Here is a 72089-nt window from a genome sequence, read left to right on the forward strand (position 1 = left end):
GGCAATGATTTTAGAAAGGATATGTACTCCATCCACACAGGGCCAGAAGCTATGTCCGTTCCTGTTAGCACATCATTAGAAAGATGCGTCAATATATATATTTATACATAGATACATGCATATATATATGCACAAAGTTTTTTGGGATTGAAGTTTGAAAACGCAGACAGACCCAACCTTGTGCTGAAATCTAACTTTTATTTAGACGAATGGAAGCAAAGCAACCAGGATTAAATTTGGACAACACAGGCATAGAAGCGCCAAAACTTCGCCACAAATTAACAACGCAAAAAGCTTAAAGTATAGGGTGAAAGCATAGAATAATTTTATATTTGACAAGCTCCATTAAAAACTAAGTTTTCAGTAAAACCACCTTAGGTGACTTTATATCGTATCCTAAATAGGGGCTACGATAATCCAAAGAAAACTGAAATACAAAACAAAACTAATGGGAAACAACTTACCGACATAGTTGAGCATAAAATCAAAAGCTTTTCTCGTCTCTTCTTGACCCTCTGCCCCCTTCTTGTCATTAACCTTTCTAATAAAACGAATGTAACACCGCCTATAAGCCAGGATAAAAAACAAGGTCAAAGATTAAAATAAAAACATTGTCGGCATGCACTACAAGAAGACAAACCTAATAAGCAGGGTCTTATAATTTGAGCTCGGTCCGAGCTTTATAACTTTATAAGCACTACTTAAGCTGTATCCCTAGACAATGTGGGACCAAACCCACCCCCTCACACCGAACACAATGAAGGGAGCCGAAATGCCACTATTAGGTATCTAAGGGAGGACCGCAATTAAGGGGGAAACTTACAAAACTGGCATGTAAGGGGGGGAATGTCCGAGCTTTATAACTTTATATAAGCACTACTTAGTTCTGACATACGATTCCAAGACACTACTTAATTCCATTATAAGCAATTCCAAGATAATGATTTGTTATTCCAAACAGTAAAGCACGCACTATCTCTTATTTGTGTCATTCTACAGTCTACATTATTGATCCGAGGGGGGAAAAATACTCGGTACTGACATACAACAAAAAACCTTTCAAACAATTTATCCAAAAGGGAGTAAAAGAAACTAATACATCAACCATTGTCATGATAAGATTAAGCACAAACAACGTACCAGAGAGGAACTTGAAGACAATTCAACAAACACCTACTAAAAATCTGTTTGATAGCATCGTCATTATTTACAGCCATGTGTGCCTCCACATACTGTTTCCAAAACTTAGCCTAGACACAAATTCAAATAAGCATTATTAAAAACCATTTCCATAATACTAAACAAGTAGTTCACTATCAGAACCACAGATTTTTTGCTGCAATCAACAAGAAAACTCACCGCTGTTGGAAACAATTGAAGAAGCTGCTCGTATATCGGTGTGGCCTCTGCAATGGGCAAACCCTAAACAACAGAGAAACAAAATCACCAAATGAGCAATATGAACAAAAGGGTCAAAGAATTACATAAAGTTGAAACAAAAACAGAATGCGCGTGCCGTAAAAACAAAAAAAAAAACAATTGCAAAAGAAAAACAACAAAAAATCAAAACTTGATAATTGGGTCAAAACCTGAGCTTGATTGGCCAATGTTTCAGCTGATTCAATATTGTACTTATCAACCATTGTTGTCTCGCTACTGGTTTTTTCCTAAAAACAAGTCAATTTTTTTTTTTTGAAGGGAAAGAAAATGATGAATAACAGGGAAAGAAGATCGATCAGTCAAAATGGAAACAAAGACTGTAAAAAGAATTATAACAGTATATATATCAAGGAGAGTGAAAAAGATATTCGAAGGAAACAGGGAACAGCAACGGGATATATATGATTTGATTAAAAAAAGATTTGATTTTGTGTCAAAAAAAAAAAGATTTGATTTGTAAATCTTTAGATTAAAAAGATATTGACGTAATCTTCCTTTATTTGTTTTTATTTTTTTAATAATAATAATATTAATATTCCTTAATATTGATATTGATATTGACAAATCGTATCATTAAAATACAAACTGAACAGTTGATTGGAAACGCTAAATCTGATGAAACTGAATAATTATAAAAAAAAAAACGGAGGGAGTATAAAATAATTTAGAAAAAAATAATTATTTTACAAGGTAATTTTGTCATTTAAATATGATATATCTTATCAAAATATTATGAGCGAGATATAAAAAACATAATATTACGGTTATCATGATTGTTATCATGTGTGCACAAAACACATGATAGGATAACGGTTATCCTACTCATATCTTATCATGTCTTTTATTCAGTTTTATATCATATATCATGTGCATCGAGGCCATATATTTCTACAATTTTATTAGAGATGAGCATTTTATGTATGTCTCACCCACTTAAGTTTCTTTTGCATCTCCTTATTTATAGAATTTCATTTTACATTTCTTATCCTTCTCGTGCTCCTTTTGAATTTTCATAAATACTAGTTAGTAGAGCTGTAAAAAGGGCCTTAAGGGGCCGGCCCTTTAAGGAGCGGACCCACTTATTCCTGATTATTAATTTTATTTAAATTTTAAACAATTTTTCTAGTGTCGTGAACTTATTCTCTTTTTCTTCAATCAGCACTGTCCACGATCGGCACCCTAAAAAAACTGTGTTTAAAATTTAAATAAAATTAATAATCAGGAATAAGTGGGTCCGCCCCTTAAAGGGCCGGCCCCTTAAGACCCTTTTTACAACTCTACTAGTTAGAGTTTATTAAATACTAATTAGAGTTTATTGATTTTTATTCGATATTTAAGTTTATTCTTATATTAAGTTAAAAATTTATAAATTTGTTGTATAATATTGTTAAAATATAAGTGAAACTATTGTGTTATTTCTTGTAAAACTTTTTATAATGGGAAAAACTTAGGTTCATTTCTTTAGGTGTTTTTCGTTATGGTTCTTAACATAAAGTTCACTTTTTGTGGATGTAACAAACTTTTAGAAAAATATGGATTCAAGAAAATCATAGTTTGTTATGTTAAAAACCATAGGAAAAGTACCTAAAGAAATGTACTAAGTTTTTTCCTTTTATAATCTTTTTATTATTTTGTTCCTATTTTTATGCATATATTCATATACACTATTTTTTGTTTTTGTTTACAATGAGTGGGAATCGAACCCATGACCTATAATATACTACTCAAACCCCTCACCACTAGACCAAACCTAGTGGCTTCATAGTTCATATACACTATTTTTGTTTTGTCTTTTTATTTTATTTATCTTATATTCTTTTTTAGTGAAATTACAATGAATGATACAAACCTTGGAAAGTGGTTAAAATGACTAAGGATAAATTCATAAATTCGGTAGCAATTGATTTTATTATATTAGAAGTAGGTTACTCTCGCTTTTTAGGGTTAGAGCGTGTAAAAAAATAAAATTTATGAAAAAACACAATTTGCACCCTAGAGTTCGAACTTACAAGGTTTCAATAAGAATACTCAAAGCTGTTGGAAACAACTGAAGAAGCTGCTCGTATATTGGTGTGGTCTATAATGAGTAATATGATATTCTAAATCTTTAAAAGAGATTTGAGTAATGTGATATTGTAATTTGTAAATCTTTAAAAAAGATTTTTTTTAGGTAATCTTTAAAAAAGATTTGTGAATCTTCGGGATTAAAAAGATATCGTAATTTAACCCTTTTTATTTTTGACTAAAATATTGGTATTTTAGTTGTGAGGTGAGTAAGATTAACTGTATTATATCATGTCTCAATCTAGTATTTGATGAAAAAACATGATATAATGCATTAATCCTAAAACTTATCATATACGTCTCTTTAGTTAAAAGTTTTATACTGAAATTGAGCTAGGTTAGCGACCGATAGGATAAGAAAATAATTTCCTAATTTATTCTATAAAATATATTTTTAAATAAAAATGAAAAATTAATATATATATATATATATATATATATATAGGGGAGGGATCAAATTACACCGGTGTAGCATTTGAGTAATGTTACACCGCTCAATAACGCTTCAACGAATACAAATTTTACAAAATCCACCGTTGAATTAAAAGTTTATATCATATAGATCATTCATGTTCAATTCTATAAAATTCTAATATCATTTGATATGTTATTGAGATTGATCAAGCTTAACGGTATTCAATAAAAACACATAAAGCGTTAATTTTGATCGGTCTCAATAACATATCAAACGATTTTAGATTTTTGTAAAATTGAACATGGATTATCTAAATGATATAAACTTTCAATCCAACGGTGGATTTTGTAAAATTTGTATTCGTTAAAGCGTTATTGAGCGGTGTAACATTACTCAAATGTTACACCGGTGTAATTTGATCCCTCCCCATATATATATATATATATGGGGGCTGCTAATTTAGACCCAGTTGGGTCTAAATTAGCAAAGTGCACCTTTTCAGTTGGACCAAAATACCCATTCTTTTTAATTAATTAACCAAATTACCATCAATGGACGCGGATCCAGTGTCGCGCGCGTACCGCAGGACCATGGTTACAGGCCGTTGATTTCCATCAGACAGCCAAGATCGGATCTCATCAAGACTGTCTGATCAATCAGACAGCTCAGATCATCCGAATCCATCAGATTCCAGCGCGTGCACCACACTGGATTACACCCTGGAGAGAGAAGAATCTACTTTTTAAAAGCAGGACACGTGTCGCTGCCTGATTGGCTGGGCGTGATTTTTTTCCATTTAATACTTTGAACTCAATTATTTCGTTGTAAATTAATTTTTTATTTTTATTTTTTTATACCAAAATTCATAATTTTTTTTCTCTACAAATAGAGACTTGGTTCGTTTGATTTGGACACAGAAAAAAAAACCCAATTTTTCACTAACTTAATCTCATTTTTCACTACCTTACATCAACTTACTGAAACCGTTCTACCAGCAAAATGGTTTCAGATTACAACTCTCTGAAACCATTGTACCAGATAAATGGTTTCAGAAGCAAACACAATTAATAAATTACTCACTGAAACCATTCTACCAGTAAAATGGTTTCAGAATACAACTATGTGCAACCATTCTACAAGCTAAATGGTTTCAGAAGCAAATAACTAATAATCAACTTACTGAAACCATTCTACCAGCAAAATGGTTTCAGATTACAACTCTCTGAAACCATTGTACCAGATAAATGGTTTCAGAAGCAAACACAATTAATAAATTACTCATTGAAACCATTCTACCAGTAAAATGGTTTCAGAATACAACTATGTGCAACCATTCTACCAGTAAAATGGTTTCAGAAGCAAACATTAGTTTTTAATTACCGTTTTATCTCATTTAATTAACTAAAAATAGTTTCAGGTCTCCAAAAATTTCATAAAATATACCAAAAGTTCCAGAATATTATCTACTATTTTCCTGGTATAATGGTTTCAGTGAGTTGGTTGAGTGGTGCGTGTTAAATTACAACACACAAGTAACGTATTTAGTAGACAAAAAATGAGATTAAGGTAGTGAAAAATTGCGTTTTTTTTTCGGTGTCCAAATCAAACGAACCAAGTCTCTATTTGTAGACAAAAAAAAATTATGAATTTTGGTATAAAAATAAAAAAATAAAAAATTAATTTACAACGAAATAATTGAGTTCAAAGTATTAAATGAACAAAAATCACGCCCAGCCAACCATTGTGGGACACGTGTCCTACTTTTAAAAAGCAAATTTTTCTCTCTCCAGGTTGTAATCCAGTGTGGCGCAGGCGCTGGAATCTGATGGATCAGGATGATCTGGGCTGTCTGATTGATCAGACAGTCTTGATGAGATCAGATCTTGGCTGTCTGATGGAAATCAACGGTCTGTAACCATGGTCTTTCGGTACACGCGCGACACTGGATTCACGTCTATTAATGGGTATTTTGGTTAATTAATTAAAAAGAATGGGTATTTTGGTCCAATTGAAAAGGTGCACCTTGCTAACTTAGACCTAACTAGGGTCTAAGTTAGAAAACCCCTATATATATATATATATATATATATATATATATATATATATATATATATATATGTAAATGAATTTTAAATATATATACACAATTTTCTAACATAAGTAATTTTGTAATTTATATAATCTAAAAAATCATAATTATACAAAAATTATAATATTTAAAAATAAAATAATTATTAAAATTGTAAAATAGGGATATTAATTTTTTTTTCTTGAACTTATTTAGTCATAAATCTAAATAGGGATATTAATTTAAATTTTATAACAAATTATTAAGTGTTCCTATTTAACTATTGTTTTCATCTTTTAATGGCATGATTTGTCAATTATACCCTTTGTCAATTGCTTTTATCTTTTTCAATAAAACTAACTAAAGTTATATATTTGGAAAACTATTTTTTTTTTCTTTTACATAACTAACATATTAAATTTATTGAAAAGAGAAAGTGTATGAAAAAATAGGAATTTATTGGTGGATTAAAATAAGAGTATAATAGAAATAAAATGTACAAAAATACACCTCGCTAATTTGATGTTACAATTCCAAAATTACACTTTAAAAGTATATAATTGAGTTATTTATTTGATCATGATTCATATGAAAATTTTATCTTGTTTATTTGCTCATAATATTTATTTGATCATGATTTATATAAAATTATTTGATTACTTATTCAAATTTTTTACTTATAAAATTTAAAGTGTTACAAAATAATTTATAAAAAATAATTGTTTTACCATGGTAATTTTGTCATTTAAATATGATATATCTTATCAAAATATTGTGTGGTAGGTATAATACTACTCTCGCTTTTTAGGGTTAGAGCGTGTAAAGAAATAAAATATGTCACATTTAGTATCTAACATACTTTCTCCGTTCCTTTTTAAGTGTCATTTGACTGCGGATTAATTGTTCCTATTTAACTGTCATTTTGGTATTTAAGATACGATTTGTCAATTATACTTTTGTTAATTACTCTTATCTTTTTCAATAAAATTAACTAAAATTAGACATATCTTCTTTCTTTTTTTTGACATAACATTCTACATTGGACCCAACCATATTGATATACAGTCTAGTTGTCCAATTTTGATGTTAGTATAATATTGCTGCTTTGTTTGGATGAGAAAAGAAAGTGAAAGGAAAAAAAGTAAAAAGAAAGAATGTTGAAGGAATGAAACTGTGAGTAGAAAGTAAATGGAAAGTGAGATGCATTTTTAGTTGTTTGTTATAAGAGAAAGTGAAAAAAAGTAAGAGGAAAGAAAGGTATGTAAATTAAAAATGACAAATATACCCTCAAATAAAAATAGAATGTATTCTTTTTACTATTAAAATAAGTATTTTATTTAATCCCAAAAAAAAAGTATTTTATTATAATGTATGAAAAGTATAAAAAGTTAATGAATTGAAGGAAAAAAAAAATCACTTTATTACTACCCGCTAATTTAAGTGTAATTTGACTGATTAAAAATATCACTGTACATTGAAGATCTTCATAATATCAGTCATCCGATCTTTAATCAAACCACCCAAATCTGTGTCCGCATGACTGCAGAGATCCAATGTCCAGTACACTGAATACATACTAACATTGTAAATCGCACTTATGAATACTTTATCCTTGCGATCAATCCCAAAACTGAAAGCTTCCATCAATCACCATTTATTAAATGTGAAGAAGCATTCGAGTGGCAAGTGAAGCGGAGAGCAGAGAATTGAATCAAGGACGTTCATTCGTGTTATCTTCTTTATACGATTTTGTTTTCTCAATGGTGTTCATGGCTTCTTCAAAAGATTTCTGAGTGCAAAATAATATTCAAACATGCAAAGGAATGAGTCAGTATTGCTGCACATAAGGTTAACGAAGAAAGCTTAAATAAATCTCACCGAAAAATCAAAGAATAAATTAGTAATCACTTTTTTAATACGCAAAAGCCAAACTGTTAACATGGTAACTGAGATCAAAACTGGAAAATGCATAATCATTAGCTGCCATGCTATCCATGACTAGAAATGATGAAATGTATCTTATATAGGTGCATCAAGGAGAATTTGTAGAAACTTTGTAAACGGATACAATTTTACAAGACATCCACTAGTTTGCCTTTTAGTTTACTAGTTTTGGTGTACCGCATAATTGTAATATTGCGGATTTGCGGCTGAGTTAGTGGCTGGTTTTTCAAGACAAAGTAAGATCTTTGTATAGTTCTAGCACCAAATTTCATTTCCTATCTTTTGAGGTAGGATTTATCATTTGAATAGATTTTAATTCAGCTTAAAAAATGACGCCGGAGAATAAAAAGGCAGGTGCATATGGACCAACTAATATGAACTTCAAAAATTGATGTCGAGACGAAAATGAAACAAAGGAATCATTATGCTGAGATGCGGTATTCGAAGGATTGAAAAACATACCAAGAAAAAACAGAGAAAACCAAAAGCTTACCCCAGAATTTTGCATCTTCCATAAGGATTCTCCACTTGTATCAACAACAATCATCACACCTAATATAGCTCTGGACAAGAATCTTCAATCAGTTTATCAGAAAAATATTATTAACATCAACAGCTAAATACTTGATAGTTTTTTGTAGATACAGATTAATGATATGAGTATCAATAATTTAAGGAGTTCCTCAAAGCTAGTGGTGGACTGGTGGTTATGATAAATACTTGTCCCAGACCATTGCAAGGAAAACTATAACCAAAATCCTTTTTATCCGGTATTAACCTGGAAGTTCAATGTGCTTTTTTACTTTCTTTTCTTCAACAAAAATATGCTACACTGATGCAAGGTGTTTTGAAGTGTGACATAAACAATATTATTATGAGAATCTATCATGATTGGTTAGTTTTTATGAATTACAAGTTATTGTGAAGATGCTAGAACGGACCATAATCCTTGCAGCTGATCAGCAGTGGTTATCTATGTGATGCTACAAACCTGTTCTCATTTATAGTTGGTTTCTTTCACAGAGGATATTGCTCTGCCCGAGGTATCTCAAAATTTGTATTAACTCTTTATAAATTCAATGGTTTTACTCTTAGCTTCTTGTTATTTACAGAGAAACTAGTTGCCACAATGCGGATGGTTCATGCATGCAATCTCAGAATGAAATTGGGAGCAGAAAATAGTAAACAAGCTTTAAAGATCAGTCTTGGGTCATTGTGTATATCTGCTTCTATATGCTGTGTAATGAAACATGAATCACTCATGTCAAAAAAAAATAAAAAAATGAAACATGAATCACTAGAATATTTAATGTAACATTTTATTAGTCTGGGATCACTTTATGCAAGTTTTTCTCCATGGAATAGAGTAACTTACCTATAAACACATTGTCCAAAGGAATTCTTAGTCCAGAATTATCTGACACCGAGAACTCAAGAACAAAATTATTTTATACTCTAGTCAGGTTATTATTGTGAGGGAAGTGAGGCAACCGAGACCATGCATGAAGTCAAATCAGTTCTCTATAAGAATTACTTAACTGAAATTAAAAAATGGGTCATGATTCAAAGCAAAGACTTAAGACTCGATTTCAGAGTTAATTTTTCAAACCAAAATACATGATCTCTGTTTGTCAAAAAAAAAAAAAAAAATACATGATCTCTGAAAACCAAAAATATGTTGACAAAGGAACACACCTTCAGTTATTATTAAGTTCACACACTGTATGTGTGGTTTTCTTCCATTAACTTTCTTAATTCAATTAATTATTAGTCAATACTATAATTCAAACTCGTGCTGGAATATTATAAGCTAATACAATGCTGCAACTGTTTCCTCTGTTTTTCATTTTCATCTTTAGTAAATTATGTTATTTTTGGACCAGAATTTCCTACATTCATGAAAGCACACAGTCACAGTAGTTAGCAAATCAGAATAGACGGCCTACATTTGGGTTTCTCAAACCGGATTTAAAACAAAAGCTTAAATTAAAATGGTTTGATCTTCATCTAAAAGACTAAAAGTTCGCATGTTTTGGTGACTAAAAGGAAGTAGGAACCTATTTCCATTATTTTCAGTTTCACTCTGTTTCCTACAATTTTATTTTAAAAATGGTAAATGCAGCAAACAAAGCATCAATGATTACTCAAATCTCAAAAACATAGCACACATTATTAACAGTAACGAAAATTTAACCCTCAAACATTAAAAATTCCAACAAAAGACTTTAAATTTATCCCCGATTATCTAAGGTACTATCCGTATCTTATGCATACCCTCAAAACTTTGTCCTTAGTTAAAAGGCGCATATTCCCCGGTCGAATCAAAGGAGTATGAGTATTTATAAACTACTCTTAGTCCCCAAGAAATTTTTACAATGTAAGAGTCTACCAAAACAATATTCCTTGGTCGAATCAAAGGAGCTAAAGGGTTGTCAGCCTAAACCTCGTGTCTAGCCAATGTTCCAAACTCGAATATGTTGCTTTACTGAGGAATTGTCCACTTCAGGTCTTAAGTGAGCCCTCACACTTTTGTCCTTAGTTAAAAAGCTGTCTACTTAACACAATGAGTGTTATAAAATACCCTTAGCTCGACCCAAATTCGGTAAAACTTTCTAGTTCACTAGAACAAACACCTTCACAAAATCCATAACTCAAATTTTATTTTATTTTTGTTTTCACCACCAGTTTAATCTGGTTTGGGGTCAGTTCTGACATCAAGTGGTTACAGCGCCCTCCCGATCGCAGTTGCGGGGGATCGAACCGCAGTCCTCCCTACCAAGTTCAGCGTCAATCACCCCTGAACCAACGAATGATTGATATAACTCAATTCTTTTTTGGTTGACAGACAAAATGACATTGGAAACTCATACACACAAAGTGGAGGGACAAGGGTTCGAACCCCAGTCATGGCGTCCCACCTAGCAATTTCGACATTTCAGCCTATTTTACTAGACTCCATAATTCAAAAATTAAACTAGAACTAGCAGCAATTAACAACAATCAGAATTAACAACAAATTAATTACAATAATAAGAAAACAAAAGATTGGCTTACGCTGCGAATCCAAGATTAAGAAGTGAAGATTTCGCCGTCAAAATCCGAATAACAACTTCAAACTTCGACGCAAAACCACCACCATTAGACCTAGTTTTATACTCATAACCACTCCCACTTCTACCATGTCCATAACTATATTGAGAGTAATAATAGTTACCACTGTTACCGCCGGCACTTTGTCTTCCGGCACCGGACCGCCACCGGTAATTGTAATCGGCGCGTTTACGATCATCCATGAGAACTTCGTATGCTTCAGAAACCTGCTTGAATTGAAGTGTAGCGTTATCTTTAACGGATTTCGGTGATTGAGAATGCTTATCTGGATGAAATTGAAACGCTAATTTTTTGAATGCTGCTTTGATTTCTTCTTTTGAAGCTGTTTTGTGTAAACCTAAAACCTTGTAATGATCCATTGATATGGTGTTTATGGTGTTTGTGTGTGTGGATTTGATTTGATTTGGGATCAAATTTTGTTTTTAGGGATTTTTTTTTGTTTAATTTTCTTGGGGGAATTTTCTCGGGAAAGTGGTGAGTGAAAATGGAAGGGAAGAAGAAGAAGTTATCCATGGCGCGAAGAATTGAGTCGTGGCTGTGTTGTGACCTCTTCTTTGTCTTCTTTTGATTCTCTCGTGGCAATTTTTTGGAGGAAAAGTTTGAAATTTCTTGAAATTGAGGACTAAAGTGCAATTAAAATCTTGATTTTGAAATTAAATAGATAATTTTTTTGGACCAAACTTATGTACAGTTCCATATACACGGTTCTTACTGTGCTAGATACATGGTGGAGTTATTTTTATTTAAAAATAATTTTCTTTTTCTTTTATTAATTAAAAAATATAAATAACTATCTTTTTGTGAGAGGAACGGGAAAAACTGTATCTAAAGAAATGCATATAAGTTTTGTCCTAATTTTTTTTTAGTATTCTCTTATTTTAATTATAATCAATTGCAGCTCCATGTTGATTCATTGGTGGTGGTATTGAATCTTGCATCTCAAAATGAATGGATCATTTGTCGGTTGAAGTTTAATGCAAAATATTTGCAGTATACTTCGTATTGATTGGAAAGTTAGAATTTGCTAGTCATATAAAGAACTTCAAATGGTTAGTGAGCATATCAGAAACTACTTTTTTTATAAGTTCTTCTAATATCTCATAAGATAAGTCTAATATAAGCTATTTCAAAGGCTCTCTCAATTGAAATACAATTTAACTCATTTAACACATCTCTTGTCTACACATTTAGCTATTTGACAACACTTTGTCCAAAATCACGCATCACAGAACAATATTGGCACTTTGTCCAAAATCGCGTATCACAGAACAATATCGTTTGATAAAATTCTGCCGCGCCGCTATTTGACAACAAAGTACTTAAGTCAGACACTTTTTAAGGTACAACACTCCCTGGACTATAAGAATATATTTTCTCAAGTCAAAATTTCACACAAACTATGTCATGTGAAAGTTTTGGATCTACTTTTTTCTTCATAACTACTCAATAGGGTAAGGTTTTATACATATTTTATGAAGAAATAGATATATACAAAATTTTAACATGTCATGTGAAATTTTAACATGAGAGAATTACACAACACAACCATATCTACTATACAACAACACAACAGCTTTCTATTCGGCTTACTCGTGTCGTTCATTGTTCAGATTCAAAATTGTCTTCTTGACTATGCTCAATTTGCTGAGTTCTTTGTTCCGGAACAAGCTGGCCAACTTTTGGATACTTGTCTATGAATTTATATTCCCAATCCTCTAAAATTGCGAGCTCTGACTCGTCCAAACCTTCGAGGTTCCCGTTAATATCTTGAGGTTTAAAAGACAGAAGAGCAAGGGCTCGGCTACATTCCTTTCCAGCAAACATTGTATACGATCCTCCTGGACCATAAAAATTCCTGCATATATATGATCAAGCAAAGTCTATCAGCTCATTTGGGAGAAAACAACAGTTCAAACTACATTAATATAACAAGGAACCACGCAGTGTTCATATTCTAAAACACAACAGTGCTATAGAGTCACTATGGCCACTATTTGACAACATTTTGTATTGAATAGCTATTGTGGAACAATAGCGATTTGTTCAAATTCCTATACGCTATACTCTGCTATAGCACCACTATAGCAGCTATTCAACAACATTGGAATTGCCGCATTCTAAACTATTATGATTATGCTTGACAATGATGAAAAAGGTATAACTGAAGGAAATAGATGGAGTATTCAACTCATTATAAGCAAGCAGAGGTAGGTTTCAGGAAGCAAAAAAAAATTGCTTCACAATAAGTAACTATATATTTACTTATAAATCAAACCATAAAATTTGGCATGATCAGAGTGAATTCAACTCAAACAAGTGCTCCAACCTTCAACTAAGAAATCATCCATCCACGCAAATATTGTGCATGATTGAATTCTAAAAATGCATAGTGCATGATAATAGAATGATATGCCAGCAATATACCAAAAAAAAAAAAAAACGAATGATATGCCAGCATTTTAGTGCATGTTCAGATCATTAATGCAAGCAAGTCCTAAGACAATTTACAGATTTTGTAAAGTTTAACAAGATATTTCTCAGGTACAATAACACTTATTCCAAACTATGGATTAAGGGCCCGTTTGGAATAGCTTATTTTTTACCTTAAGCAAAACAACTTAAGAAAATAAATAAGTTTTTCAAGGTAGTTAATGAAAAAAATAGCTTATAAAAATACCGTTTTCGTTAGTGGAAACTTATATATTAACATAAAAACTTATTTATTTGCATAAGTTGTTTTGCATAAGCTCAAAAATAAGCTATTCCAAATGGACCCTAAGGGTTATTGTCCTCAGAAATATCTCTTAAGCACATGTCACTAGAGGTGTCCTGAGAAATATTTTGAGAGAGTAAACCTTCAAGTTAATTTTCTTAAACACGTGTCGCTAGAGGTGAAGGTGAATATGAGAGGTGAACGCAAGCAATCTTTATTATTCCATTCAACTTAGGTATCAAATAAAGCTTTGTGGCTGATTTATTTCTAACCAAATTATTCCGTAATTTAGTCTTCATTTGAGTCCCGAGACACAACTCACTTGAACTTATTCAAAAATATAATAATTGTGACTGCGATTGAGGCCAAATTGTCAAGGTTTTTAACACCTCTAACTAACACTACATTTATTTATATAAGTCTCTAACACTACATTAGTGCTATATTTCAATGCAATTTCTGCAATAACAAAGATCGTGACACAACCACAGCTGCAACCACAATTAAAAATTTTGCACTTAACACTTACAGTTCAGATTAAATTTTGGTAAAACCAATATTGACCATCACCACCATATAATAACATTGAATGGTCAAGATTGACTCGATTACCCTTTTTCATGCTCTCAACCTCACTTGATTCTACTCTTGAAAATTGTATGAGTGAAAACTGAAAAGACAAATTAGTACTCGAAATTGTGAGCATTCATAAAAACAGTGGAATCACACAATGTTGCCAATTGCAGATAGTGGAAAATAGTGGTTGTGCTACAGAGCTGCTATAACCATTAACGACTATTAGACAACATTTTGTACTAAATAGTAAATAGCGTATTGAAATGTTCAAATTCTTCTATGCCATAGCACTATAGCACTACTATAGCTGTTATTTAACAAAATCGGAACAACCACTTTCTAAACTACTGATTATGATTATGCCCATAATTTAGTCAAACACTTGTGCATTTCCTTAGCCCCTTATCATGATAAGCACTATGTGTTAGCTAATTCTATAACTAAAAATAAAGTTCTATACGTTGTTTTATAAGTTATCTTCCAAAGCTTGTGAAAATAAACTGGACAAAAAAACTAGTAGGCTCGTATAACAAACAAAGACATGTTTGGTATACGAACTTATATCTTATCATTTTTTCTCAATTTAAACCTGTCATCATATTACTTGAAATATGTCATTTCATAGTTAGAAGTTAGTCCGACCATTAATTTTGTTTGGTCAAGTAGCATAGTGGCTAGAAATTCCACCGTTAAAGTGGATAAGTGGGATGACCAGGGTTCGAACCTCGGCCCCCTGCATATATAATGCAATGTCATGCAAACTGAGCTAAACTCACGCGATTGTCGTTAATTTAACAAACTACAAATTTGATCGGTTAACTTATATAACTAATTGGATATAACTATATAAGCTAGTTTATCACTTATAACTTATTGGATATAGATCTTCAATTTGAAGAAGCTAGAGACATGGTGGCCAGCTCTTACAGCGGTAATTCAATTATAGAATGGAATATAGATGGACATAGTGAACAAAATATATTAAATACCATTCAGGAGATAGATATATATATATATATATATATATATATATATATATAATCACTATCCGCTATTTTTTAGAACCTACTCTGATAAATAAACTCAAATAAGTCAAACGGACAATTTCCACATCACAAATACAATACATAGAAAAGAAAAAGTAAAAAAATGAAATTACCTGCCCTCAGATACATCATAGATCTGTCCTTTAACAGAAATCAAGATAGGTTTACTTGAATTAGACCCATTATACAACCTTAACTCCTTTTCCGTAATTTCACCAACCTGAACCGGTTTTTTTGGCGGTTCAGCTATATCAAACCCGGAACCAGAACCAAACCGAGCCGAAACAACCGGTGGTTTATTGAAATCTTCAGGGGAAACAAACATGGAACTAACAGTTCGGTAAACGATGAGAGTTAAGAATGCGATTGTGAAGAAAGCTGTTGGAGAAAGACCTGTGTAGAATGTTATTTCGTCGGTTATTGTTGTGTAGAATCCCATTTTTTGAATGTTTGGTTTTGTTCTTGTTGTTGTTGTTGTTGAAGGTAAAGGTAAAAGTGGAAAAGGGAAAGAGACGAAAGATAGGGAGAAAGTAGGTGAGAGTAGTTGAAGCCAGTGTTTTAAAAACCGGACCGGACCGGCCGGTTGAACCGGTTGAACCGCGAACCGGAGGGGTCACCGGTCTGGTCTGAATGTTGGACCGTGTATGTTATTGAACCGGTCAAAACCGGAAAAACCGGTCAAAATCGGTCAAAACCGGTGAACCGGCGGTTTTGGAAAACCGGCGGTTTGAATGTTTTTTTTTTTCCTTTACCTAAGTCACAAAACGACGCCGTTTTATAATTTAAAAAAAAAAAAAAACGAAGAAGAAGAAGGAAGAAATAGAAAGAAACAGAGCATAGTATACCAAAAAAAAAAAAAAAAAAGAAACAGAGCAGAGGCATGGTGTGGATCGTTGAGAAGCTACAAAGGATAAAATATATTTCTGATTACCTTTCAAATAAATATTTATTAACAATTTGATGCATAACAAAGAAATAATAAAGAAAGGGAGAGAAGATGGAAGGCAAAAATGAGAGGATAATATTCTGCGTATTAAGAGAATAAGAGGAGGCAGCAGCAGCAGGAAGAAAGAGAAAACATGTTTCCATCAAAATTTTAGGGTTTTTTAATATAATCTAAGGAGTATATTGGGCCTTCATAATAGCAACCCGTCTTCTTTCTATCTTGGGCCAATAACTTTGATAAATTAAATTCATAAATTAATAGTACCTATTATACAATTATATTAGAATTGAATGAGTCAATGAGCCTTACAAGATTATCAAAAAATGATAAAGACTAATAAATTATAATAATTAGTTTCTATATGGACTATGTCAAAAAAAAAAAAGTTTCTATATGGATCAAACTTATATATGGTTTCATATACACAGTTTTTATTGTGCTAGATATATGTGGGAAAGTTATTTTTATTTAAAAATATATTATTTTTTTTAGTTAAAAAATATAAATAACTACCTTTTTGTGAGAGGAACAGAAAAAACAACATCTAAAGAAATGCATATAAATTTTGTCCTTTCTATATTAAATAGATAAATACCTATGATAATCAATATAAAAAATACCTATTATACCTATTATAATAAATATTAATTTTTTTTCCTATGTTTTTTGTGTGTTTAATAACTCTACTAATACGTTTTTTAGACAAGAAAATTGCAATTTTGTTATCATAATTTATTACTATGTCAATTGTTAAACTCTATAAATTTATGTTATTGTTTAAAACTTATTTTGATTTCTATTTTGTACTATTTTAATGTGTGATGACAATGTTTAAGATTTAAATTTAAAAACTTGTGACATTATGAGTTTATGAAATTTTTAAATTTTCATATTTTTTATGATTTTTTTTAACTATAGTCTATATATAGACCGGTTCAATAACTATATAGAGACCGGTTCATTCCATCGGTTTAATCCGTTTTAATCCGGTTTATCATGCGGTTCGACCAGTGACTTAGTGGTTCGACCAATGAACCAGTGACCCAGTGTCCTCGCCGGTTCGACGACCGGTCCGGTTTTTAAAACACTGGTTGAAGCTACTACCAAATGCGAATTCTGAACTCAATTTGGGTCAAGACTTCTTTTGATTAATTTTTTTTAATTTAATTTATATATATTGTTGGTGTAAAGTTATTTTAGACATGGATTCAATAATATATCATCACATCATGTATTATTATTAAAAACACATGATGTGTGATGTTCATTAAATGATATGACAACATATCATTAGATGCATGTGTAAAAAAAATTACACTAAAGATACATGACAATTAAACTCAACATTTTTTACCAAAACAGTGTATTTCATGTGAAAAAAATATATATATTTATTTAATACTAAGAAAAACATGTGATAATATTAAAAACTAAACAGTGTCCTAGATATGTTAACTATTTCTTTTACTACTTGTAAAGGGCAAAATTACACTACATGTCCTTTATCTTATTTTTTTATAATACTTTGGTCCTTTATTTTTTTTTATTTGTAACACTTTGGTCATTTATTTTTTATAAATAAATAAGATAAGGAGTAAAATGTTACAAAAAAGAAAGATAAAGGACCAAATTGTTACAAAAAAAAGATAAAGGACCAAAGTGTTACAAAAAAATAAGATAAAGGACCTGTAGTGTAATTTTGCCAAAAATCTCTCTCAATCGAAGTTGCGGGGATCGAACTGTGATACTCCCTACCAAATTCAGCATTAATCACAACTGAACCAACTAATGATTGGTAGGGGTTTCTTTTAGTGTGGTATGCAATTGTGTGGTCCATTTGGAGAGCAAAAAATGATTCAATTCTTTCATCTAAAGGGGTGGAAATTGATGAAGTTTTAAAAAGAACTAGGTTGATTTCTTGGAAGTGGTTAACGGTGATAAATAAGGGAGGAGTTTGTAGTTTTTATGAATGGTAAACTTGTCCAAGTCATTAAAGACTAAGTATGTTGGTGCATTTAGATGGTTCGATGCCAAAGCTTCGCACTGCGTCATCCTCAGGTATGAGAAAAACACCTCACGTGCACCAGATGATAAATCATTTGTTGGGATGCATGATCATTCCAACGGGGGGATTTCTTACTGGGCAGTCCATAAAATAATTTGACTAAGTATAAGTATGTTAGTGGGTTTAGATGCTTTGGTGCCAAGTTGAGATGTCATCTGACGTGAAGCTTCGCACTGCGTCATCCTCATGTATGAAGCACCTCTCGTGCACCTGATGATAAATCCTTTGTTGGGCTGCATGATCATTCCAACGCGGGGATTTTTTATTGGTCAGTCCATAAAATAATTTGACTAAGTATAAGTATATTGGTGCGTTTAGATGCTTTGATGCCAAGTTGAGATGTCATCTGAGGTAAAGCTTTGCACTGCGTCGTCCTCCGGTATGAGAAAAGTACATCATGTGCACCTGATGATAAATCCTTTGTTGGGATGCATGGTCATTCCAACATGGGGATTTCTTACTAGGCAACCCATAAAATAATTTGACTATGTTTTTTAGGTTTTTATGATAACAAATATCATATACAAATGTATCATAACGACCAAAAAGACATAGTCAAATTATTTTATGGATATATTTTACCATATATTTTACGATCAATTTTCTAAAAAACTTTTAGGTACACAACATTAACAATAGTTGTCTTTGATAAGTCCATATCATCGGTTATCAAGATTTTCAAATCAGTTCGAGTTTTTACACATGACATAGCAACATACAATTGACCATGAGTAAAAACTGGTCTTGGAAGATATAAGCCTACCTGACCCAAAGTTTGTCCTTGAATTTTACTATTGTCATTGCAAAGCAAACACACAGAGGGAATTGACGACGATGAAAACTGATTGAAACATTAGCATCTGAGGGAATCAAATTCATTCTTGCAATGTAAACCACATCACCAATGTTTGTCCCCGTTACAATTTTATCATCGATGACATTAACTCCCGTGTATGTAACAGTTAAACGTGTAACATTGCATAAGTCTGTCGCAACATCAATATTCCTTAGCAACATGATTGGGACACCAACTTTGACAATTAATCTATGATTTGGTAACCCATAACACTTTATTTCATTTAAGAATTCAGTTGTAATCGACTGATGGTCAACATCAATATCCTCGTCACATTTTGAATAGTATCACAAATGAGAAATTCTCTGGAATCTCTAGGTATTAGAGCAAGAAAATAACTATTTATTTTTTCTACAACTTCAAGGGTTGGTGCAAGTATGGCTCTATATTCAAAGAAATTAGGATACGAGTTTTTGAAAGAAAAGAGGGTAAGGGAGTAATATCAACAATGTTGATATTACTCTCCTCCTTCCTTTTTGTTAGTAGTCTTTTATTTCTCAACAAATCAAGATAAATTGCATCAACAATCTCACTAATATGATTACATGTCCTTGCATTACAATATCTGATGGAATTTCAACAATCGACTCCCCATCTTCAGAGACACCAACTTTTCCAAGATATCATGAATCCACTTAGAAAATTGTTTCAATTTTTTGTTTTCAATTGAATCAGAAGCAAATTGCAATCACATGTTTTGGTTCAAAGTTAAGACTCTACACCCACGCCACAAAAAATATGAATTAATCATAGCATGCACAATGTCAGCTCGAGATCCTTTAGGGATGACAGACAAAATTTGTCTAAAATCTCCACCAAGAACAACAGTTTTTCCACCAAAATGAAGATGAGCATTACTACGATCAATACCACTCATTATATCTTGCAAAGTTTGATGAAAAGCTTCAAAAGCTCATTTATTAATCATTGGTGCTTCATCCCAAATTATTAAACTTGTCATAATCAGCAGCTTTGTTTTGTCACTCTCATTTTTAGAACCAGCTTAAATATAAAAATGTTAAATCCAATGAGAATGATAACAAAAATTATTCAACAACAACATAACTTGTCATTAATAGGCTAAAAAGTAAATGTGAATCACCCATTTCGAAAGTTTACCACATCAACAAATAGGGCGTTAACAAACAACCTATAACAACAGTCTGACCTGTATATAAACATAATAAGAGCTTTAAAACATTAACCACATAAGGAAAAACAATATGAAAATATCATCAAAATATCTTGGGTACAACACACCAAACCTTGTTGTTTTGTTATCTTCGTGAATTGCAATAGAACAATAGGCGAACCAACACATGTGGCCTTCACCATTTTTTTGAAACTCATCAACAAATGACCCAGACGGTTCACACGTATAAGTACCTCTAGGGAGTTCATGAGAGAAACAAAAATGAGATTTATCATTATTAAACCAAACTTAACATTTAAACAAACAAATATGAGCTTACTTGTCATCGATTAGGTCGATTGTCACTGTTTGAGTAACTGTGTTATCATCAAAATAGTTTATATCATGCCTAACATTTGTTAATACTCCAATGATGTCTGGAAAATTCATCACCACAAATAAAATAAAAAAATCATTACATGTTTGGCATTCTTTTATTTCAAGGAAAGCCTTCAACAAAAAATCAAAATTTTTATACTCACCAACAACATAGTTAAACTTGTCTGACAACTTCTTCACATTTTCAGATTCAATAAACGACACCCCATAAGTTAGAATAAAATAACTCTAAGCAAGCTTGATCTTGGTTAGAACATTAAAAACTAACTTATATTTATAATAGCTTACCATCAAAAGACCCAAATTAATCTTAACAGAAAACATAGACATCACATAAACCCTTCCCTCAACTATATTTTCATCAAACATCGATAGCAAATCTTCAGGAATCGATCCTAAAATTTTATGTCTGTGTGTAAATAAAAATAATAAACACTTAGTAAAACCATATAAGTAACAACGTACCAAATTTATGATGTCCAGAAACAAATTAAAACTTCAGAAACTCAAATAAAGTTAAATCCTTACATTTCTATCAATGAAAATCATATCAACAGAATTAATCTCATTAGCTTTTGTAAGTTTATAGACTTTTCATTTTTAAGTACCCTCACTTTATACGACCAGGAGTAGTTCTTTCGGGCCTCACAGCAATAACATGATTATAATGTTTGGAAATTTCTTTATCCAATGAAGAATAGATTCTAATGCCATGGAGAGACATGGTGAGGAAGAGAGGTTGAAACAATGAAAAGGAAGTGGAACGATGGTAGTTTTAACTTTTTTTTTTTTATAGAATGGAGGAGCTAAGCCCCGAAAAAAATTTACAGAGAAACTAGTCTGGACACAATAGTTCCAGCTGCATCTAATGCAAATAAATGTCAAATTTGAGTCGGGCATGACTCATAAAAAATCACAGTATCAACTAGACCACACCCAATATTGGCAAGAGCATCTGCGCACAAATTTGCCTCTCGATATGTATGTCGAATCTTTACTTCCCAATCGACTTGTTTTTAAGTTTTAAGGATACACACTTATTTATGAAAAGTATAAACTCTGCTGCAAAATAAGCTTCCTAATAAAATATAGGCTTAACTACACATTTGGTCCCTTACGTTTATTTTAGGTTTCAATTTGGTCCCTTACGTTTAAAACGTATCAATTTGGTCCCTTACGTTTCCTCCGTTATCATTAGTTGGTCCTTTCTGTCAACTTTGACACTAACGCCGTTTGACTTTTACACGTGGCTAACAGTTTGCACACGTGGAATGAAACGTGACACGTGGAATGTACATGTGGAACATAATTAAAAAATAATTAATTAAAAAAACAAAAAATAATAATTAAAACAAAAAATAATAGTAAGCAAAAAAAAATTAAAAAAAAAACAAAAAAATCTAAAGGCTGTGCACGTGAATGATTCACGTGAAAACTTTATCAATTAAAAAGAAATTGTTGTAAATATAAAAGAAGAAGAATTGGGAATTTTTCAATTTAGGGTTCTTGAACAAACAACACGACGGCGACAGAAGCAAACAAGACGACGACGATAGAGGCGAAGACCGAGGAACTAATGCAAAGAACGACATTGAAGCCATAAGAAGCAATTCCTGGTACGTTTCCTTGTTCGATTTAGGCTTCGATTTATGTTGTTTTTGTGTTTGTGGTCCAATTTGTAACTGGTAGTTCTCTTTTAGGGTTTAATGTTTGTTTAATCTGTGTGTGCTTAAAAATTGTGGTCCCATTTCGTAATTGAATGGAATTGTAGGGTTTAATGTTTGTTTAAGTTGTGTGTACTTCAAAATTGTGGTCCAAAGTGTTGTTTAAATGCTTGTCTTTATGTTGTTGTACGTATTCATTTAGTGTTTGTTTAATAGTTGCTTTCTGACATTATGGGACCATGCTTGTCTATGTTGTTGTATGTATTATATTGTAAGGTACGTAATGTATTTTATTTTTTTTGTCTGGTATAGGTAATGGAGGATAGTCGTTTTATTTGTAAAATTCGTTATGGGGGTTGTTTTAGTAATAAGAACAATTTAGATTATGTTGGAAAAGAAACTGAATGGAATTGTGACAGTGATAGATGGTCATATTGGGAGTTAACAAGTATTTTAGAAGACAAAGGTGTAAATTCTGCCCATATATTAGGAATGTGGTATAATGACCCAAGAGAGGTGTTAGGCCTAGGGCTTAGAGACATAAAAGATGATAAATGTGCTTTTGACATGATTAAAATAGCCCAACAGCATGGGACTGTTGATGTCTTTGTTGATAATGGACCTAACTATGTTTTAGGGCCTAGTAAGAACCAAGAGGAAGTTATAGACAATGGTACGTCATTATGAGATAGTTAGAGAAAGTAGTCCAGTTGTTGGTTTAGAAAATGACAATGATGTTCATAATGAGATATTTGGGCAGGGCTACTATTCAGAAAATGATAATGAAAGTGGTGGTGGTGATGATGAAAGTGAGAGTGGAGATAGTGCTAGAAGAAACAAGGGATTCTTGGACATGGTTCCTTCAACTTTTGATCAATGACTTAGGTGGAACCAACTTATGCAGTACTTACACATTCATAAGTGATCAACAAAAGGTACTTATAAGGTTTTTTTGGTTATTGATTTTTATTGTTTTCCTTATTTTAATTGTTAAATATACATTAATATTTTTTTGTGTATAGGGTCTGTTACCAGCAATTAATGAGCTTTTGCCTGGCGTTGATCAACGATTTTGTGTTAGACACTTATACAATAACTTTAAAAAGCGATTCCCTGGAAAAAACTTGAAGTTACTTATGTGGAAGGCTGCAAAGGCCACATATCCACAAGCTTGGATGAGAGAAATGCAGGAAATCAAGAAGATCAGTAGTGATGCCTACAAGTACCTAATCAAAATACCACCAAGGTTTTGGAGTAAGTCATATTTCAAGCCTGGGCCAAAGTGTGACATACTACTGAACAACATGTCAGAAGCTTTTAATTCTGTCATTGTTGGTCCAAGAAAGAAGCCAATAGTTACCATGATAGAGGAAATAAGGGTGTATCTCATGGACAGATGGCAAAAGAATAGGGAAGCAATAGAAAAATTTGAAGGAAGTATATTACCTAAGATTAAGAAGAATATTGCCAAAGAAACTGAATACACCAATATATTGATGGCAAGGTAATGTCATTTCTTTCATTAAATTACATGTATTATTTGTATTAAACAAAATTTAATATTGTCCTTAATTTCACTGTAGGCAATCTGGTGAGTTTTACTTTGAGGTTAGACACATAAGTTCAACTGGAGACAAGTTTGTTGTGAATTTGGAAACTAGGGAATGTAGTTGTAGAAAGTGGATGTTGACAGGAATCCCTTGTTGTCATGCTATTACAAGCATTCAAAAAAAGCTACAAAAGGTTGATGACTACATACCATCATACTATAGGAAGGAGAGATATAAGGCTTGTTATGCACCTATCATTTACCCATGTAATGGCCAGTCTGTTTGGGAAAAAACACTATACACTATTTTGCAACCACCACCAATTAGAAGACAACCTGGAAGGCCAAAAAAGAAGAGAAACAGAGAGGAAGGTGAATTGTTTAGGGAGCCTGGACAATTGAATAAGAAAGGAATGAAACAACATTGCAGGAGGTGTAATCTAGTTGGGCACAACAAATCAACATGCAGGTTACCTCCACCAGCAACTGCACCAGATACTGATAATACACCAGTCACTGGTATGTTAAGAGGCTGCAACTACTACCCAACCTGAAGTGACCACAAGAAAGTCACCAAGAAACAAAAATGCTGCAACTACTACTCAACCTGAAGTGACCACAAGAAAGTCACCAAGAAACAAAGAGGTTGTGGCTATTACTCAACCACCCCCATCCACAAGAAAGTCACCAGTAAAGAGAAAGATGCAAGAAGCATCAACACAACCACTCCCAGCCACAAGAAAGTCTCCAATCAAGAGAAACAAAACTGTGATGACTGCATCAAAGGCACCAAAGTCCACACCAAAGGCACCAAAGTCTGCACCAAAGGCACCACCAAAGGCTGCACCATTCAAGCCACCAAGGAATGCACAAAAGCCACCATTCAAACCATAACACTTTGGTTTATTATGTAATGACTTATGATGTAATTACTTATAATGTATGGTCTGTATTTTGAAAGATACTGATATTATGATATTTTGCAAGCTTTAATTAGGATTACTTTATTATCTAAGCTTGGTTTAGGATTTCTATATTTTGCAAGTTTAGGTACTCATATGAATTCTGACTTATGATGTAATGACCCTGTGAGGTACTGATATTATGCCATTTTGGAACCTTATGGTATTATGCTATTTATGAACCTTATGATATCATGATTTAGAAATTTATGATATTATGCTATTTTGGATAATGTAATGTACTGATATTACTGGTATGCTATTTTGCTATTTTACTATTTTACTGATATGCTCTTTTACTATACTGATATGCTATTTTGGAAATTTAAGAAAAACACATAATAATAAGTAGAATGATAAGAGTAAAAGAAAAGCTAATGTAATGTACTGATATGCTAATCAGTAGAATGCATCAGTAGAAGCTGGTAAAATACCAAGAACATTGCCAAAACATTTCAAATTGCCAATTGGCCAAAGTACATTACATTCACCACATTATACTAAAGATTAGACATTCAACTTTGAACCATGTTCTACATTTCAACATGTCCTTAACTTACCTACACTAAAGCTTATACACTAAAGCTTATACTCTAAAGCTTTACACATACAATTGCAACTAAAGCTTTATACACTAAAACTTATACTCTAAAGCTTTACACATACAATTGCAACTAAAACAACAATCACACATATACATACAAAACATCCAACACAAGCAAGTTTCAACATTTTTTTAGTATACAACATTTCTTCTTTCAACTTCTTAATCTTCTTCTTTTGCCTTGCAATTTTCATGTCTTAATCCTGTACTTTGAAATCAACTTCTTTAATCTTCAATTTTTTTTCATGAACCAACATTTCATTTTCTTCAATCTTAGAATCAAATTCCTCAATTTCAGCCTCTTTCTCACCATTCTCATCAACTTCTTCATTGCCAAGCCAATTGTCAAGCCAATCAAAGTAGTTACATCCAACATCATGAGGTCCCTGAAAGTTTGCAAAATAAGAAGAATAAGAAGAACAGCTCATCAATTGCAGAAAATTCTATTTTGAATCAGAAAAAAAAAAAAGCAAAAAAATTGATAATCAATTGCAGAATAATAAACGAATACCTTAAAGTTTCTGCATCCCCAAAATTTACACCCATAGTTTACAGCAGTCTTTGCAGTTCGAAGAACACAAAAAGTATCACAGCGGCATTTGGGTGTCGATATTACCGATTCACCGCGAACAAAAAGCAGGTCTTTGCAGTGGATTTGAAGAAGGACGATGACGACTAGATCTTGTTCCAACACTGTTTGATGATTTGTTGCCTGCCATTGATTGATTGAAGCTCCAATTTTGTTTTCTACTTGGTTTTCAATACGAATTGGGAGGAAGAAGAAGTAAAAACCCTAATTTTTCTAATTGGGATCAATTCTTTTATCTGTTATATATATATATAATAATTAATTTTTATTTTTTTATTACATGGCATTCCACGTGTCATGTTTCATTCCACGTGTGCAAATTGTTAGCCACGTGTAAAAGTCAAACGACGTTAGTGTCAAAAGTTGACAGAAAGGACCAAATAATGGTAACGGAGGAAACGTAAGGGACCAAATTGATACGTTTTAAACGTAAGAGACCAAATTGAAATCTAAAATAAACGTAAGGGACCAAATGTGTAGTTAAGCCTAAAATATATATCACTGCTACCAAAAGTTTATGACATATAAAAAAAGAAAAAATAAATGATGTTTCTTGTAACTGAGATGACGACGTCAAAATAAAATTTATACACCTTCGATCACTATTATAAGCAAAAAATATCTTATTATATTAATTGAAAGATTAATATATATATATATATATATATATATATATATATATATATATATGACATATATTACATATAAAAAAAATTACATCTTAAATTATCTACTAAAATGTCTCGTATCGAATTAGTGAGTTCTATAGGCACGATTGATGTAAGTATTTACTTTTTTGCTTTTCGATCTTTTTTGACTTATTACATTCCTTGTTATTTGATCTTGACGTGATTTATTTTTGTATAAAAAGTGTTTTAAACTATTTGTACCTCATATTTTTTTTAAATTTTATCATACTAGAATTTGGTCAAAATAAATTGCAAAATGCTATTTTTAAGGACTATTTTCTTGAGCGATGTCAAAGTTTTATTTTAGTGTTTCACTTTATCTATATTGAACTACTTTATTTAAATTTGTTAATAAATGATTTTATCTTTGCAAATCATTTTTTTTTTTAATTTATGCTATTGTTTTTTATTTGACATCAGAGTGCGCAGTGAAAGTATAACGCTGAATTTTTCATCTTTCAAAAATAAGTTTCAACAACAAGTTTAAATAAAAAAATTGAATCTTGCGGTTGTTTTATTCAGGTAATTTTCGAGGACGAAAATTCTTAAAGGGGGGAGAGTTGTAACACCCTGAACTTTAGGAATAGTTATTTCGTTATTATTTAATTAATTTCGGTAGAAATATATGTCGAACCAATTAATTAAAGAGAATTTAGAGGAGATGAGATGAGATTTTTATTATGGTGAGTTTGGTCCAATTTGGATAAGGAAATTGAACCTTACAATTAACATTTTAGGTACTCAAGGAGATGATCATAATTGGTGCTTTTGTTTGATGCGTGCGCGGGGATAAACAAATATGAGTTTTTATTTTTTTGAGTACATAATATGAGTTTTTATTAACTTGTAAATTAAATGAAACATTGTATCATTGTATAATTATTACTTGTAATAATTATTACTTGTAATATTAGATGGTTATTCTTTTTTATTAAAACAAAAATTTAGTCATACATTTTAAAGAAATAAGGTTCTTTTTTTTTAAGTTATTTAATTGCTAAAAATCCGGGCTGTTACAATATCCAAAATGAATCTTGCGTTTAACTGACCTAATATTGGCCACCAAATCATCTGTAGCACGCTTAACACTGCAAGAGTTTTCAATGAATTCACATCAGCGAATTCTTTGTCTTCAACTGAGGTTTTTTTGGAGTCATGAACAGCGTTTACCTGCACAATTTTCAAACACAAAAATTATTTAATATCCATCGAACATGAAGTTTTGTATGAACAACAGATGACAATTGATTGTCACAAACGCACCTCTGTTTCTACAGATCCATCTCCATGCTTAACATTAACATAAAACACATCTTCAATCATTTTAGCAAACACAACACCAGACTCTTCCATGAGCTCAGAGCCGAAAGAAATTTGAAATGGAGGTGGAGTATTCAAAAATTTGTAATCTACATGTATAATATTATATTTAACAGATTGAAAATAAAAACACATATTTATGGGAAGTGTGCATAACAAAATATCAACAAAGACACACCAAATCTCCAACATTTGGTCTATGCCTAATTCAGAGGAGCTTGATAACAAACAATTGCTAACCACTTCTTCACCAACATGATTAAAAGAAGAAATTTTTGAACCTGATGGCTGAAAAACAAATCAGATACAAAATCTAATTTATCAAATAAAATGTTAAAATTAAAAGGCAACAACAACAATAAACCCGACAATAATTGGGACATACAATGGTTAAGTTGAAATTTGGAACATATTTATCAATAAATTAACATGTTAACAACGCAAATTTTATGGCAAATCGAGCTGACTTTGAAAAACGATGAGCTTCCATTATATAAAACAGCATCACGAATCACGATACATACACTCCATTTCATCAGGGAACAAAGAGCATGCCTCACTCTACAAAACAAAAAAAAACACTAAGAACAAACATCCATAAAACAATTTCCAAGATTATTTTTCCTCTCAAATTACCATTGATGCTAATAAGGGACATGTTTCCTCTCACACAACTATTGCAATAGTAAGCCCAAAATCAGCCACAACAGCTTTATGGCACCTGCAGGCAGGATACCACCACTCCTCACCACCCACAATTTCATACACCGCAAATATACCATCTTCCTCCAACTTCAACAACTCACCTATTTTCATTTTTGGATGCATCCACAAAAACTCTTCATCAAGTGCAGGTTTGACACTCCCACCAATCAAAGGGACATTGGTATCAAGATCAATACCATGAAGTGTAATCCTATCAAAATAAAAACTGGAAATCAGAATGCTACAGATTAAAAACTGGAAAGCGGTGACAACAATTTCTTCCTTCTACTAAATAACTAACCCATTCTTGAAAGTTTCTACCTCATCAATGTCGGGGTTGATGAAAATGCGAGTAGTATTTATGACATTTTGAATAGAAGCTTTGTCTAACAAGATCACAATAAATAAATCAGTATACACATAAATGATATACACAAATACAAATAACTACACTAATATTAAAAAATGAATCATCTCTAAAGATTCTGACTTTGGTAAATTAGATAACAACATCAGGAAGTCCTTGAACAGATTTCCCCATCTTCTTATTCAATTCATCGACAAAATCACTACAAGTTGGTTTGCCCTGACATCCTCCTGACACTTTCTGCATCTGGCGGATATAATCCGATACGTCCGACTTTGCAAAGAAAACGTGGTTAAACCCTAAAACATAACAACCAAGAACAAATTTAAAAAAAAATTAAAACTAAACAAACTCAAAACGCTAATTTTCCAATCCTACAGTAAAAATTAATCGATTCTTGTTGTCAAGTGTATAGATTAAATCATGAAACTTTACCAATATTATCGCTTATCGCTAAACCCGAATAAGATCCACAATTTTCCTTCAATATTAGAAAGAATACACACAGGATAAGAAAAGAAAAAAAACTTACGAATAAATTTGTTAAAGAATCTTACTTCTTTTATTTTTTCTTTGGATTTTAATTTGGTCCATCTTTATCTTTCTTACCTTAACGATGACTAATCTCTATCAGGGAATATGTGGGGCACACAAGGTGAGTTCTCCGCTCTTAACCGAATTTTCTCCATACGTATGAACTAAGAATCGAACTTCTGACAACGCTTAAGAGGACAAAGACCCTTATCACTTGAACCAATTCATTGTTGGTAAAATCAATCTATATTAATATTACATTGTGCGGAATATAAATAAAAGAAAATGTCAATGTTGAGTATTCATCAACTTTATTAATACTAATCAAAATAATTTTATAAAAAAAATAAATTCTAATAACAATAAAAAAAACCGGCCAATCTTCTTTAGTAGAGTCTTGCAACTACATTTTTTCTATCCATATTCTTATTATTACTTTGAAAAATAAAAATTCATTACAAAAATAAATTGAAATTTAAACTACAAGTAAATAAATTGGTTCAAATCTCAATGGGTTCAATGTAAAAAAAAAAGTAAACAAATTGGTTGAATAGAATTCTCCAAGAAAATAGTAAATAAAATTGGTCGAATAAAATGAAATAAAGCTACTATATTTAATTTAGCGGTGAAAAATTTGAGTAGTATGTTAAAGTTTCCGCCTTCAATCCTCAGCTTAAGGGTCTGTTTGGTTCAAAGTAGATGGAGGGAAGGGGAGGTGAGAATGTAATCTTGACAAAAAAAGATTTCTTTTTATTAAATCATTTATTTAGAAAAAATCGTTTTTTATTCTTGAAAAAAAATAAAATTTTAAAACAATTTTTTAAAAATGTTCTCTCACAATTTAAAATGTTCTATGAATTTAAAATCATCTCTTTACCAATTAAAAACGTTTTTTTAACCAATCAAATTTCTCTAATAATTGAGATTTTTTCTTTTTTTTCATGAATAAAAACATTTTTTTTAAAAATATTTAATATTTTTTTTTTGTCAAAATTACTCCCCACCTCCCCTCTCATCCATGTAATTCGAACCAAGCAGGCCCTAATTGTAAAAAAATAAAATAAAATGAAGTTTGTAACAAAACTAAAATCAAGTAAACAAATAAAAATTCTCCCTATTTGAAACACACAGTCACAGAAACAGGCGAGGTATAACAAAAAAAAAAAAAAAAACCGAAACACAGAACACACATTTACTAGATTATTATCTTTTCTTCATTCTTCATAACCTCTTCCGTCAAAAAACAAGCAGTACCAGCGGAATCAACGAACTAAACGACGTCGTCAAGAGAATCTCAAAAAATCTTCGTAAGTCCTCTTCTGGATCTAACCCTAATACTACTTCATAGCGTTTTTGCTTTTCAATTCCAAACTCAATTTCACTTCCGTTTCAAATTTCTCATTGTTTCGTTTATTTGTAACCGTAAATTTCTTCATACAGCTCTTGAACTGTGTAAAAATGTTTATTTTAGTTTTCTTGCCGCAAAATCTGAAATTTTAGGTTAAATAAACTCTATTGTTACATTAGGATGTAATAGTAGGTTTTTGGATGCTTAATTGATTATAGGTAAGTTTTTTTGATTTTGTAGTTATAGTTATAGACTAGGTTAGTGCAAATCAATGTTAATAAAGTGTATATATTATTAGAATTTAATTTAAGTTTATACACACACAACAACTCTAGTTATATATATGTAGTCATTTTAAGTTTTTGGATGATTAATTGATTATAGGTAAGTTTATTTGATTTTGTAGTTATAGTTATAGACTAGGTTAGTGCAAATCAATGTTAATAAATTGTTTATAATATTAGAATTTAATTTAAGTTTATACACACACAACAACTCTTGTTATATATATGTAGTCATTTTAAGTTTGAAATTATTTTGTGTCTTAACACTCTGGTTCTTAGGGAAATGGACCCTTAATTCGGAGTTTGGCCGGATGTGAGTAAAGTCTGGATAAAGATTGTTTTAGGCTGGATTTTAAATTGGGTACTCTTGACTTATTCGACCTTCACTGAAACTCAAGTTCCTAGTACTTAATAACCCATTTGGGTTGGTTTGGTGGTATTGACTTGGGACCTGGGAGTGTGCTACTCCTTAAGGTCTCAGGTTCGATTCTCTCTGGTGCCAATTTGAGTGGGCTAATTTAGCTTCTTCAAAAAATAAAAATTTTGTAGTACTTAGAGCCTGTTTTGATTGGTTATGTGCGGCTGTTTTGAAGAACTTACGGAAACAACTTATGACACGTTCATACATTGTTTTTTTTTTCTTCCTGTTTTCAGCTTACTTCTATAAGTTTTCCAAGATAATATAACGTATGAAAACAACTTGTAGGTTATACGAAAATAATTTGATTTGATTTTAACTTTTGTAATAGAAATAGCTTATTCATATGAGCTGATATGGTAAGTTCTTATGCTATAAACTGCAAACTAAGTTGTTTATCCAAACATGGCCTTGCACGCTCACATGATAATAGACTTTGAATTTGAATGTATATTTTTTTCTTCTTTTGAATCTGACTCCTCTAGTGAGAGCAACTAACTCTGCTGTGTCAAGTAAATAATGTCAACAATTGATGCTTGAATATATGGTTGATATTATTCGTACATGCCTAACAAATCACGAGTGTATTGAAATATCGTTCTTTGATTTTCTCATTAATTGTTAAGATTATGTAATTTACTCTCCACTCATTTATTAGGTGTTGATTGTATTTTATAGATTATAGATTATGAAATTTATTTTAAAAGCTTTGATTACTAAATTTTTTACAACTCTTTTTTGGTACAGTACTTATCAAGATACCCCCTTTTCAAAATTATATATGATTGGTGTTAAAATGAATGCAATGATTTTGTGGTTTGCACTACTTTTGATTTATATTCTTCGGATGGTAAATACTTAAATGTAATCTATGAAAAATAACCAGTGGTATTACGTCGTCTCGATATTCCATATACAACAAGGAGAGGAGAAATGTTTTTTGTTATATGTTAGTAGTGACGGAGCTAGAAGTTTTGAGTAGTGGGGGCATTATTTACATATAAATTTATAATTATTTTTTAATGTGTGTGTGTATAATGTTATAATTATTTTTATGATTTTGTAATTCCTAAAATTAAGAAAATAAAATAAATGTATCAAACTATAATAATAAGGGGAAAATACACTGATGGGTTTTATATGAATAAAACTGTAATAAACGATAAGAGTTTTGTATTACTGTGAAAAGAACGGAATACAAGCAAAGGAAAATAGAATGTGTTGATAGCGACAGCTATCAACCCTAAAAAGCGCTAACGGCTTCCCTATCACAAAGTGTGACCCTAATTCTCTTTTCTTAAGTAAAAACAAAGATGTGACCCTAATCCTCTTATATAGTAACTAACTCTGATTGTATCCATCACATAGCTGCAACCTCAGCATCTTGTATTCATTCTTTACCACGCTTCCTCCTATAAAACCTCCACACTTTCGGCTTATTATCATTCACATCAAGGCCCACTTTAGCATCTCTAACAATTCCCTCCTCCTCAATAAAAGTCTTGTCCTCAAGACTGAAATCAGGGAACTGTCCTTTGAGAAACACATCGTCCTCCCAAGTAACATCATCATTGGATTTGTGTTTCCATTTAATAAGACTCTGAGACACAGATACTCCCCCACGTGTGATAGTCCTAGCACCAATAACCTTTTCAGGATAATTATCATCATCAGGACCAATTTCTAACTCTTGTGAGAGTTCTCCCTGCACAGAATAATCTCCAATGGCTTTTTTAAGTAGGGAGGCATGGAAAACTGATTGAATACGAGATTTTGCAGGTAATTGTAACTTGTAAGCAACTTCTCCCATCTTAGCAATGATTTTAAAAGGCCCATAAAACCTTGCAGCCAACTTAGGATTAATTCTTCTTGCCACAGACACTTGTCTATGAGGTCTTAGCTTCAAAAAAACCCAATCTCCTATGTTAAACTTAACCTCTCTTCTCTTCTTGTGTGCATACTTCTTCATACTAGTTTGTTATCTTTGTTATTTTCATTCTCCATTTTCATAAACTGTGTAATTGTTCATCTGTTTCAATCAATACAATTACATATTTCTCCATTTCAATCTTATTTTCATTATTTGAGATCTAGAGTTCTATCATACACTCACCTCCCCTAAGGTCTTCTTAAAATAACACTAACACCCCCCTCTAATTTTTAACTCAACACTAACCTCCCGTATACTTTAATTAAAGTGACACATACCTCCCCCCAACTTAACACTGTTAATTCTCAGTTTTTTTTACGGTACCGTTAATTCTCAGTTAATTGTTCACTTCACCACTTTTTCTTTCTCCTGTGTGTGACAAAAAAATTAACTCTTTAACTTTCACCCTCCCTCTCAAATGCAACTTGGACGAATTTCTATTTGCTCATGAACTTATTGCTGCGAACTGAAATTTCTTCCATGGAAATGCTAGAGTCCAATTAGATATAGATAAAAGTAATTCCAATTCATTTGATACCAATAAGAAAGAAATCTGCCCCAATTTTTCTGCTTATATCTATCCTCCCACATCTTATAGACTTACAGAGAATCCCCAAAAAAATGTTCACTCTTCTCAATTTTCAATTGATTTTGACTTTCTTGACTCACGACTTCTTCCAATTTAGATTTGGTTGATACTCGGCGTTTCTTTCAACGGTTTCATCTCCAATTAATTATTCTTCATTGTCACTACCTATATGCTGCCGTCATAATTGGAATATTGAACTTTAAATAGAATTTCGATGTTGTTTATGAATTTATTGCTCCAACAATTCCTCAAAACGAATTGCTCCGAAGGTTAATTGCAATTTGAGAAAATAAAAAGATCCAATTTGAGATGGTGAGAGAAAGGGCAAGAGTTAATTAACTCATAAAACTAATGGTGTTAATCAGAGGGAGGTTAGTGTTGAGTTAAAAATTAGAGGGGGTGTTAGTGTTATTTAAGAAGACCTCCGGGGAGGTGAGTGTAGTTTCCCCTAATAATAATCATCTAGAATTCTATAATTATTATTTAAAATAATAACTAAATAAGTAAATTTAATTTAGATATAAAATAGTATGCAGTTGTTTAAAAATGAAACCAAATAAAAAAGGATATAGATTATCGACGTAGCTCCGTCGCTGTATGTTAGTTGCTAGAAAGAAATCACTTATTGGAAAGTAAATGTTGAATTAGATAAATGGATATAAATGTTGAATTTACATTGATGAGATTAAGAGAGATGGAGAGTGTTTGGTGCTTTGACAGTTCTAAATTCTACTCACTTCATCAGTTTTTGTAAGATGTCATCCTGTATACTGTTTGATTTCGTATAGTTATACACTAGGGGAAGCTCATAGTGATCTTAACTAGTATCCTGAAGTTGCATAATTAGTACTTTTTTCGTATCTTCTAATCCGGGAACAGTTTAATTAGTTGTTCCCGACTTCTTGATTTATAAGGTGTTTTTTGTTAATGGAACAATTTCTTCTATTTCCATGTTCCAGACTTGCTATGTGAGATAAGGTTGTTTCTTTGTTCTTAGTTTCTAATGCCTCTGTATTCTTGATTTTTCCATGTTCTTTGGTTTATTTATTTATTTTTGCTGTGTATGTCATCCTCCGTATAGCCATTTTTTGATCCTTTTTAATATCTATCAAACGCATTATTATTTGGATTTGGATAATAAACATTAGAAGCTGATTGCCTTTTTTTAACAATGGATTTCCATGATTTTGATTATGCCCTTTTATTTAATTCTATGCTTCAAATCTCTTATTTGTTTGATATCCATTTCGTGTGAATTATAGGAGGATCCCTGATATGTAAAACTTGTCACAAAGCAGTATGGGAAACAATGCGTTTGATGGACAAGAATTGTCGGAGAAGTTGCGGAAGCTCAACAACTCACAACAAAGCATTGAATGTATCCAAAATTTCCTCCTCTTAATTTGTTTGGGTTGTTTTATTTACAATATTCATTTTGTTATCTCTGCTTTATCAAGCTTCAGTATATATATATTATGGCAATGAAACCTTACATGAAGCTATTGACTATGTTCATTCTAATATGTGGGATTAATGTCATGTTACGTACCTTATTAATTTCATTAATAGTTTTTCAAGCTGTACCCTTATTTTCTAATGAAAGAATGCTTTTCTTTACTATCTTTGAAAAAATTTCTAATAAATTTTGAACTTAGTTTGGGCATTCAATTTGCATTTTGTACTGTGATAATGCAAAAGAATATTTTTTTACTGTCAATTCGCTTGCCCACATATTACTCACTAAATGTTGTTGCAGAAAGCAAACACCATTACTTATTTGAAACTACCTGTGCACGTTTACTCGACAGTGCACAAATTAAAACTTTGTGATGACATTGTGCTTATTGTTGGTTTTGATAAATGGAATGCCAACTTCTTTGAACAATAAAGTACCTTATTTCATGTTATTTTCCGAGGATCAACTTTTCATTATTCCTCCTAGACTCCAAGTGTCTTTGATTCTACTTGTTTTGTTCACAATCTAACACCAGTGTTTTATAAGATTTTGGCTTGTGCCATCAAGTGCATTTTTCGTAGCTATTCTCGAGCCAAAAAACCATACATATGTTATTCCCCTTCAATTAATCCCTTCTACATATATTCTGATATCACATGTTTTTAGGATAGCTCTTTTCTGTATTTCTTTGGTGACATTAGAGGTTGTTTCCTAGGCATTACTTGTTCCTTATTCAGTTCCATTTGTCAGAGTGATTTGTCACCTTTGGATATGTCAAAGTCCCCTATTCCTTTTATACCTTCTACTCCACGTCGTATTATTATGTATCGCGGTCATTCTCATTATGCACCAATGAAGGAACTTGTTTTGTCTCTTGTCTGAACCTACTTTGGCCCCATCTGAGTCACTGATTGACCTGTTTATACTTATACTTTTCGCAAAGGCACACATACTATTCATAATCCTCATCCCATTTATCATTTATAGTTAGTTTCTTGACCTGTCAGCATTTTCTTTTGTCTACTGCTTCTGCTACCCATCTAAAAAGCTCTTTCAAAAGCAGTTGGGCCTCAATTTTTGACTAATTTGCAATTTGGTCATGTCTTTTATCTCAAATGCAGTTTAGCCCATATTTTATTTTTTCAGTTCCTTTTCCTCCTTTATACCTACAAGACTAATTGAACCTTGTAATCTCAACAATTTTTTGTACCAGATTTATCAATTGCAGGTTCCATCCTGTAGTTTGGTAAATGGTAAGAGATCCTAATTTAGTGATTTTCCCCATTAATCAAATAACTTTCTGACATTAATATTAGTTTTGATTTTGATATGTGATTTAGTTTTGATCATATATAGTTTTTCACATGATTTGTTCCTTCCATTTTGATTTGCATTTGATTGATGTATTTGCAAAACGTATTTCTTATAAACTTCCAATCAGCGGTATCCCGATTGTGTGTTTCTCACCGGAAGAGAGCAAAAGATATAGTTGAAACATGGAATAAATTGTTCAGTTCTTCCCATAAAGATCAGCGCGTCCCTTTTCTGAACTTGGCTAATGACATCTTGCAAAATAGTAGGCGGAAAGGAAATGAGTTCGTTAATGAATTCTGGAAAGTTCTTCCATCAGCTCTCAAGCGTGTTTATGCAAGTGATGAGCCGGGAAAGAAAGCAGTAATCAGACTTGTAAGTCCCATTCTCACTTGCAATAAGTCCTGTTAATCAATTGTACTATTAAAATGCTATGTGTTCATTCTTTGCTCAAGTTTGTAATAACAATATAGAGTTGTGGGTTAGGCTTGGGTTTTTTTTTTTTTTTTTTTTTTGGGTTTTATTAGAATGGACATTGAACCAAACTGCTATGGTTGAAAAAATAATGGACTTTCAGATTGTTTGATTCTTTTTTTAAATGTTTTTTGATAATGGCGCACATTACTGCTGCAGCATATATTAAGAAAAACAGAACTCTTTATGTTCTTCTAGATGTATATGATAGGACTCGATCTCGATTACGATTAAACATTGATCAAGTAGTAAAATATAGAACAGAATAAAGTGTTATATTGAATATCTCATAGAATCAAGGTGATTCTATGGCTGAAATTACAGTAGAATTAGAATGATAAAATGCAGAAAATGTAAAGATAGGCTAGGTAGTTCGAGACACCTAGAATCTCCCAAGTAGAGTGACTACTAAAATAATTGCCTAAAAACAATGGCAGGGAACCTTCTCCTATTTAATCAATCAGATCCAGATCTATTTTCCCTTCCCTCGCCGAATAAGGAAACATTCCTATAATGGTATGATTAGTTGTATCCTTCTTCCCATGTTTCCTTTTATAAAATCTGTCATAACTATCAATACCTCCCCCTTCAAAATTCTCCTTGTCCTCAAGGAGGATCCTGAGAACTCTTTGTGCTCTTCAATTACCGGCTGCCATGAATTCTGAAAGGTATGTAGTCTCCTCCCTTTTACTAAAACCTCAACCTCAACCTCCCCTTGTTCATTCCTTCTAATTACCATGGCTTCTTCTGGCTCATCATCCAGTCGACAAACTTCATTCAAACAAGTAACTTTAGCCATAAAAGCATTGACTTTCCCTGGGTCCCATGGTCTGATCAAAACTATTGTGTAGTTGGACACCATTTCAAAACCAAACTTATAGTCTCCATTCCTTTTGTACACTGCTATCATTTCTTTCATAAAGTGAAGGTCATACGAAACTGTCATAAATGGAACCAAGACCTTGTGTATCCATGAATCATGCCCACACTTCCAATTCATCTCAATCAAAGCACTCACAAAAACATCTTCCAATATATCAAATATATTGAATATAGAAACGAGAGAAAAACTCATTTAAAACATCAAATATTGCTTTGTCTGCATTTCCCCAGAACTTGACAACCCCATAGTCATTTACTGTATCCTCCTCACAAAAAATCATGTTATTGTAACTTGATATAATTTTAGGTAAATAAGAGAAGGAAACATCCAATTCATCTCTCAAGCTTGTTGTTGTCACATATAGTTGCTCTGTTGATTCCATACTGGTGGAAAGAAAACTACATTCCCCTTCACGAATCAAATAAGAATTATCGAAGTTAAAGCCAAGAGATGTTAGAACCCTTGCTGCAATGTCTTGAATATATGAAGGTACGCTGAAAAGTGCATCTGTTGCTAGGTTTGCCTCCATCTCAATGTTTTTATCTTCACAGTAAGCCAAACCAATTACAAAACTTAACATAATAACCACAGGCCAGTCTAAGCCAAGCTTCATAATTTCCATTCTTCTATTTTTTGATGCAAGAGCTACATGGAAAAAATTTCTCCTATTCACAATCCTTTCTCTACTCTCCTTATTAATGAACATAAGTACTTTCTCACCTCTCAGTAATGTTTCAGTGTTCGGGGACCTTTCCACTAATTCCTCAAAAATTACGAGAGCACCATGACTCATCAAAGCATTAGTTGATAGTTCACATGGACCATTGGTGGGATTTATCATAAAATTGTAATTTTTCTTAGTAGCTGCTAACTGAGGTTTTGAAAAATGATCAAGGTTACTAACCTTTGCCATGAACTTGAATAATAAAGAAGTTTCCTCTGCATTTATTTTAGATAATTGTTCTCTAGAAGAAAACAATTTTTTTCCAGGATGTGGAGTTGAAAAGTAATCCTTCCTTCTAAGCTTCAAATTCCCATCATCCTTCCTTATGGGCCAATTGTTTTTAAAGCCCAGTAACTTTATGCCAACCCATATTACTACTTTCTTCAAATTCAAACAAAAATTATCTTGGGTCTGACCCACAAGGTTAAAAAATTGACCCAAGTCTCCTTGCAATTTGTAACCATGACACATAACAGATGATAAAGGGTGTCCACTAAGTGGCACATGGGAGAGAAGATGGGATGTGTGCTGACCTGCTGAGAACACGTGTAACAACATGCTACTACTGTGCAAAATGGACTGCAAAGATTTGTACATCTGGCCCCTTGATTTTAGGAATATATCCGATTTGCATATTTCCGACTTTGCCCCTTGGCCTCTCCTCAGATTCGCAAATTCCTTCAACCAAGGAAAGTCTTTGACGACGGCGGTCTTAACTAACGGCGTTCCGACGGCGGTTGGTGGCAATTCGTCGTCCGGTGGCTTGGGTGGTGGTATAATTGTGATATGAGAACAATCCACATGCCTCCTTCGTAAACTCTCCTTCTTCAGCTGAGTCGGGTTTCTCAATGGTTGTTTCCATGGTGATTCGTCCATTATCTCCTTCCACATTGATTCCTCTGATCGTGGATGTACCGAAATCCCTGGGTTCCACGTTTTGTGAATTACTCCAACCACGATGAGCAGATTCGGATCCGGTGGTTTTGCTTGCGGTGGAACCGTAGCAACTGAGTCGCAGTATGGCGGCTCTAACGTGTCCGATGGTTGCTCTGATAGCAGTCCCGACAGTTTTGGTGGTGGCTTGGTCGGTGGTTCCAGAGCAACCACTTGCTCTGTTTTCTGCATCCCAGCCATCTTTTCTGTCGCAACCTTCACAGTAGTTTCGGATACATTCACTTCTGTTTTCGGCTGGAACTCAGATTTGTTGAGGTGAATTTCTTCTTTGCGGTCGTAGAATATATCGTTACCACCATCAGTTTGCGGTGGTTGAGATCGTGAGTCCCACGACCACGTGCTATTATCGCTCCATTCCTCTTCTTCGTCATAGTGGTGCACCCTTTCCCGTGGTCGCCCCCGACGACGTTTACAACGATTCCGTTGTTCTAGGATGAGCTCGCGAATCTGCTCCACCGTGACTGGTGGCGGTCGTGATTGTTGTTCCAGAACCAATTGACGAAGCTGCTCAACTGCAACTTCAGCTTTGCTCATCCTTTGTTCTAACGCATCAACACGTTTCTCCATTCGGTGATTGGATTTTGGGTTGTAACCAAAGCTCTGGATACCAATTGATAGGACTCGATCTCGATTACGATTAAACATTGATCAAGTAGTAAAATATAGAACAGAATAAAGTGTTATATTGAATATCTCATAGAATCAAGGTGATTCTATGGCTGAAATTACAGTAGAAATAGAATGATAAAATGCAGAAAATGTAAAGATAGGCTAGGTAGTTCGAGACACCTAGAATCTCCCAAGTAGAGTGACTACTAAAATAATTGCCTAAAAACAATGGCAGAGAACCTTCTCCTATTTAATCAATCAGATCCAGATCTATTTTCCCTTCCCTCGCCGAATAAGGAAACATTCCTATAATGGTATGATTAGTTGTATCCTTCTTCCCATGTTTCCTTTTATAAAATCTGTCGTAACTATCAGTATAAATCTTTCCTGATTTTATTTTTTACATTCACACTGTCCTAAATATGCTCATTTTGGCATGGCTATGGTTATGAGTATTGAGTACTGGTATTGGTACAAGTATGTGTATGTGTACACATATGAATTTTCTAGAACAAAGTTCCACGGGTATAGGAGGATGTATATAGAAGTAAAAGAAACATAAACAGTAGAGTATTAAAATCATTATTTAAATACACATTCTGATTTGAAGAGTGAAGTAACATTTATTTCATTTAGTAACAGATGAAATGAAACAACTTTGCTTAGCAACCTTTCGATCATCCTAACATTACTCGGTGTTGCCCTGGCTATGTTCTTCTGTTCATATTCAGCCTGTAATAAGTGTAGAAGTTCATCTCATTTAAAAATATAGAATTGTCATTTTTTTGTCCCACAAGTACATCTGAGATGGTAAAAGGTTGTGGGGACACATTTTTTTTGAACGGCTAAATTCTAAATATATATTAATAAGACTCTAAACTTGGGCACAAGATGAACCTGAAAAAGAGCAGAAAAATACACGCCTACCCCAAAAACCAAATACAAAAACAACGACTCACAGGGAAGCCAACCACCCCCTAAGCAAAACCTAAGTGTGGGGGCATTTGATGTGTTCGAACCCGCAATACCCCTCTTCTCCGTATTAGAGTATATAGAACTAGTGATACAAGTTTTTTTTTTTTTAAAACTCGTTATCCGGCCCAAGGACCGACTAATTTTGTAATCAACTGTTGCAACAGACTTGGTAAATAACATACCATATTAGAAACTCAAAGAAGATGATGAATTCATCTTCAGAAAAAGAAACTGATAGTATTCAAGTGTATTGAATTGAAATAAATTAGTTGAGTTACAATGGTTTCCATGAAGTTAAATAACAGAGTTAGTTTCCATGTTTGTTGCAACTGTGCTGACTCAGCACAGTTTGGTTACTGTTAGAAAAGAGAGAGAAGAGAGAAATGCATAACAGAATTGTAACTGAATCTTTCTTTGTTATTTCTGTTTCATTGAATGATTACAATAGAGAGTGAATCTCTCTTATATACTTGTGTGTCTTATCTATTAGACTCAACACACCTTTACATTAGGCTTAAGCTATACAACTCTAGTTAACTCTAAGTTAATACAAGTGAACTATATACACTTACAGGTACAAAGTTAGTTATGCGGTTTTGCTAACTCTATAACTTGTATCACTAGTTCTATATACTATAATATACTCCACATGTTTGGATTGATGGAATGAGATGGAATGGAAAGGGATGAAATAGATTAATGTTCCATTGTTTGGATTTAAAAAATAATAATGGAATGAAATGGAATGGAATAGGATGGAATGGATTCCATCTCATACCACCACTTACCTTCAATTTTGTTCATCGCCTTTCTAAAATATCCTAACAATGGAATGGAAGATTTATTCCATTCCGCTCCATTCCACTTCACCCTATTCCGCTCCGCTCCATTATATTCCATCAATCCAAACAGTTAGTGTGTGTAAGTTTCACCGCTACGCTCTTTAAAACCAAAGTAAAAATAAAATAGAATTGTTATTTTTGTCTTGTAAAATAATCACGACCACACAGGAAATGAACTGTCTTGTTAGTTATGTCTGGGTCTTTTTAAAATTTTGGCAATGCTGCTGCTGTTGTTCGGTTACATTTGCTCAGAGCCCATACAAGTATTACAAATATCCTAATAACGTCTACAGCTGTAGGGGAAACTCCCTTGCAAGGTTCTTTCATGCTTTCTAATATCTTAATTGTAATGATAATGGCAGTAAATCAATTTTATTCCTTTTTGAGGTGTTATCCTTATCACCATCTACTAGGGCATTATATCTTATTAGGTGTGTGTATTCTCACTTTGAATAAATGCAATTTGATTTAACATCTAACTGTTTTATCATCTCTCTTATGTTTAGATTGACATATGGGAAACCAGAAAGGTTTTTGGTTCGCGGGCTCAGGGTCTCAAGGATGAAATAATGAGCAAGAGTTCGCTTCCATCATCTGCAAGCAATGGAAGGAATTCAAATCCTATCAAGATATCTAAGAGGGACGGCCACTCATTGAGATTAGTAAACAACTTGCTGCACTACTGTCTGATATATGATTTCTTCACCTATTAGGTTTTGTCTTGATATATTTGATCTTGATGTATTTTGTGTCTTGGCCATCTTCATTGCAGAAACTAGCTATTGGATGTTTGCCAGAAAAAATACTATCAGCATTGCATTCTGTGAATGAAGAACATCCTAATGAGGAAGCTGCCTTGAACAAGTGTAATGCTGCTGTTTGTCAAGTGGGTAAACTTGTAGAAGATGTTGAAAGTACATTGTCTCAAGGTAAGAGGACTAGTAAATTGAACTTATGTTTCCTGTCTTGACTGAATTATCTGATGACAGATTTTTTTCAAGTGTTGTTCTTTTGAGCCATTTTTTTATGCTAATACACCTTATGTTTCATGCTAATACACCTTCAACATTGTGTGTGTGTGGAAGAGGGGGGGGGGGGGGGGGGGGGGGGGGGGGGGGGGGGGGGGGTGATACTTAATTGGTTGATGCCATCTGTTTTAAATTAACAACTTTGTATTGGTCCACCTGGTTTCACATATCAGGGTTGTCTCACTGAACTTGTTAAGAAGTCCCCATGTGAGTTGGCCTGAGCATAGGTTTGTAAGTAAGAGGCGATCCTCACCTCACAAGCTGGTTTTGTAGGGTTGAGTTAGGCCCAACTTGCAATTCTAAGAGAACTTTAGATACTATATTTTGAAAGAGTATAATGAGAAAACATGAGTTATTATCTATTTTACCACATAGCTCTATTAGAAAGTAGACACACGCCGTACATGTGTCACAAACATGTATTGAATCATAAGAATGAGTGTAAAAGTTATCATCACCCCTTTTAGTATAATTATTACATGATACAGTACAATCACAACTATTCTATTTACTCCCTCCGGACACAAATATAAGAAAAAATAATCGTTTACGCGGTGTTTAAGAAATTTAGTTAAGTGTAGTTAATTTTCTTGATTTAATGCAAAACATGAGTTAAGTTTACTATATTGCCCTTTGAAAAGTGATTTATGCCTTGGAAATCACATAAACTTTTGAAAAGTGAAATAATTAAATAAGGGTATATTATGAATAATAGTATTAATTAGTTTAAAAGTAGTTGACTTTTGCTTATATTTGTATCCAAAATTTGAAGTGTTTTTTTTCTTATATTTGTGTCCGGAGGGAGTACGTTATTTCAAACTGTTAAAAGTCAGTGTGTTTTTAGTATTCCTTGACTTTGCAGCATCCTAGGCTATTTGTTAGTATTCCTAGTCATTACACCTTCCTAGACATTTAATGTAATTATTGCAGCTTCATTATAAATAGAAGTTGTGTGATCTTTTAGACACACAGAAATTGCATAACTTTATACAAACATATTGTGATAGGCTTACATAGCTAATGGATATGCCTTGCAGACATAAGTGTAATAATATAACATTTGTTAGCAATGCCAATTATAAAATTATTTGGCGATAATGAAAGGCTTCAAATGTGATTTGGCCATGCTTGCTTTTGAATAACGTCTGAATAATAATGTATAAAAACAATACAAAAGGATGAGTTAGAGATCCTATTGTTTGCCCGATGATTGCGGACAGTCCTTTTCTTTACAAGATATAGGAGTTGTTGATATCAATATTATTCCACCCATATTAGATCACCTGTCAGATTTCTAGATCTAAGCGTGATGTGGTGTGTTGAGAGGGCTACATCGACTAGAGATATGACCTAAGTAGTGTTTATTAAGCTTGAACAATCCTCATTTTATAAGGCAATTTTAGTTTCATGTAGCATCAGATACATCGGATGTTGGAATTAACATGTTGTCAAGTAATTCGTTTCACACATCATTGAACCTTGACCTCTAAATTGCCAAAGGAAGAAAAAACGTACCTGATAACCGCCAATATTCCATGCAATTATTTCTCATTCAATTTGTTTTTCTCAAACCTTCCGTTGAAAACAAACCTAAACACTTAATTAAGCTGTATATCCAAGCACTCATTGTAGAAAAGAAATTTAAAAAGAGAAAAAATGGAGAGAAAGTAAAGAGAGAGATGGTACTGTTATGGGATGCACTAACTTGATTACTGTCTCAGGCTTTCTCAGTGTACACACTGTATACAAACAATAGTTATATAATTTGCAATAGTATTTTTCCTTGTTCAGCATGGTCCAAAATGGGGTGTTCATGGGTCTGTGTGACCCGTTCAACCCAAACCAACACAGCCTGCATTTTACTTGAACCCGTTCAAGTTCGGGTCCAATCCGAACCGACCTGTTCAAACCTGAAGTGGTTTGGTTCATGTAACGGGTTTGTGATTCTAAACCCATGAACCCCTCGAACCCAACTCGTTTAAAAAAGGCTTAATTGCACTTTTGGTCCCCTTATTTTACAAGATCCGCGATTTTGGTCCCCCTATTTTAAAATCAAACATTCTTGCCCCCCTATTTTGATTGTTTTTGCACTTTTGGTCCCCCACCCCATTTTCTAACCGGCTGGCAGGAAAAATGTTGATGTGGTAGCCATCCGAGCCAACCACCACGTTGTTGAGAAAGAGATGTCCTCGGAGTCTCTCAAGCTCGAGCATCAGTTCCTCAGAGTCCCTTTTAAATAATTTTATTTGTTAATAAAAATAATATATTTGCTGACATGTACTTGTTCTTTGCCACATGAATGCTGCCACAAAAGTGCAAAAAAAATCAAAATAGGGGGGCATATTTGATTTTAAAATAGGGGGACCAAAAATGCAATTAAGCCTTGAAAAAAATTGTTACATTTATTTTTGATAAAATGGTCTAAAATTTGTGTTAAAATCTTAAATTTTGATACTATACTTGAAGTGTTTTATGTAAATTCAAGTGTTTAAATTTTAAACGGTAAAATTTAGTCTAAATTTTTAATTTTTCATGAAATAAAATGTCATTTATCCAGATATATATTTTGGAATTTTTTTAATAAGTTATATCTAATGACCCGTTCACCCAACCCAAACCAACCTGCTCATCTCTGGGTTGGGTCGGTTCGGGTTTGACAAAAAATACAGGTTTTACACCCAACCCAAACAAATTAAGTTTGATTGGGTCGTGTAACAAGTTTGGCCAAAACAGACCCTCAAACACCCCTAGTCCAAATAATTAGTAACATAAACTTGAAGTACTACCTTAAATCCTTGCTATAGTTACACTTGTGACCTGATTGCACGAGATTAATCAATTTACATGTTACTTCAGGAAATCAGCCGGGATCCACATTGGTTGATGATTTGCAACAGCAAGAAAAGGAGCTTAAACAATATACGGTGCAACTTGAAAATGGTGAGGCTGCCAGGGCTACTTTGCTTTCCCAGCTTAAAGAAGCACTGCAGGAACAGGTGCAATCATTATTTTAAATTTGCTTATATTCAAAGAAGCAATTGATGGCTGCTTTCTAACCTCACGTTTTTTCAGGAATCAAGGCAAGAACTTGTTCACTCTCAATTGCTAGTAAGAATCTGTCTTCTATCCCATTCTCTGCTCTTTTTCCATGTGTAAAATATTATCTTTTAGTAAAAAACAAACCAAGTGTTTGTTGTGTCTTGATGTACTATGGTATATTACAATGATGTATAATCAGGCCAACTTTTTTGTTAACTTTGACCTTGTGATACCTTGTCTAGCTTGAGGATTTTGTGAATTTAATTTCATTAATTACTAAAATAATAGAAAGTATTCGTTCTAACTATCATTTTATTTTGATTATTTCCTGTGAGTTCATTATTGTTTATAAATGGTGCATCGAAAGAATAGAAATCACCAAGGATCACATACCTTCGGGCTATTATTGTACTTACATGTTCTCGTGTTTTAAGATTCTTTTGTAATAGTTAAATCATAAAAATTGACTGCCTTGCAAAATTGGCGGTGTTATGTACTCGTCTTTCCTCTTACATTGTTATAAACTTGAGTTTACAAAAAGACATTGTTTGCATGATTTCTTTTTTGTTCCCACTCTTTTGCATCTCGTGGTCTTCATCTGTATCTTAATTGGAACATAAAGCTTAAGAAGTTACTTGGTGTGGTTTATCTGTTCTTCTTTCATGTTGTCCACTTGTCCTTCCTCGTCTCTTTGTCTTGGCAGCCGTAAGCAAAGAGACAAAAGTTTGTCCCTTGACCTGATTTTTCCTTCTATAGCTGGTTTGAATCATGTTGAGAAGATAATTAATTAGTGGGCTAGGTAAATAGGAGAGATATGCCTCCCACCTGATTTTTCATTGAATTTTGGTTGTGCCTCACTCAATTTCACTAAACTTGCTTGTAAGGTAAAATATACCTCACACTTGATTTGTTTTCTAGAATATTTCTTGAAAAAATGTTTGAAAAATTGAATTCAATCATGAAAAGATCCTTTCTTCTTGAACCTTCATCTTAGGTTCAAATTACAATGACTTTTTCATGTCATATCACATTCAAAGTGAGATCTCAACTCACCTATCACATCTAGGATTGGACAATTGGAGTGTGACTTGATAATAGGTGGCCGGTTGCCCAACAAATTTAGGATGGAGTGATACCATTCTTAGAAATTGGGTTGGACCTAATTCAACCACATAAACCAGGCTTGTACGGTGAGAAATGCCTTTCACTTATAAACACCTTTTTAGGTCATATCACATCCAATGAGATTCATAACACAAATTAGAGGAGAGTTATAGAGAAATAAATGTCTAATTGGAATCTATCTCTGTTTTCTTTGTAATAAAATACCAGTTCCTAATAATTGCTATCAAGGTTCTGAACTTGGAACTGTGTGTCGCTCTTGAAAATGATTCCAACATTTGACTGAAAGGAGGCTTGTTTGTGGCAGATCATGCTATATAAGCATTTTAGGGCCATTGGAGACTGAAGGAGGTGAAACTTTTGTGGTTACTGTACTGGAAATGAGAGAGGATCAATTGGTGGTTATATTGGAAAGAGGGCAACCACAATGTGACATGGTGGACTTCTGTGCTGGCAGTGCTGACATGTCACACAATTGGATTGTCTTCATCCTTTTAGATCTTGGGAAAAAAAATAATTCAAGTGAAGAGTTAGTTTTAGAGATCATGAACCATATGGTGACGGAGAAGATATTAGTTGTAGATAGGGATAAGCCATTAAATTAAAATAACATTAACTACCCCTCAACATTGTGAGCAAGAACAAGAACCGTTGTAACAGAGAAGATACATCTCAGTGTGATTCAGGAATTGAGTCCAAATAGGACACTGACCCAACAAAGAGATGAAATTTGCAAAAAGGGAGCCACAAAGAGATGATAGAGTGAAGATGGTTAACAATGTTAAGAGGGACAAGGGCAAGAAAAAATTCCAATGACGGCCATGACATGACAACTCCAATCCTTATCTGGTAGTTGACTTCTATGATCAGCATAGGTAAGACTCGAATTGAAGTTCATGACTTGAAGTCAATCTGAAATGGAATAGTGTTGTCTAGCTATAGGGCCACAAAGATATATTTAATGATGTGTTGGTGTTGGAATTTCTGCTCTACACCCATTAGTGACGAGTGTGTATAGTTGGCTAGCTAGTATTCATGTATAGGAGGTGTATTGTCCAATAGTTAGAACCAATTGGACTCCACCTCACTTTGTGTATATACATTTAATCTGCCTTAAATTTGTCTGTTCTGGGACTTTATTTTTTCTACATATGGAACTCGACATTAAAAAGAGATAAGGCCTGAATGTAATTTATAAAGAAGGGCATTCTTCAATTTGCAAGTCTCTTTTGTAAGAATGAGTTTGACCTAATTCAAAAACCGTAGGCCAACTACCTAATCTTATCCCAAGTCTAGTGATGTGCCAAATGAGAGTTCTGTCCAACCAAATACCTTTTAGTCTAGATTACTTTGCTGCTGTCTTCAAGGTTACGGGCAAACCATGTAGAAATTATAATTAGCTGGTTCTTTAGCACCTGATAACCAATTTTAAATATCCCCCTTGCCATTAGTTAGACATAATAGATTTAGGAGCTCCGAAATTCTGCATATTTGTTAATAAAGATTCTTGGATGTTTTTTGTTAGAATATAAGAAAATAGCTTTAATATCTTTGATATTATATTAGAGTATCTCAAATGGTTTATGAACTCCAGTTCAGGAGGAATCATTCGGGAGAACCTGAGTTCGAATCCCGACTAGAACAACCTTTGGCCTGACTTTACTTACCTCCTCCGGCAGAACTCTGGGATAACTAGGGTTCCCTTCCTCTGGGAACCTGAGGTTTAAGGAAAAAAAGGAAGAGTATCTTAGTTTATTTCCTAGTATCAGTTTATAATCTTAGAATATGCTTATCTTTTAGGATTAGTTTTTATATTATTTAGATTTGTTTCTTGATTTCCCTATTTAGGAATTAGAGGCTTGTATCTGTATATGTATAAGGGGTTAGTGTTTAGTCTTTTGTATCAAGCCAGTATCAAGTAATTATTTATAATAGTTATAGTTCTTATTATTTTCTCTCCTCTTATTTAAAATCCAATAACTTAAAACAATTTTTACTGTTTTGCAGGTTGCAAGAGATCAGATTGAGCGGGTAGCCAGTATCCGGACGAGGTTTAGCCAAGCAACAGAAGCCACAAGGGTGCCGGAACAAAATATTCCATCTGTTCAACCAAACAGCACCCCTCCTGTACAAAATACCGTGGAAGATATGAAAGCAACAGTAGCTGCTGTTGCTGCTAGGCTTGCTGCCTCTACATCCTCAGCTTTCATGCTTTCAACTGCTCTTTCTTCCCTTGTTGCTGAAGAAGCTGCCTCCATGAATGGTAGCTTGAACTCTTCTGAATTTAATTCGGCTCCACCTGGTTTCCATCTAGAGAAAAGACCCAAACTTGAACAGAAAATGCCTGTTTCTGATATCAAAAGTTCTGATATCAAGAGCTCTTCTTTTTTCGCCCCTTTACAACAACCTTCTGCAACAAATATGCCATTGCCAACACCGACCATGGTATCCATATCACAAACCAATCAATTACAAGGTGCATTTTCTTCAGCCTTCCCTCCCCCTCCACATACACAGATGAATCCTCCGGCTAATCAATATGTTCAATCTGCTGGAATGATGGTTGGGGGAATTCCTTATGGATATGGATCGAACAACAACCTACAACCTCCACCCCCACCTCCTTTGCCCCCACATGTGGCAATGGGGTTAACTAGGCCAAATGCTCAGTCATCACAATCACCTCAATCACAAGCCCAGCAAGTGCAGCAGCAACAACAGTCGTCAACTGGAGGATTTTACAGGCCACCTGGGTTTTATGGGCCAACCCATCCATCAACATCACCAGCACCGGCACCTAGGCAGTAAGTACGGTTTAAAGACGAACAACAAAAACCACTTTTGAAAATCGTTGTATGCAGATGATTTTCTTGCAGGCTGTGTAATATAATGTATATTACTAGAGAGTTAGAGAATTAGGTGCTGCTTGAATTCTGTAACATCGTCCCCTTCTACCGCACTTTTGAATGAGTCGTAGGTTTTAACATCATTATTAGTTGATATTTGACCGGTTCTTTAAAAGAAGGAACCTGAATGACCTATTGGGACCCTCACTAGTTGTTTTGAAGAACTAAATACCCTTGTTTTGGGGCATCATGTGTGAGGTCCTGTCTTCTTGAAGATGCATATGCATATTAGCATGAACCTTAGTAGCTGGTATTAGGTACAACCTTATAGATTTATTAGATAACTTTTTCATTTCCCTACTGGGTTCAACTACTATATTAGGTAAGAGTTTGATGCAGAGTAGTATCAAATCAATTGACAATGAGCTTTTTGTTTTTGTTTTCATTTGTTTACTTCTAAAATAGAACCAAACATAAATAAGTTTCTAAAAGTATTTTTGAAAAAGGCAGAAAATGTTAAATGTTACTATGGTGGTTTGTTGAAACCATGATGACTTAAATGTGAGTGTTAAACTAACCGACAAATCAAACATGCAAGTAGGGGAAAATGGTGCATTAAACCCAAATACAAATTATTTAGACACACTCATTATAGTTAAAAATATCTAATCTAAATATAAAAGAGTTTAATGTTGTGACTAATTTATTTCTCTTTTAATATTTATCATGTATGTGTGTGTCCAAATCATTTTTATTTGTAGTTATGTCCATGCAAGTGTTACTCGTGAAGAGAAACTATTAGAAATCTTCTACAAAAAGTGGAATCAAATTCACATAATGAGCCATATCGTAGGACTGAACATGTATATTTGATGAATGTTTAATTTTTTCTTTTTTTATAATCACTTTGATATACAATATCTTGAAAAGTTTGAAGTTAAATGTGTTTGACGTGAAGCAAATTTGGGATCGGTGTATCATGGAAAATTTACTAAGGGAGCATAGGGAAAAAAACACGTTAAGAAAATCTATTTACCATATAGTCCTCAATCATAATAATGTAATAAATATAATTAGAAACACGGACATGGTTGTTTTTTGTCTCAATTTGTTTAATTATTATATTCACAAATGCAAATGCGTATATTTATAACACTTGTTAAGAATTTAGTAACAAAATCTAAAATATTGTTTTAAATTTATTTTTTTTGTGGTCAAGTTATTATTTAATTCTATAACCAAATTTATGAATTTAGAGAAGCAATGCATCATTACTGGGTACATACAACCAAGGTTTTTTTTTTTTTTTTGACTAAATACAACCAAGGTTGTTAAAATCGTGCATTAACACGTAAAATTGGGTTGCGTCGATTTTTCGTGTTCAAGTATAGAAAATGTGTTAAATCAGTGTTAAATTTTTCTTTTGATTAACTCACAAAAAAATAGTTTTAAACGAGTTACTTTGTGGTAAAATTGGATATAATTGAGGTAAAAACAAATAAATTTCTTTTGATTTTACTCGATTTTAAAGAAATTTATTCTTTTCTTTTTGAGTTTGATAAAAGAATAAAAACTCATTAAAATCTCGTTTTTCGAATATTTTTTTTGGAATGTTTTTATGATTTGGTAGGATAATTTAAGTTGTTATTTTGGTGTTAACCCTCTAGTTTTCAGAGGAATGAGACTCCAATAATCCGGAATTCGACTACGAGATCAATAATGACTGACCAAGAAATTGTTTCATCTAGGAATTGATCCGTTATTTTGTGAAGATCATTAACCAATTTAGCTTAATGTCTTGGTTATAATTTAAGTTCTTTGATTACAAGTTTATGAGCACGACACTTTATTATGCCGATTTGTTTTTATTAGTTTTTGTGGCTACTCACCATGGCTAGCTGTGAGTAGCCTACTTTGCCTTGGAGTTGCAAGGAATTCTTTTGTGGTGGTTATATAATTCATATCCTTACTCTATATTATAACATCTTGTTTGATTGATTTAAACTTATTGTACTGTATTGTATTGTCTTGCATATGCTTTGATCATGTGTATGCTTGTTTTAGGTGAAAATCAAAGAACCGAAAGGAGAAGATGGAAATCAAAACTATAGGGTTAAACAAGAGGTCATAGTATGCGAATAACGATGATCAATTTTTGTCATTTGGGAGAAAGAATAGAAAACTGAAAAAATTTCATAGTTTTTAAGAGCGTTGGATGATTTCATGTGAGCATGGAAGTACGTGTGAAGATGAGAACATATTTATGGACCAAGACGGTATTCTCAACATCCATCTTCAAATTCAAGCGATTTCGCAAGTCATAATTAGAAATTCTATTATACTATTTTCTTGAATCTTTAAAGTTGAAATGTTGAATCCTAGACAACTTATTGTATGGTCATTTTTTGATGGACAAAGCAAAACATACTTCCCAACATTTTGGTTTAACGGAAGTTTCGTCTGGAATTAATTTGGGTGTACAAGAATTTCATCGATCAATCTTTTTCTGAAGTTATTGTGAAAACAACATAATATATAAAGGGCATGATGACTGATTCAGACTGGCCAAAATAGGTTTTACTTATATTTAAATTAATATATATTTAAATTACTTGCGTCGTTGCTTAAGTGTTGTTTTGCGGCAGCTGGTATGTGGATACTTCCCTCTTCAGGGTCTCATTATTTGGACGAATCAAGATGATGAAAGCGAAAACAATGACAATGATGTTGAAGAATTATTTGTTGATTCAGAAAAATAATCAACATGGTTCATAAAAAGGGCTCAGATTGAATCATTCACGAAGAGGTTTGTTTGTGATAATATATGTTTTATGTTTCATTGCACTGTTTCTTTCTATTATTTGTTTTGCTGCAGTGCCATTATTGAAGAAACTATGAATAACCCACAAAATGGTTTTGAACAATGAGTAACTGTTCTTTATTGAATGTATCAATTATTTCAAAATTGTATGACGAACATAACTTTCTTTGTTTTTAATATCTTTTGTAAATACATAATATGTTTAAATCTCAATACAATATGTTTAACTCACGATTATATCAACAAAAAGAGTTGCAGATCAATGTTCAGGATCCTTTAATTTCTTGTACCATTGAGATCGGAGAGTCTACATGCTATGAAGCATTATTAGAGTGAATAGTTGTAAAAATATTTAAGTACAATTAATTAAATATAATGCAGATCTTACCAAGTTTCGAAGCTAAAACGAAATTTGGATTTGTATTTGGCTCTCGTGAGATTCAATGGCAATTCACTGCCGTCAACAAAATGTTTTTTTTTTAAAGAGTTTTTAAGAGCATCAGATGGTTTCATGTGAGCATGAAAGTGTGTGTGAAGATGAAAACAAATTTATGGACCGCAAGTTATAATTATAAATTTTATTACACTATTATAAGGCCATTCTTTGAAGAACAGAACAAATCCTACTTACGTGCATTTTTTTTAACCGAAGTTTCGACTGAAATTAATTTGGATGTACAAGAATTTCATCGATCAATCTTTTTCTGAAGTTATTGTGAAAACAACAGAATATACCAAGTGCATAATGACTGATTCAGACTGGCCAAAACATGTTTTACTTATATTTAAATTTGTTTATTTAAATTAGTTACATCATTGTTTAAGTGTTATTTTGTGGAGGCTGCCGTGTGGATACTTCTCTCTTCCCCTATCATCATGTCTTACATTTTGAATGTGGCTGAAACTTCAAAATGATTATTTGAACTTCTTTCACCCAATATTTACGTCGTTGTTTAAATGTTGTTTTGTGGCGGCTGCTGCGTGGATACTTGCCTCTTCCTCCTCTCACCATGTCTTACATTCTGAATGTGGCTGAAACTTCAAAAGTTCTACGAATTTCTCTCACACAATACTTTCGAGATTTGTAATTATGATTGAGGAATATATTTTAAATTCAGCTATAATTTTGGGACCCGGATTCCGTGCAGTCACCTTTTTGGTGCAGTCATGCATTCAGGCCATCTACAGCCGTCTGATCAAGATCAGACGATTATGATTTAAAAACTTATTTATTGACTGCATTTGTTTAAGCCGTCCGATTACGATCGGACGGCTATAAAACGACTGCATGGAAAAGTGACTGCACCAGATCCAATTCCATAATTTTGAGAGAAAATATTCCAACATGTTTGTAGCAATTGATGGTCATGTATCAAGGATTACATTTTTAAAAATAATAAGTACATTATAGAATGGCACAACCAACTTGAATTATACACAACAGACATTAAAAAGTCTATTACGCATGTATATTGTTTACATTTGTATTTACTTATTAAGATGTTAATACTTCTTATTTACCATGTTTGTTAATATAAGATACACTAAGTTAGTGAAATCAAAAGAACAAAATCAACAAGGGTACCAATACATTGGAAGCTCGAAAATCAAAAGAATAGCAACAAAATCAAAAGCACCAAGAAGAGGTTGAGGTTCCAAAATCAACAAGCAACAAACAAAAAGCAAAGCAAACTAAAAAATTCTTCAGAACTCAAGCACAACAAATACATAGCAGAAATAGTGAAATAGATGAAAGCAACGAACCTAAGATGAGAGCAACGAACAAACTCTTCTTAATGGGAGAGATGAGAGCAACAAAACTGAAGAAAATGAGTTAGAGATTAGACTTGTTATAGGAATCTACGATGAAGAGATGAGTTAGGATCATAGTCGTTGAATGAAACTGAAGCGAAGAACGATGGTACTACACCCGTCAATCATTAAAGGGAAACGATGAGAGTTTATGGTTTTTTCAATTTTTAAGAGCCCCTCTTTGTACTCCACTTTTCTTTTCTATAATTTATTTTGAGTTTAAAAAAAAAAAAAAATTTTAAGAGATATTGGTAAATCAAATGATATACTTTGTGTCCTCTTATTAAGCTACTTTTTTTCATAAAAAAAAAAAGAAGAATTGGGTACTTTCTATCGTCTCCATGGACAATGGCTTGTCGGTATAAGTCAATTAGTAGCTCTTAAAATGTTGTTATATAATATGCAAACAAGATCATAAGTTCGAACATGAGTTTTTTCCAGTTTCCTACCAATATATTTGACATTTATTAAAAAAAAAAACTAATTTATAACCAAATCATAAACTTACTTAAGTGATTAATGAGTTCTTCTAAGACCAATTGTTTGTGAGAATTTAAATTTGATTTATAAGAATAACAATTTTTTGTCAAACTTTATTTATATATTATAGTTTAACTCTAAATTCACGATTCGACCTCGAACTCCAAATTCTCCATGTTTAAACAATAAAAATTTCCATTTCTCAACATCTAAAGTAAATAAACGGGTGCTTAAAATAAATAAAATAAAATAATTCCCATGCTTAAAATAAATAAATGAGTTTATCAGGGTTCAAACTCTCAATGCTACATATTACATTCAATATCTCTATTAACATAAATTAGACTCGTGTAGATAAACAAAACTGAATTTTATTTTTTTGATATAAAAAAAACTGATTTTTGGTACATAAAATAAAAAAACTGATTTATTACTTGCAAAAAATAACTTATTTACTTTAATTAATAAAAATATTTACAAACAAAATAATTAATGAAAAATTATTATTGCCGCTCTCAAAAAAAGAAAAATTATTATTGCCGACAAAAGTTTTATTTAAATTTAAAATTTGAAAGTTCACAACAAAGGGAACCTTTAATTTAATTTTGCATATTCTCTCTGATTCATTCATTTTATGTGAACCAAACAAATCACAAAAAAAGAAGCGTTTTTTTCTTTCTTTCACATTATTCATCTTCAACCTTTCTCTCCTCAATTCAAGAACCCTTCAAAAACCCTAGATCGAAGGAATTCGCCACCGTCTTAATTGTCGGTGGCGGAAATTCCTGTTCTCTGTTGCTGAAATTTGAATATTTGGGATTTTTTTTTATTGGGAATTGCTCCGATTTCAATTGCAGTTTCTAGGGTTTTTTTTGGGGGTTGGAAATGGGAAGCAGAAAGGAAGAAGAGAAGATTGAAAAAATTATTAGGGGTCTTATGAAGCTTCCGCCAAATCGAAGATGTATCAACTGTAATAGTTTGGTAAATTCAACTCTTTGTTTTTTATTCTTTCAAATTTTGATTTTTTGTTTTCTTTGGTTTGAACTGTAATAGTTTTTGCTTTTTGGGTTAATTACCGTTTTTGTTTTAGGTTTTTTTGTGTTATTTGATTAATTAATTAGTTAATTTGAAGCTTAAGTGGGGTTTAGTTGCTGTAAACTGATAAAGTTTCAAAATGTTTAAGGAAAGTCATTTGATGACGAACTTTTTTATTTTAGAGTTTCATTTTCCCTTATGTGGAATTTTAGAGTTTCATTTTCCTTTACGTGGAACCTCAAAATTGTACTGATTTTGACAAAATAGTCTAATGTTTAGCATTTACATTAAGGAAAGGCTTTAAAATTAGTGTAATGTATTGCCAATATTTTTATGTGGAATCTTAAAATTATGATGATTTTGACATTATTTTTATGTGTTGGCAATATTTCTATGTTGAATCTTAGGATTAGTGTAATGTTTAACATTTGCATAAATGCAGGGTTTTAAATAGTGGTTGCAGTAACCGTTGTGTAAGCGATATTTTGATGTAGGATTTTTAAGTAATAATGATTTTAACAGTTGCTCTAACAGTTGTGTCGTGATATTTGATGTCGCTGACCATTATTTAAAATACTCCATGACTTTGGTTATCTAAAAGGAAATAAATTGATCTTGTGTGTTTCATTTTTTCGACATGCTTTGCAATGTTGAAGGATTTATAATGTTATGCTCTAGGAATTTAGGGTACTTGTGAAATGGAAAGGTTAGTCTCTTTTATACGATGATTTGGGTTTAATTGGATTGTAATTATTTTTACAGGGACCTCAGTATGTATGTACAACATTTTGGACCTTCGTTTGCATTACTTGCAGTGGAATACAGTGAGTTTCTTTCATTTTATTTATGAACTCTTGCTTTGTGATCCATCTTTCATATTCTTTGTTTGTTGGGAGTGTTTGAGCTTCATGGACTTATTTTTATGACAAAAATGATTTTATTAGAATATCATGTTTGGTTGTAATATGTCATAATTGTTTTTGTCTTCAAACCTGAGTTTGATTAGAATTTAGAAGTGAGAAAAAGTAGCTTATGAGTTAGATGGAAACTTTACACTAAGTTTATAAATTATGATTCGGATTTCAATGGATAAAAAACATTCTGTTTGAAATTTCTGTTGGAATACTTTTAGCAAATACTCGATATATATACCCTTTTTTGTGTGATGGCGGTGGTACTTGCTACCACTTACTTAGTGTTCCAGCACCCTCATATAAAAGGTAGTACTACAATTTAGTACAGAATGTTCCTAATTCCATCTAACCAATTGTTGTATGTCTCGTTCAATATTATTGTCTTTGAATTATGCCCTATTCAGAAATACAAACACAGAAATAGGTATTAATATATTGGAAACAACTTAACTAGGAATTAATGCTATAGCATACATAGGGTTGATTATCACCTTCAGCTAATTGTTACTCCCTCTAGTCCTTATTATTTGAAAAAGTTTGCTTTTTAGGTTCATTGAATTATTGACGTATCTGGTCTATATCATACGCCAAATACATCAATCATTCAATGAATCTTAAAAGTGAACTTTTTTCTTATAATAAGGACTAGAGGGAGTATAATATAACATTACTTATTACTTATTAACTGGTTGAAGATAATCATGAACATGCATTATTTTAATAGTTTTACTTATGCACTCAATTTCCTTTAACCTTTGTGATACTAATTTAAAAATTGCTTTATTAGTAATTGGATTGTTGATATTTTTTGAATTTCTGCTATACTTGTGGACAATTTTAGGTGTGAGATGAAGTTCATGGAAAAAAGGAATATTTGACTTTTATGTTTCGTAAATTGATAAAAAATTCCATGCTAACATAAAATTATGATCCTATTTGTTTTCTTTTGTAAACATTATGTTCTGTCTTCTACTGGTCCTATTTGTTGATATTTTATACTCACTGCATTGCACAGTGAAATTATCCCATTTTAGTGAAATGGTAATAGTGTGCTCCTAAAATCACCTATTTATTTTAATGTCACGCAGTCGTGAGTTTACTCATCGTGTGAAGTCTGTGTCAATGTCAAAGTTCACTTTCCAAGAAGTTGATGCTCTTCAAAATGGTGGTAATCAGGTATAAGGGTGAATTTTCAGTATTTGTGGCTATTCTTTGTTGAAATGAGACTTATCTGTGATTCTTTTGTTTAAGCGTGCAAGGGAAATATATTTGAAAAATTGGGATTTCCAAATACAGCGGTTGCCAGATAGCAGGTACAAATACTATGTGGCTTGCTGTTACAGATATTAAACTAACATGGTGTTTACATATATAAATATGCATGATTTATTATGTGACATTATCATGTTCTGCTTTTGTAGCAACGTTGGTAAAGTGAGGGAGTTCATGAAGAATGTATATGTGGATAAAAGATATGCCGGAACAATATCGTCTGAAAGACCTCCAAGAGATGCACAGGCAATATATTATAACATATTGATTGTTTCTCTAAATATGTACTTATATGGTTAAGCTAAGCCTTGATTTTCTATTTATTTTTCCATCTAAGAAAAACCTTTGTTCTTGAATTCAATTCAGTTTAAAAAAAATGAAAGTTTAAACAAGCGAAAAGAATAGAAATGTTATATATGAATATAGTGATCACACTAATCTTATTTTCAATGTTGTGCATGTAATTGTTTAATAGAAACTTAGAGTAGTGAAGTTGAAAGACACCATAGCAATCAATGAAAATATCAGCTAAATATAATTAAATGTTCAAATGTCCTGATAATCCAAATTAGTTTCAACCTTTAGTTAAATGCTTAACAATTTTATAACTGCCATTGTTTGTAGAACCCCATAATTCATGAAGACGAGGTTAGGCGTGCCAGTTCTTACCATTCATATTCACAAAGCCCTCCATATGATAATCAATATGAGGATCGACGGTATGGGAAGCAAGCAGGGGCACTGACAAGGAAGCCTGGTTCAGATAAAGTCCGTTATGAAGGGAAGATGTCTAGTATTATCTATAGTCCTGGTCGTTTCAGTGATCACACATATGATGATAGATTTGCAAATGAGGGATCTGGTCCAAGAAATTCCGACTTTTCCGTGTCGAGTGGTCATGAGCAATTCAAACCCAATGTTCAGTCTCCTAAGTTTCATAAGGACATTGAGTTTAACAGTGCATCTTATAAGCGTCCTGGTTCTACTTCAAGTGAAGATGTGTGGACTCAAGCAAAAAATGCAGCTCTTGAATCTAATGCCGCTGCCAAGAGAGATGCAGATGGAATTCATCGTCCGCAGGTTTCTCACTCTCTCTCTCTCTCTCTCTCTCTCTCTCTCGTGATATATAAATTTACTTGCTTGATTGAAATAGTTTTTATTTTTGTTTTTCACTAGTAATGTCATACAAAAAGCCACCAAATTAAAGTAATGTTATATCAATATTGTGGAATGCTTGAGATGCAGAATGAAATCTATTCATGTTTTCACTATTATGATAGACTGGTAATATATATGAACCAAAATGAGATACTATATATATATATATATATATATATATATATATATATATATATATATATATATATATATATATATATATATATATGACCGTATTGGTTTGGAGAATTGAAATATTTTTGATAAAAGGACCACATTTTTTTAACAATAAAAAGTGATAGTAACCACCCGTTGGACAAACAGTTTATAAAACAAAATAAGGTTTGGATCCAGCCACCCCGTGAAAGGAGTTGTAGTCTGGTTACAACATACAAAAGGACCACATTTAGGAATTAGGATTAAAATTATATATAGCAAGTAACCATTATGCTAAACTTTTTTTATTAAAATTCACATTTTATCCTTGGATGGTAGCGTAATGGTGACTCTAGCTTTGTAATTGGTAGTGCAAGGGAAGATAGGAACGGTAAAAATCTAGTAAAAGCAGAACAACCGTATGGAAGAGAGGGGAAAGGATAGCAGTTGCAAAGGCAACATCTGTAATCAGTAAAAGCAGAACAACCTTATGGAAGAGAGAAAATTGAGTCATATTCATTAACAATAGTTTACGGTTTACTATGTTGATCGTTGATTACTACACCTCACTGTTGTCAGTGTCAATCCTCCTATGGAATATTTAATTTAGGTCTCCTTTTTGTGATGTCCAATCATTCAAATTTTACCTGTCTAAAGTGACTAATTGGCTAATTTTTTTGTCAAAAAAGAAGAAAGAATTGACTTAGTCTGAGTATTTTCTTATCATTAAAACTCTGGATATGTGTACACCAAATGATTTTCAATTTATTTATTACATTACATTCAAAGTGCTTTTGGTCATATTTTAGAAGCAAGTGGATCATGTATTTTTCTGACATCTTGTGCATGAATTTGGTTTGATTTTTCCCCAGAGAACTACATCATTGCAATCGACAGACAGCAACCTTTCGACCTTAAGATCTTACAATTCTGTTGGTTCAGTTGATTTTTTCTCCGAAGCTGTCCAATCTTCAGGGTCCTTTCAAGATAAAGCATTAGGAGTTTCGCTGACATCTGGTCCTGTAAGATCTGTTAGCTTTGACCGTTCTAAGGCACAAGTGGCATCTGCTTCATCTGTTGATCTTTTTCAAACAGCTGCACCATCTCAATCTGCATTGGGAGATCTGTTTCAATTGTCTGATATGGAAGCAGCTCCATCTTTCAACGGAAATCAACCTCTGCAAACATCCCAAGTCGCATCTGTTAACTTCTTTGTAGATATTCCTCAGCAGCCTTCTGCTGCCACCTCAGATGCAAAATCAGCGGAGTTATCTGTCCCTAAAAATGAAGGGTGGGCAACATTTGATACGCCTCAGTTCACATCATCTACTGCACAAGTGGAAGTTCCAGTGGCAGCATTTAATACACCTCAGTTCACATCATCTACTGCACAAGTGGAAATTCCGGCAGCAGCATTTGATACACCTCAGTTCACATCATCTACTGCACAAGTGGAAATTTCTGCAGCAGCATTTGATACACCTCAGTTCACATCATCTACTGCACAAGTGGAATTTCCAGCAGCAGCAGCAGCACCTTCAAGTGCTGAATCTTTGCAGGGTAGATTTGATCCATTTTCAAATGCAAATATGCAATGGCCATCTTTTGAAATTTCTAGTGCGGGTGTACCTTCTTCTGTTACATCGAATGTATGGCATGATGGTGTATGGAATGGAGAAAAACAAGTTCCTGTTATGGCAACAAACACTCAAGTAAGTTAAAAAATTTGGTTCATTGTTGGTTTTGCATTCTTGTGTTAAGCTAGATATAGATCTATTCTGCATAAGAATTGGATGGTGTCGTATGTTTTTGCTCCACATCCACATCAAAATTTAAAAAACATTATGGAATAGATTGAAATTACATAAAGTTTTGTATGTTGTGACTGAACAGCCATGGAATGCATTTGAAGATTCTGGTACCCATCTTCCTGTGGATGGCAATAATCAAGGTTTACAATTGCACAATTTCCCATCAGAAAGTTTTGGTTTAAACGCTTCTGAGGTTGGTGTATGTTTGTTGTATTATCATGATAGTTTTTGTATGATCATATTTGGGGTTTAAGTTCTTTTATAATAAAAAACAGAGACCCAGTAATGATGGAATCCAAGGTGTTGCTCCTATCGGAGGATTTGATAATCATGAATTCCTTTCAAATGTAAGTGACTCATCATATCTTTAACCACACTTTCTCCTATTGGATTGTGATTTCTTTTATTTGATGTCGGCATTTTGTTGGTTATTGATTTTGAATTCTTTCTTTCAGGGAGACATTCAACTTAATGGAATCAATCGTAAATCGACAAATCCATTTGATTTTCCCTTCGATTCTGATGTAGATCAGAGTGATATGGTATGTCTTAGACCATGTATAGATTCACATCTATTAGTCAGTATTTCTTGCTATGCGAGTATGCCTATTTCCCTCATGATACTGGATCCTAATGATAATTGGCATTTCTGCAATATATTATTAATCTCTTACAATGATGATAATTCCTCTTTCCTCTTATGACACAGTTCAAGGTTTCTGGTTTCATATAGTTGGCATTTCTATTCTATCCTGAAACATAATACTCAAAGCCTTTCTAGTCTCTTTATTTTAAATTGTAATGTTCCTATTATGTCATTGACCATTATAAGTTAAGAATTTGACTGCAGTTAATTCTTGTAGTATAAATTTCAGCACTCTAAGTGCTGACGCCTTCGGAAAAGATACAATTTTGACAATGTTAATCGTGGGATATTGGAGAAAGTGAGGTGTTAACTTGATATTCATGTTTTCATTATACCTAATAATATGTCTTGTGTTTAAATTGCAGTTCCTTGATATGAGCTCTTTGCAAGCTGCTCTGCCAGATGCCCTCTTGCCTGCCGCATTTGGTGGTATCGCTGAACCCTGGCTCCCTCAAAATACAGCGACTCCATATATTTCCTCTGCAGGAGAAGGTAAACCTGGAAACTTGAACAGAAAGTCGGAACCATCTCATATAACAGTAGTTAATTCAAATTGAATATTTGTGTGTATGATTTTTCCACTTTAATTCTACTCTTATTTTGATTCTATTATGTAGGTGGTTTCTCATTCATGACAGTGCAAACGCCAAGCTCTCAATTACAGTAAGTTGCATTGCATACATGTTATTTTTGTGTCTATTCCTTGTGGATGTCATTCTTTTTACCAAGTTTGTAAATGTAGCGTGAATGTGACCATTACATGGTTCCTTATTAATGTTGACAGATAGGAAAGTTGGCTAATTAGCGAGTACTGAATCAACTTTTTCAATTTTCCAAGATTATTTGTATCATAAGTCTTGTCTTTGATTGGTCAGATGTGCCTGAGTAATATAATGTTTGATGTACCAATTTCCATCCAGTGTTGTCAAGTAGCGGCTATAGTGACACTAGTGCTATATCACAGCGTAATTTTAACAAACCAGTAGTGTTTTGTGATACACGATTTACTATAAACTGGTGTCAAATAATAGATATAGTAGCGCTATTGCACTGTAGCATAGTGGATTTTGAAGAAACCGTTCTTTTCTGCAATCTGCGTTGACAACACTCTTCTTTATCTTCTCTTTGTCTCTGAAATGTTGATGAAATATGATGTAGTCCATTTTTGCATTGGCTTTACACGAGTTGCATGTTGACAGGAACATCCAAGCACAGGAACCAGTTGCTTCAGTTGGGAGAAATCCTTTTGCATAGAATAAATATAAATGATTGTTTCCAAATAGAAATTTATGTCTAGCCAGTGTTAGGTACTAAACGAAGCAATGTTGATGTTTTTGAGATCAAAATGTAAATCATTGCTTCCAATCGAGAAAGGCGTTGTTGCAATTCACAGTCCCTAATATATTCATGCAATGCATTTGTATTGTAATACTGTAATTGAACACATAGTTAGAATTCTTGATATTTATTGACCTTCATCAAATTGAGTTTGATATTGAGACTATTAATGATATCCCACTTTGTTCATTATTGTAATTAATTATAAAAGAGCATCTGATATTTATCAGTCTATCCAATGAAATGTAGCATGCCTACTACATTATTCTTTATTATTTTTATGGATTTATTGATAAATTTTGGTTGTAGTTGGCATCTGTTGTCAATATTTAGTTATACCAACTTATATTTAGTCCAATATCTGTTGACAGGATCATCCAATAACTTTTGGTTGAAGTTGCATCAATGATTGAATGAGAGATGAGGGGATATGGATTTATTTTTTTTTTACTATTTTGTATCTTTTCCAACCTGATCACTAGTATTTTTATGATTATGCAAACTACTTGAGCACAAATGGTACTTGCGCCTTTTAACTATTTGGTTTGGGGTTCAATCTTTTAACATTACTTACTTCACGACAGAACTTTGAATTACCTTGACCCCTATCCATAGAAACCAGAGGGTTAATATACAAAAAAAATCACAAGATTTTGTGAAACGATCCAATCATCTATTTCAACCTCAGTTGTCACATGATGAGACTTTTCACACACAAAAGTCCCTTGTGAACTGCATAGCCTTGATATTAAGGTATCTATTGTTAAAAAGTAAAAAGAAATATGAGTTAGCTCTTAATATTTGATGTATACTAAAAACAATAACACTGAATGAAAGACAAGAAAATGATACACTTCATTTCTATCAAATGCTACCTAGTTAATCTTCATCACCAAAAGTTTTTAGGTAAAGGTATTTTAAGTTCTTTCTCTATACTTGGAGGAGACCTAGAGTACCTCCTAAACCTATTTAACTTCAATTTCAAAGGTGGAACCTTATGTGAAACAGCTTGCCAAATCATTTGTACAGCATCACCTTCCTTAGATGGGAAATTAAATTCAAAAAAATGTTCAACCTCTTTCAACTTGTTCCACATTTTTGTCCACTCTTCTTTGCCTATACTCCTGATGAAATTAATGAGATAATTTTCCTCGACAGCATCGATGGTTCGAACGAATATGCAGAACTCGGAGTAGTCAAGGACATCCTCAAATGGTAGCTCGATTGCATCACTGATGATCACGGGGACACAATGACTAGCAATTGCATCGAACAAACGGTTTGATGAAGGTGTGTCACCTGCTATGTTGAGGCAGAATTTTGATGAACGCATGCCTTCGGTTGCTTTTTTTATTCCGTCTTTTTGAATGCTTCCAAATGAAAAATGTACATCCTTTTCATTTTTCAAAGAATAATATAGCTCTTGCCTTACATAACCTCCCTAATCATAAGAATAAGAAGAAACAATGTTAAAAAGTACATTAATTTTCAATGCAAATTCAAATGACATAAAAAGTTGATTTTATAATCAAAAGAAACATAACGATCAATGTTTAAAAACAATGAAAACAAACCAATTATGCGTTGACAGATACACACGACTAACATATCAACTAGTAACCATTTGTAAAAAATGCAATAATTGAATATAACCAACACATATGTCGGAGTCATGTTTGTGTTTGACACCAGACACACCTTCGATGTGAAGTGTAAGTACTATATAGATCAAAACTATGACATTGTTGAATTAATTTCATTGGAAAGAAAAAAACCAAGATATTAAAGGACATGAAGGATATACATACATCTTTTCTATAAATTGCTCCTTGGAAGTACAACAATGTTGTACGGCTATCAAAGTTGGAGTTATCATTGACATAAGAAGGGATTAAATGCTTATAAGGTGCAATCACATCTTTTTCAACATTTGCTATACTTGAAGGATATCTTCCAAAATCTGAAAGTATAAATGTAGCTGGCCATAATTTCATTCTTGCATCCAACATACTATTAGGATGATGTGCTATAATCAAATGATCTTTTCCCTTTGATCTTTTCCATTCCTCTTGAGATGTCAAATACTTCACTAACTTCTCTTGAAGTATCATGTTCCTTGTCTTCTTTTCATTTGGAGTAGGTTTCGAGTTTCGGTTATAACTCAACGATGAAAAGAATGGCACAAATATAATATCCGCTTCGCTAGAGTTTCTAACTCGAATTACGGTCTTCGCCTTAGGAGCATTCGGAATCTCGGATGCAAGAATATCTAATGTTAGCCAAAATTCTATACTATGTTGCAAATTCAAACCACCAGGGTAACCAGGTATTGTTGTTCTAACATTAGGCCACACACTATTTCCACTTGGTTTCCAATTCAATAATCCAAAATGAAATTCTGATGGTAAATCATACATGAAAACTTTTAGAAGAAAATCATCATTTCTATTACTACATTTTCCACCATCATTGGAATTCTTTGTTTCACTTTCATCTTCACCATCTTCACCATCTTCGTTGTCAACGAGTATTGCTCGGTTCCCGAACGAGGACTCAACGTTCGGGATTTTTGTATGAAACTTTGAATCTTCAGGTTTTGAGAAAAGCTTTGAGTTGGGCAACAAATTGTGATAGATGAAATGAGGACGACTCGTGGATCGGAAAACGAAGAGCCACGACATGAGGAACATTATTGATGTCATTGAAAAGAAGAAAAACAATGGTTTTTTAGAAATAAGTTTGAAAGAATTCACATTCCTTTCAACCATTGTCATAGTTAGTACTCACAACTCAAAAACACTAATTTTCAACACTTCTCTATTTGATATAATCACTTCACAAACATGAAATGATTCACTTTTTCAATGACTTTAGAGAAAATGTACAAAGACAATTATCAAAGGTATTAAATTAAATAATCCAACACATATAATTACAAGGTTTATTAAAAGAATAACTAAACCTTAGATGTATTGAATGAATAACTAACTACATAAATAACATTTTAAAATTATATTGAAAACCCATTTTGGCTAAGGATAAAGGGTAACCAAAAGTATAATTTTTTTATTCAATAAATCTAATTGTGACAATGACAATGCACAAACCTAATATTCACCTGTTCCTTAAAGGTAAACAAAGAACATGAAGAAGAAAACAAAAAAAAAAAAGATTATGCAATTTTGTGTATCATTGTTGTGTTTGTGTGTGTGATAGCAAGAATTGGAATGGAAAGGAAGAAGAGAGCGAGTGAATAGGATCTAACCATGGAATCGGGCTTCTATGCATTGAAATTTTCACTATTTTTGTGCCAAATGAAACTCTCTATGCAATTGTCTTTGATTTTTACTTTGAATATTCTTAATTTATCAATATTATACTAATAAATAATTGTTGTTGCATTACAGGCGATACATCCAAGATAAAATACTGTTAATAATAATTCATCCCTTATATTCAACAAAAATCAAGAGTATTAAAAAATGGTTGAAGTAATAAATTTGTTGTGCGACAATTATTAAAAAGTTTAATGGACAATAATACTATTGTCATTGTATTTTTACACCACGTCTCAGTTATTCCCTCCACATTATAATCATTACAGTGAGGTGCAGTGGAATGATTTGTTGATGTTTTTTACACTGTCGGTTCATCCCATTATTAGTTGATTATTCATATTGTTTTTTATTTGAGTTTAATTGATATGCACCGACGGTGTAAAATAGTTTTACACGATCGTCCAATAAATAACCATCTTTTTGTCATGTCATGTCAAGAAAGTGGGGTCAAGTGGGGTGATGTGGGGGAAAACATGGTTGGTATTGATTGACACTGTAAAATTATTTTACACCATCGGTGCATATCAATTAAATCATTTTTCTTTTAGCTTGCAGAAAATAATCTTTCGGGTACTAATTATAAACAGTAATTAGAGTTATAGTGTGTCTCATGTACAGTACAGGATACAAATTACGGTTTACATTTTTTTTTTCCGAAAAAAAAAGGTTTACATTTTTTTTTTTAATAAAATACATTTTACCCTTTTTCCGTAATAATTTTTATTCAGATTCTTTTTTGAGGAAGGTATTTTTTCTGAGGAAGGTATTACACATTATTATATTTTTCTTGACATTTTTGCACGCAGTTGCTGAGAGCCCGAGACTATTCCTTTTAAAGTAACTCAGATTCATTTAAAGAATGACTTCTCCTCATTAATATTTTTTCATACGCATCGACGCGGGATCGAATTTAAGACCATATAGTTAAATGGTCCATGTATCTATCATCTGTGTTACACAATGAAATTCTGGTATCACTAGAATGATGTTGCCTAAGATATCCCAACAACTACTTTGTGAACAGTGTTGTTTTCTATTGTTGGCACATCTTATATAACATATAAAAACTGACAGAAAATAAATAATTGACGCAAGTAATTGTTAACCCAGTTCAGCCAACTGCCTACTCTGGGGGATACCAATCCAGGAAGGAAATCCACTAATAGCTCTAGTTACTAAGACCTCCAGCAAACCCTAGGATTTACGCCTTAAACTAAGACCTCCAGCAAACCCTTGGTTTACGCCTTATAACCTCGACACTACTCATGCAACTTCTGCCTAGGAACTCCTAGACATGAGATCCCATCTCACTTCCACTCACACAACACAACCTGTGTTGATTATACAATGTTAAGAATTATGTGGCGACAACTTGTCAAGACAATACTTCACTTTTGCTTAAAAGCTTCAAGTGAATCACACACGGTAAACTCCGTACTTCAAAGCTTAGGAGTAACCTTAAACTAATAAACTTACTTCTTAACTCGTGTTATAGAATCCACAAGCAAGAATTACAATCAAACAATAAAAGACTCAACAAAGACTCAATATGTGAACTAATATTTTTCAATGAGATACTTAGTCTTGAGCTTGGTCTTCGTATATATAATGATTAGGCACGCTCCTCTTTCTTCACAAATGCTCAGACGCTCCTTGAGAATCATAAAGGATGATCTGATACTTTTTCAATCTTCATTAAGGATATATCAAGACTTTCCAAAAGTGTTTAAAGGACTTTATATGATAGGATAAGTCATCCAGCTATTTCATTAAGTTTGTCTTATCCTTAAAACTCCTGATCAGATCAAATCTCCATCGAGCGTGCTCTTTAAGTGGATTTCCATAAATAGCAGATGCTCTCATAAATGCGCGAGATTTCCTTGAATAAATATGATGTTGTAACATGTTTTCCAACATCTTGTTAGTATATTTGTTTTAGCAAAATTAAGCCAATTCAAATATCCAACAATCTCCCCCTTTGGCAATTTTTGGCTAAAACAATTTCAGGCCATTACCTTTGAGAGATTAAAAGGCGCAATCCTTGAAATCACCATGATCACACAAAAGAAGGAATGTTAGAGCATCATTTAAACAAAATTTCACATAGGTGAAAAATATATGCATCAGAGGCAGCAGCAGCGGAGTTATCATCAAAAAGCCTCGAGCAAAAAGTAAAACGTGGTATCAGAGCAAATGTTTAATCATATCAAATGTCATATGTCATCAAAGGTGTTGTGACATATGGGAGCACATCTTCTAGCACCTGTTCGTCCAATCAGGACAGCATCCATACAGTAGCAAACTCCCCCTGACTTCATCAGCTTGTGCATCATCTCAGGGTAAAAATTTTACTCCCCCTGAATACTTGCTTACTGCTACTTAAAAACATGTCATAACAAAAGACATAACAACATGTAGCAGAAACAAACACACCAAATGCTACTCCCCCTTTTTAGCCACAAAATGTGCCAAAACAGGAAAGTAAAGTATCCAAAGTGCAGAATTTAAAGTACAGACCATGCACTCAGAAAGGTGCTAAAATCCAGGGCACAAAACACCCACAAACCAAATAACAAAGTACAGTAAAACATTAAACAGATTACAAAATCATTCAGCATCACTGCTATCAGAGGCTTCATCCTCATCTGTAGCAGTTTCATAATCTTCATCCTCATCTGCATTGTTTTGATCACCTGTAGCAGCCACATTTGCACTAGCTTTGACAGGTATTTCATCAGTTTCCAATCCTTCAATCATCTTCAAGAACACTTTCTTCCTTTCCTCAAGCTCAGCCTGCTGTTTATCTATCTCCTGATATTGAACCTTTAAACCAGCAATAATCTCTCTTTTGGTCATAACACCAGCTCCAGCAGCAGATGTTCCAACATGATCAGTGACATTATGATTACCAAACAGCTTGTGGTGAAAAGTAAAACCAGATTCCCTCTTCTTAGGTGTGTCAGTCACAACCTTGATGTCTGGGTATTGGGCCAAGATAATTCCACATAGCAAAGATGGAAATGCTATTGGCATCTTCACAGCAGTTGATCTAATATGCTTAATGGTTTGATCAAAAATAAAGGTCCCATAGTCATAGTCAAACTTGGTTCCTACAGCATATATAAATCTACCCAGGTTTGTAGCAACATTGGTTGCATGCTTGGTTGGCACCCAATTTGTTGACCCTATCCTATTGAGGATGGCATACTTGACATTTAACTTACTAGTGGGTATCAGCTTCTTCGTGGGCCAGACCTTAACCTTACCAGCAGTTATCTCAGCACTTACAACATCATTGGCAACCTCTAATTCAGCCTTAGGTTCTACAGACCTACCTAAGTAACTATTGATCACAACAGGAGAAAAATTGATACATTTACCTCTGACAAAAACTTTGTGGTAGTCCTTGCTCAGTGGGTTATCACATTCTTCAGGGATGTTCACCAGATATTCTTTCACAAGCAGCTCATAACAGGGACTGAAGTCACAGACTGTCTTCATCAGACCAGCTTCCTTGATGTAGTCAAAGATGTCTTGACATTTGAGAGCATCTTTGGTCAGTTCCCTTTCAACAGCCAATCTCCTTTGGTAAATGTAGTCCCATCTCAGTGCAAAGGCAGCACGATGGAAGGAGATGTTATCACAGGGGGCTTCTTCAATACCTTGAGGAACCTTCTTTGCAGTAGCCTTCTTAGGATTGGGAGATGAGATGTTAGCAACATCTTCAGCAGCATCATAATCTGAGTCACTGGATGACTCTTTCTTCCTTTTCAGTGTATCCTTTTTCTTGCCAGGAGGGGAGAGAACCTTACTCCAACCTTTGACTGGTCCAACACCTTTTGTTTTCACTCTTGGTGCAGGAGTCTTGCTTGCAGTGGCCACAGCCTTCCCTGTACAGCTTCTCAACCTTTTTGTTATACCACCAGTTGGTTTTACAGCAGTCTTGGTGGTGACATAATCATCTGAAGGAAAATTGATACGATAAAAGCAGCGGAATTTTAAAATTTTCCTTTTGTGATCCTTACGAATGGTCATGAATTGTGTTTAGAGTTTTACCTTTTGGTTCGAAAACTCCCTTTAAATCACGAACGGCTATCGAACACTTCGAATCACGAACAAGGTCACGAACAAGAACCTCGAACCGTCACGAACAAGGTCACCACCAAGTCACCAACGAATTTGATCACAAGCGTTAAAGGTATAACGCCTCTAGCCAGTCCACACGAACAACAACCTTCAATGGAGTGCTAGCTCCAATGGTTTGAAGGGTTAGGAGAAAGGAGGCACAAAATAAGGATTAGGGTTTTTCACAAAAACTCTAGAAAGGTGATTAGGGTTTCTCAAGAGAGGAGAGAACAAAGGCTCATGAGAATGAGTAACAAAAGTGTGTCACTTTTTCTCCTTACCACAAGGGTTCTATTTATAGAACCACTTGCCATGGCAAAATTACACTAAAGCCCTTTTAACTAAATGGGCTATAGTGGGCGCCATTCTCATGTAAATATGTCTAGTACATATTTGCACCCCCTTCTTGCTACATCATACCATATGATGTAATGTTCATTTTAATTACCATAATACCCTTATCATATTTCCTTATTTCTCCAAGGTGCACCGTACCTTACGGTGTTCCAATCTCACTAGATTGTTCTTATGTGTGTGACCCTGTAGGTTTCCGTAACATTGACAATTATAATAAATCACTATTTATTACAATA

The 72089-nt window shown here is 33.1% G+C and overlaps 6 protein-coding genes across 7 annotated transcripts in view; 2 read left to right on the forward strand and 4 right to left on the reverse strand.

The window, feature by feature from the left end:
- LOC123884589 (cleavage stimulation factor subunit 77) overlaps window positions 1-3513 on the reverse strand; it is a 9101-nt gene extending 5588 nt beyond the window's left edge. Inside the window, exons 1-5 of one of the 2 annotated variants that reach the window (XM_045933713.1) lie at window positions 1590-1875; window positions 1360-1422; window positions 1141-1250; window positions 465-565; window positions 1-61 (exon numbers count right to left, since the gene is read on the reverse strand). The exon at window positions 1-61 is cut by the window's left edge and continues 1 nt beyond it. In XM_045933713.1, coding sequence (XP_045789669.1) covers window positions 1-61; window positions 465-565; window positions 1141-1250; window positions 1360-1422; window positions 1590-1643 — 389 coding nt within the window. In that variant the 5' untranslated portion in view covers window positions 1644-1875. Of the gene's footprint in view, window positions 62-464; window positions 566-1140; window positions 1252-1359; window positions 1423-1589; window positions 1876-3473 lie in introns of those variants that run through there. The other variant, XM_045933714.1, reaches the window with a different exon arrangement.
- Window positions 3514-6998: 3485 nt separating this feature from the next.
- LOC123887007 (chaperone protein dnaJ 72) lies at window positions 6999-11584 on the reverse strand. Its single transcript, XM_045936273.1, has 3 exons — window positions 10986-11584; window positions 8425-8494; window positions 6999-7776 (listed from the first exon to the last, which is right to left on the reverse strand). The coding sequence occupies exons 1-3, from the start codon at window positions 11399-11401 to the stop codon at window positions 7699-7701; spliced, it is 564 nt and encodes a 187-aa protein (XP_045792229.1). The 5' UTR covers window positions 11402-11584; the 3' UTR covers window positions 6999-7698.
- Window positions 11585-12478: 894 nt separating this feature from the next.
- Window positions 12479-16523, reverse strand: LOC123887425 (probable steroid-binding protein 3). Its single transcript, XM_045936745.1, has 2 exons — window positions 15491-16523; window positions 12479-12897 (listed from the first exon to the last, which is right to left on the reverse strand). The coding sequence occupies exons 1-2, from the start codon at window positions 15814-15816 to the stop codon at window positions 12642-12644; spliced, it is 582 nt and encodes a 193-aa protein (XP_045792701.1). The 5' UTR covers window positions 15817-16523; the 3' UTR covers window positions 12479-12641.
- Window positions 16524-30843: 14320 nt separating this feature from the next.
- On the forward strand, window positions 30844-50837 carry LOC123884255 (regulation of nuclear pre-mRNA domain-containing protein 1A-like). Its single transcript, XM_045933322.1, has 8 exons — window positions 30844-31065; window positions 35590-35705; window positions 37225-37469; window positions 43062-43217; window positions 43328-43484; window positions 46440-46579; window positions 46656-46691; window positions 49752-50837. The coding sequence occupies exons 2-8, from the start codon at window positions 35627-35629 to the stop codon at window positions 50550-50552; spliced, it is 1614 nt and encodes a 537-aa protein (XP_045789278.1). The 5' UTR covers window positions 30844-31065; window positions 35590-35626; the 3' UTR covers window positions 50553-50837.
- A 5444-nt stretch (window positions 50838-56281) lies between these two features.
- LOC123883454 (probable ADP-ribosylation factor GTPase-activating protein AGD14) lies at window positions 56282-64199 on the forward strand. Its single transcript, XM_045932261.1, has 13 exons — window positions 56282-56684; window positions 57501-57562; window positions 58741-58828; window positions 58904-58965; window positions 59074-59170; window positions 59549-60004; window positions 61111-61950; window positions 62132-62242; window positions 62325-62396; window positions 62505-62591; window positions 63061-63187; window positions 63313-63358; window positions 63895-64199. Exons 1-13 carry the CDS (start codon window positions 56589-56591, stop codon window positions 63947-63949), a joined length of 2199 nt encoding a protein of 732 aa, XP_045788217.1. The 5' UTR covers window positions 56282-56588; the 3' UTR covers window positions 63950-64199.
- Window positions 64200-64864: 665 nt separating this feature from the next.
- On the reverse strand, window positions 64865-67406 carry LOC123883455 (probable arabinosyltransferase ARAD1). Its single transcript, XM_045932262.1, has 2 exons — window positions 65842-67406; window positions 64865-65474 (listed from the first exon to the last, which is right to left on the reverse strand). Exons 1-2 carry the CDS (start codon window positions 66805-66807, stop codon window positions 64923-64925), a joined length of 1518 nt encoding a protein of 505 aa, XP_045788218.1. The 5' UTR covers window positions 66808-67406; the 3' UTR covers window positions 64865-64922.
- Between the last annotated feature and the right edge of the window lie 4683 nt (window positions 67407-72089).

This window comes from Trifolium pratense, linkage group LG5, assembly GCF_020283565.1.
Source record: "Trifolium pratense cultivar HEN17-A07 linkage group LG5, ARS_RC_1.1, whole genome shotgun sequence".
Classification (NCBI taxonomy): domain Eukaryota; kingdom Viridiplantae; phylum Streptophyta; class Magnoliopsida; order Fabales; family Fabaceae; genus Trifolium; species Trifolium pratense.

Coding starts and splice junctions, on each gene's coding strand:
- LOC123883455 (XM_045932262.1), bottom strand. CDS start 66,807: ATGACAATGGTTGAAAGGAATGTGAATTCTTTCAAACTTATTTCTAAA. Junction 65,475..65,841: donor GAGCAATTTATAGAAAAGAT/GTATGTATATCC, acceptor TCTTATGATTAG/GGAGGTTATGTAAGGCAAGA.
- LOC123887007 (XM_045936273.1), bottom strand. CDS start 11,401: ATGGATCATTACAAGGTTTTAGGTTTACACAAAACAGCTTCAAAAGAA. Junction 8,495..10,985: donor CTTAATCTTGGATTCGCAGC/GTAAGCCAATCT, acceptor ATTCTTGTCCAG/AGCTATATTAGGTGTGATGA. Junction 7,777..8,424: donor GGAAGATGCAAAATTCTGGG/GTAAGCTTTTGG, acceptor TTTTGCACTCAG/AAATCTTTTGAAGAAGCCAT.
- LOC123883454 (XM_045932261.1), top strand. CDS start 56,589: ATGGGAAGCAGAAAGGAAGAAGAGAAGATTGAAAAAATTATTAGGGGT. Junction 59,171..59,548: donor GACCTCCAAGAGATGCACAG/GCAATATATTAT, acceptor CATTGTTTGTAG/AACCCCATAATTCATGAAGA. Junction 62,243..62,324: donor TTGGTTTAAACGCTTCTGAG/GTTGGTGTATGT, acceptor AATAAAAAACAG/AGACCCAGTAATGATGGAAT.
- LOC123887425 (XM_045936745.1), bottom strand. CDS start 15,816: ATGGGATTCTACACAACAATAACCGACGAAATAACATTCTACACAGGT. Junction 12,898..15,490: donor TATGATGTATCTGAGGGCAG/GTAATTTCATTT, acceptor ATATATATGCAG/GAATTTTTATGGTCCAGGAG.
- LOC123884255 (XM_045933322.1), top strand. CDS start 35,627: ATGGGAAACAATGCGTTTGATGGACAAGAATTGTCGGAGAAGTTGCGG. Junction 43,218..43,327: donor ACGGCCACTCATTGAGATTA/GTAAACAACTTG, acceptor TCTTCATTGCAG/AAACTAGCTATTGGATGTTT. Junction 43,485..46,439: donor TGAAAGTACATTGTCTCAAG/GTAAGAGGACTA, acceptor ATGTTACTTCAG/GAAATCAGCCGGGATCCACA.